Source organism: Eulemur rufifrons, chromosome 20, assembly GCF_041146395.1.
Source record: "Eulemur rufifrons isolate Redbay chromosome 20, OSU_ERuf_1, whole genome shotgun sequence".
NCBI classification, from domain to species: Eukaryota; Metazoa; Chordata; class Mammalia; order Primates; family Lemuridae; genus Eulemur; species Eulemur rufifrons.
The window spans coordinates 51,279,433-51,340,877 of NC_091002.1; the positions used below are offsets into that span (position 1 = coordinate 51,279,433).

Consider the following 61,445-nt stretch of genomic DNA (forward strand, 5'->3'; position numbering starts at 1 on the left):
AGTAAACAGCGGGTCTGCGTGTGAGTGCCACGTGACCGGGCACGGCTCTCCAGACAATGCCAGAACACAGCAGTGACGCAGGCACCGGGCTCTGCAGCCGGCCGTGGCCAAGTCCTAATTGCCGCTGCAGGCCACGTGGCCTGGGCCCAGTCATTAGCCCCCTCGGCCCCCTTCCCTCAGCTTTAGGGGCTGGTACACAGTCGGCGCTCATGTGCACAGTCGGTGCAGGGACCCCACTCAGCACTGTGCGGTGGGGCTCTCCACGGCCCAGCGCGTTTGCCCCCAGGGCCCTGGGGAGGCGGGGGCGGGGGGGAGCGGGAGAGGTACGGCCTGACAATGCCACAGAGGGGCCACGTGGCGGCCACGCACCCGCTGCCCAGTACTCAGTGACACGGGTGGGCCGAGGGGCCAAGCGCCGGTGGAGGATGTGGCGAGGGGACTGAGAGCCACCAGCTCTGGGGCTCAGTCCACGGGGTGGGGGTCACTGTGTGGCCCTGAGGAGGGCGGTGACAGGGAGGGGCAGTGCCCCCCACCCCGCCACCTGAGCCCTGTGTATCCGCAACCACAAGAGAAAGTTGTGTCTTTATTTAAAAACACACTAAGTGGAGCCCACATTTTGCGTCCCCACGTGTGAGGCGTGTTTGTCAGCGCAGGTCCCTCCCAGCCCCGCCATGTAGCTACTGGCGTAGCCCTGGGTGCCCAGTGGGACTCTGCCTCTGCCCAAGGCTGGGGGCTGGGGGGTCAACGCAGGGACGAGTGTCCGCGTCATCCTGTCACCTGGCCACAGAGCCCCGCGCAGCCCGTTCAGCGTCCCGAGAAGTGTCCCGGGAAGTGTGCAGCCAGCTGGGCGGCTCCGGGGGCTCAGGGCCCCTCCTTGCACCCCCACCTCCCAGCGCGGGACCCGCACGTCCCTTTGTGGTGCTGAAGGGCACGAAAGCTAGTGGGTGCGAAGTTAAGGAAGTCGGGCGGGTCCACTGATCCGCGTGGAGATCCCTGTGGGCCCAGCCACAGCGCAGCTCCACGGCTGGGCAGAGGCCGGGCTGCGGGGCCCCCCGGGGCTCCCCCTCACTCTCCAAGTCGTGGCCTCGTTCCAGTGGGCTCCGCTCCTGTCGCAGCCTGAAGCCGCACCACCGAGGAGACAGCTTGTCTTTCCCACAGTCCTAACCGCGTGCGGGAGCCACACCCTGTGGCTGGGCGGGGCGGGGCTGGGGCCCACCCCTTGGCCGAGCAGTGGCCGCGAGACGCGATGCCCTGAGTGTGGGTCTGGCCAGAGGCGCCCTGGACTGGGGGGGACTGGTCAGGGAGGGGGACCCCACCCGGCTCCACGCCAGGCCGCAGAGCCATGGGCCACGGGGGTGCGGGGGTGTGCTGGGATGGCCGTGCCAGACCCAGGTGCTCACGGGGAGAGGCCAACCTCTAACCAGCGGTCCCTCCCGCAGGATACTCCAGGCCCCTGGGGTCCCACTGGGTGACTGCCCCACACTGCTGAGGCCGCCAGGTCTCCCCACCGCCGGGCTCGGAGATGCCCCAGCACTCGACAGGGGACAAACCCTTCACCTCAACACTGCCGCTGACCTTCCCCAGCCCGGCGCCAGCGTTGGAAAACGGGGTTGAGCACATGCCCCCTGTCGGGCGGGCGTTGCTGGGCTCGCCCCTGAGCCCCGGCTCCCTGCGCTCGGCCGCCCACAGCCCCCTGGACGCCTGCAGCCAGCCCCTGTGCGACTGTGAGAAGCGCGGCGCCCGCGTGGCCCATGAGATGCGCTACGTCTCGGCCGGGCCGCAGAGCACGGCGTGTGGCTGGCGGGCCTTCGCCCCCGCGTGTCTGCAGGCCTTCAACACGCCCAAGGGCTTCCTGCTCTTCCTGTGCGCGGCCTCGTTCCTGCAGGGCATGACCGTGAACGGCTTCATCAACACGGTCATCACCTCCATCGAGCGCCGCTTCGACCTGCACAGCTACCAGAGCGGGCTGGTGGCCAGCGCCTATGACATCGCCGCCTGCCTCTGCCTCACCTTCGTCAGCTACTTCGGGGGCAGCGGGCACAAGCCGCGCTGGCTGGGCTGGGGCGTGCTGGTCATGGGTGCCGGCTCGCTGGTGTTCGCGCTGCCCCACTTCACTGCCGGCCCCTACGAGGTGCAGGTGGACTCGTGGGTGGCGGCGTGCCCAGCCAACCGCAGCACGGCGTGCGGGGGCCGCGCCTCGGGCCTGTCCGGCTACCGGCTGGTCTTCATGCTGGGCCAGTTCCTGCACGGCGTGGGCGCCACGCCCCTCTACACGCTGGGCGTCACCTACCTGGACGAGAACGTCAAGTCCAGCTACTCTCCTGTCTACATCGGTGAGTGCGCCGGGGGCCGGGCTGGGCAGGCGGCTGCAGGGTGGTGCTGGCAGGGGGGACGAGGACCAGGGAGCTGCTGGCCCCGTGCACCCCCCTCGTGGCCCAGATGCTCCCAGGCGAGCAGCGGTTCCACCTGAGCGCCCGTGGGGGTGGAGGTAATGTCGCCTTTCCTGCCAGGAGCCTCGGCTCGAGTCCTGCACAGGGGTCTGGCCTGCCCTGCAGGGGCCCCGGGGCACAGGGTGGGGCCTGGGTCTGCCGCTCTGGGGCCTCAGGCTCACCTGGGAGGAGTTTCCAGTGCGGATAAGTGACTGGGGACAGCGCCCGACCACACCCCCGGCCACACCCATGGCTCCCCGGGGCCACGCCTGCTCCGTGTCTGGCGGCACCGGGAGGGCGCGGGAGAGTTAAGACGCTCAGGGAAAACCAAGAGGCCACTCCCGCCCAAGCTCGGTGTCCTGGCCACGTGTGTGGCCCAGGGTCCCCCACTGTGTGGTGTGGGACAGGGAGCCCCCGTCTGAGGTGACCTGGGGCCTCGCCCACCCATCCACCCCCACTCCCTCGCGTCCCTCCAGCCTGGCCCTGCCGAGGCCACTCAGGGACGGTCACAGAGAGCCTCCGGCCGGCACTTCAGGCCCCACCAGACTCCGTGGTTACGGCCTCGGTTCCTCACGTGCCCCGTGAGCTCTGTCCCTCCCAGCCACTGCGGTGGCCATCCCAAGGCCCGAGGGCTCGCGGAGGGTCATGTCCCTCGGGGAGGGGACGTCCTGCCACGCTGACCCTTCCAAACCTGTCTGTGGGCGTGAGAGAGACCCAGCCCCTCCCAGGGCAAGTCCGCGGTGCGCTGGGACGCGGCCCCCCTCTAGCGTGGGGCGTGGGGGTCTCTGCTCCCTCTCGAGAGGCTGGTGCCGTCCACAGCCGGCTGCCAGGGGAATTTTTCAGTCGATGCTGACCGATGTCAGACCCGGGGGGCTGCACTGGCCAGCACTGCTCCACGGGGTCCAGGTGGGGCAGACAGGTGTGGGGCCTCTGTTGGGAGGGGCTCTGTGCAGCCCCAGGGCCCCCCACGGCAGCGCACGGCGGCGCACGGCAGCCCCAACGCCTCTGCTTCCCTTGCAGCCGTCTTCTACACGGCGGCCATCCTCGGGCCCGCCGCCGGATACCTGATCGGAGGCGCCATGCTGAACATTTACACGGACGTGGGCAGACGGTGAGTGACCCGGGCAGCGTCCCCGCCTGCCACCCACAGGGACAGCGCCCAGCCGCCCGTGCAGCAGGACGGCCCTCGAGTCCCTGGGGTGTGGTTCCGACAGAGCAGGGTCCACGTGGGAGTCATGCTGGGCGTGGCTGGGCGCCGGGCCCGCAGGGCAGGGAGGCCAGGGCTGGGTCCGCTCTGGTCGGCTCCGGGTCTGTGGGTGGCGCTGGGAGCCTGGCCTGGCGGAGGCGCGGGGCGGACGGGCAGCAGCCTGAGGCCCAAGTGATCCAACGCCCAGGGGGCCCTGGCCACGGTTTCTCTCAGTGGCCTGAGATTCTTTTGTTTCCTTCATTTCCCTTTATCTTTCCTTTGTGGTGCCCAGTTTTGTAAATTTAAGCTGGAAAGTGGGAAAACCAGAGGGACAGAGGGAGGGACAGAGAGACAGGGATGGAGGGACAAGGACGGAGGGAGGGAGGAACAGAGAGACAGGGACAGAGACGGGGAAGGGGCCGGAGGGGCCGGCCTGTGCCCTCGCTGGCCGGGCTCTGTAGGGTCCGCCCTCCCCCCACATGCAGGGCCTGCCCCTGTTACGTTTCCCCGACACTCCGCTGAGCTGCGTCACGGGCACGGCTACCCCTTGGGGCTCTTTCTGCAGCTGGGCCCCTTGTCGCGGTTTCTAGTGCCCTGACCTCTGTGAGAGCCACCTGCGGCCTCAGGTTGACATGGGGTCAAGGGCACATCTGTGCCAAGCCTGGAGGGAGGTCTGGGTCGTGGCCCTCTCCGTGGTCCCCCTTCCCGCTCTGGGACCCAGCTGCTTTGCACGTGGGGTGCTGGGGGCTGGAGGAGGAGCCAGGGCCCAACCATGGAGGTGGCCGTGGCATTTCTGTGCTAGAACAAGGCGGGAGCCTGCCCTAGCGGGCTGGCCATGGCCTCACGGGGTGTTGGCGCTCCTGCGTCCCTTTTGTCCCTTGTGTCTCTCTCTGCTGCTCCACTCTCAGCCGCCGCCTCCTCCCTGTGCCGACTGTTCCTGGGAGCCTGGAGCTGGGCTCCCCCAGTCTCCCTGCAGAGTGTGACACGCCCTGATAGTCGCTTTGCGGGGAGCTCCCGGCGAGCTCCAGCTGGGCCCTCTGTCCCGAGCTTCCGGAGGCCCTGGGGACGCCATCTGTCACCCTCGGCATTGGTGGGGAGGGACACCTTGCCCTGCTGTTGCTTGGAGAGCCACTGCCCCACCCCCGCAGCCCTGCTGTGGTTTCACTCTGAGCACCGGGCCACCGAGCGTGGGTCGGAGTGTGGAGCCGTCCGTCCCGGGGGATGGCCGAGCCAGGGTGCTTTAGCCGGCAGGGACGGGTGGGCCTGCGGCTGGCGTCGCTGGGGGCCTGTGCTGACCAGGGACCCTGGAGGTCTCCCCTGGCGAGGAGCCAGGCGGCCACCCGGTGCATGCGCCGTGGAGGACACGATGTCCTCACCCTGACCCAAGTGCCACTGCCTCTTTCGACAGGACGGAGCTGACCACGGAGAGCCCGCTGTGGGTGGGCGCCTGGTGGATCGGCTTCCTGGGCACGGGGGCCGTTGCCTTCCTCATCGCCGTCCCCATCCTTGGCTACCCCCGACAGCTGCCAGGTGGGTTTCCCTGCCCCCGCCCAGCCCCTCTCCTGCCCCGCCCCCTCCCCGCCCCCCTCCTCCCCCCCCATGGACGAGGCCGCAGCAAACCCCGTTCTGTGGAACCTTGGATCTCAATCCTCGCCCAGGTGGAAAGACGCCGGCGGCTGTGCGCAGGGCAGGGCTGGCCAGCCGCGTGCGGCCATCCCGGGACCTCCCCTCTGCCTGGCAGCATCCCCGTGGGCCGTGGAACGGGCCAGTCCCGGCCAGGGCCCGTCAGCCTCCCCTTCCCGCGGGGCCCCCGTGTGGCCCTCACTCTCATGCCTCCGTCACGTGGCACTTCCCACACAGCTTCCGTCCGGCGTCCTCCGCCCCCGGGGCTGCCCTCGCGCACGGGTGTTGGACTGTGACATTCCCAGACCCAGCGGTGGGGAGGAGGGGCCTCCCGCTGACGGCCTGTCCTTCCAGGCTCCCAGCGCTACGTGGTCATGAGAGCGTCGGAGACGCAGCAGCTGAAAGATGACGGCCACGGGGCCACGAGCAGCCCCGACTTCGGGAAAACCATCCGGGACCTGCCCCTGTAAGACCTGGGGGGTCGCTGAGCCTTGTGTCCTCAGACCCGCCGAGGGCCCCACGGGGAGAGTCAGGGGGACCCCTCCAGAGTCCCATGGCGAGGGCCCCTGTCGTAACCCTCCGGTCCCTCGAACTTGGGCTGAAATGTTGTGGAGCAGCAAGTAGAGCCGCTTGGGCCAAGGCCCAGGCCCGAGTTAGGGCTGCACCCGCCGTGGTCCCAGGCAGCGTCTCAGCCCACCAGGGCCCTGCACCCCGGTGGGACAACCCAGAGCCCCGAGCTGTCGGGGTCTCAGAGGGACAGCGTGGGGGCTGGAGGCTCTGGGTCTCTCCTCTGGATTGAGCCTTCCCCGGGGGGCTCCCCCTGGCCTCAGGGTGGCCCTCGGGGTGGTCACTGCCCAAGCCCTCTGAGGGTTCATGTCCCATCAGCATGTCCCTGAGCTCACGGTGGCCATGTGGGGGTGGAGGGCTGTGTGGTGGGCCGGGGGAGGACAGAGTCGGGGCCCGGGCGGCCCACGGGGGCTGTCCACTGCGCAGGCACAGGGCTGAGGTGGGGGAGTAGATGCCTCACAGGGCTCTGCTGTGGGGCTTCCCCCTCCTGCGAGACCCCTGAGGGGCTGGGAGCTGCCTGCTAAGGAGAGGGCACCCCACGGCAGGGCCGACCCAGGGCCACCTTGGCCAGGGCTCGCTGGCACGTCCTCCCTCCCCACACTCGGGTCCTGAGCCTGGTCCCCGCCTTGGACGTGGGGACCCTGGGTGTCCTGCTCTGTTCAGTGATGAAGAGGTTTATGCCCAGGGCTCGTCCCCAGGCAGCTGCTGGCAGTGAGTAAGCGCTGGAACCTGGTGCCCTCTGCTAAAGCTGTGACTAATTCTCTGGGCAAATTCGACAAGAGTTTCAGCTGAGCGACCTGTGGGCTGGGATTAGGAAACGAGGAAGTTCGTGCACCCTCGAGAGACTCACGCCCCTCCCGACCGGCCGAGCGTCCCGACCCCGGGCAGGCGAGCCCCAGGGGAAGCCACCAGGGCACTGCCCCCCGCCCGGTCCTCATGGCCCGGACCAGCTGGGGCAGCGCCCACTCTGGGAGGGGACTTCCTCCCATCCCGTCTTGCCTCTTCTGTTAAGATGTGGGGCCCACGTAGCTTGGGCCTCTTCAATCCCAAAGTTAGAAAGTAAATTTTGGAAGAACTGGGCTCCCCTGTTTGAATCAGGGCGGGGACAGAAAGAAGGCTTGCTCGTGCCCCTGTGCAGCGAGTCGGGGCGAAGCTGTGGTCAGCGTCTGCGTAGCCGGCGTGCGGCAGTTGCTCCAGCGAGGGGCCCCCATTCCAAATCCGAAAGGCTCCTGGCCCCACCGTCGGTACCCCGTCCCCCTGCCCTGGGGGCCCGTCCAGTCCTGGAATGGTGACCCCTGCCCCCCAGCCAGCTCCCTGGCTGGCACCACTGACCGGGGGCTTTCCCCCACCTGAAGCCGGGGCTCTGGCCAAGGGGTGGTAAAGTTCTGTAAACAGTTACCGCAGCTTCTGGGACAAGCGGGCCACAGACTCAGTCACGGGGTCTCTAACTGCCAGAGCCCAGCCCTGCAGCCTATCTGCATTGCTCTGCACCCCACCCTCTCCCTCCCATGACTGGGGCCCTTTGTGCTCAGGGGAAGAGGTGACAGCCTGGGGAGCAGCCGTTTTTTCACACCTGGATCTGGCCCACTCTGACCCTCTGTCTCTTCTCACTGGTCTCCATACTGCTCCTCTGTCCAGCTCCCTCTGGCTACTCATGAAGAATCCCACGTTCATCCTGCTCTGCCTGGCGGGGGCCACCGAGGCCACGCTCATCGCCGGCATGTCCACATTCGGCCCCAAGTTCCTCGAGTCCCAGTTCAGCCTGAGTGCCTCCGAAGCTGCCACCTTGTTTGGTGAGAAACCCAAACCTGGGGTCCTCTGCTTTTTCATTAGCTTTCAGATGAGCTGGGGTCTTTGAGGACATCTTCTAGAAAGACCCAGACAGCGCACACATGCTGGGCGTGGGTCGCAGCCCAGGGTGCAAGAGCTGAGGTCACCCTGGAGCTCCGCGAGGAGGCCGCATTGCACCACAGCACTCACCAGAGCTGCCCGGCGGGCAGGCAGGGCTGCGCCTCAGCCGGGGGTTTGGGAAGCGCCACCACAGCCGCTGACTGGGTGGGAGGGCTGGGTGGGCTCCAGCACTCGGCAGCTGGCCTTAGCCTCTGAGATTGGCTACGGGAAGGGTTTGGGCCCGGCTGTACCTGTGGGCCCGGCTGTACCTGTGTGCCCGGCGGCAGGTGTCCCAGGTCTGCAGAGGGTGGGCCCCTTCTCTGCCAAGGTACACTAGGAACCCTGTGCCACCCCATGACCTGCTCGGCAGGAGCGGCTGGTGTGCGGGGTCGTGCTGGGCGCGGGGCAGGTGCAGGAAGCCTGTGCCCACCCTTCAGGGTTCCACTCTGTGGGCCCTCCCCTCTCACCCCACCCTGCCTGGGCCCTCCGGGCTGACCCCACGCACCCAGGTCCCCGCCCAGGACAACTGCCCCCTCCTAGCCCCCCTCCCTGTGCCACCCCCTCCCCCTGCCCAGGGGTCACCCCTGCTCCCGTCACTGGGTGCTGTGAGCCTGGAAGCCACGTGCCAGCTAATCCCAGCTTTGTGCCAGAGGGTGGTGGCCGTGGGCTTCTGTCACAGCTGCAGGGACTCAGCAGGGGCTACGTGGGCAGAGAGCGTGGTTGCCCTGGGGGCCACTGGAGGAGTGACCGGCCTTCCCGTCAGGGCAGGGGCTACTGGGCCCCCCTCCCAGTTCTGCTCTGCCCCTCCCTGCAGGCCCTGGACAGGGCACCAGGGTCTCTGCCTACAGGTGGGCAGCGGTTGATCCCTCTGTGCCTCGGTTTCCCTACCTGTGGAGTGGAGGTAATAAGAGCGGGGCTAATGCCACACCCCCGGGGCCTCCCCAAGTCCCACTGAGCCCTGCCCTGTCCCCAGGGTACCTGGTGGTGCCGGCGGGCGGCGGCGGCACGTTCCTGGGCGGCTTCTTCGTGAACAAGCTGAGGCTCCGCGGCCCCGGCATCGTCCGGTTCTGCCTGCTGTGCGCCGTGGCCAGCCTGCTGGGCATCTCCGTGTTCTCCCTGCACTGCCCCAACGTGCCCATGGCGGGCGTCACGGACAGCGGCGGCGGGAGGTGAGGGCAGGCGCCCGGGTCCAGGGAGGCCCCTGCACAGCTGCCTGGGCGCCAGCAGTCCCTGGGTGGGGTGAAGGGGGTCGCGTTTGGAGAGGGCTGCGCAGCACAGCACTGGCAAGGCAGTGCCCCCGGCACACAGTTAACACCCACGTGGAATGACGCCAAGTCGGCCCAGCTCTGTCCCCGGGGAGGGTCCTGTCCCTCTCTGGCCTCGGCCTTCTCTGTAAAACATGACAATCATGGCCCGGCTCATGGGTCCCAGTCCCTGTGTTGAAATGAGAGTGGCCTGGGGTCGGCTCCTGGGTGTGCCATGGTGGGGCTGTGAGGGGCAGCCATCGGGTGGCAGCTGGCGAGGCCCGAATCCGCACAAGCCTGCACCGCGGCCCGGGCTTGTCCCCCGGGAGTTCCCGCGGCAGGTGCGATGCTGCAGGTGCGGCGGGTGACATGGGGAGGCGCAAAGCCCTCTGTGGCGCCATCAGACATCGCAAGCCAGGGAAAAACCGAGAGTGTCAGGAAGGTGCCCACCGTGGAGGGCCGCGCCTGCGAGGGACTGGGGCGGTGCGTCCCTGGGCCGGCTCCGAGGAGCACCGTGAGGCAGAGGAGACGAAGGGCCGGGCGTGGGCGCAGCGTGCTCTGACTTGAGTGGGAAGGAGGAGGAGCACACCTGTGGTCGCCACCGCGTGTGTTGTAGATGGCCTCTGCCCACGCGGGACCCGGCCAGCAGACCAGGGGTGGGGCCCGGGGGTGTCTCCTCCTGGGCACTCTTTGGTAATTTATGCAGCGCCTGTGACTGCATGGCCTGCCCCCCAAAACCAGCCAAACCAGCAAACTAGGAAAGCGCCCTGCACCTGGGGCAGGGCAGCAGAGGGCCTGGCTGTGCCCCGCGTGGCGCCCAAAGGCGATCTCACCAGCTCGGTGGCGCAAGCTCAGACAGTCTGTGGACCCAGGGTGCAGGCAGGGTGGGGACAGGCCGTGCTGTGGGGCTGTCCCTGTGCCTGCGACGCCCACCAGGCCCTGGCCTGGGTCCCATCACCCCCGTCCCCCCGCAGCCTCCTGCCCGAAGGCCACCTGAACCTGACGACGGCCTGCAACGCCGCCTGCGGCTGCCACCCAGAGCACTACAGCCCCGTGTGCGGCTCGGACGGCGTCACGTACTACTCGCCCTGCCACGCGGGGTGCCGCGCAGCCACCGCCACCGGCCCGGGCGGCCAGAAGGTGAGTGGACCGCCGCCCGCAGCCCCTGCCCTGACCCGGGCCCTGGGAGGGCCGCTCCTTCCTCCGGTAATCAGCGCTGTTTGGGCTCCTCAGGTGTACCAAGACTGTAGCTGTCCTCAGAATCTGTCCTCTGGCTTGGGCCAGGCCACCGCAGGGACATGCACTTCCGCTTGTCAGAGAAAGCCCCTCCTCCTGGGTTTCGTTTTCGTTGTAATTTTCTTTACGTTCCTCAGCAGCATCCCCGCGCTCACGGCGACACTACGGTAAGCCCGGTTTGCGCTTGTCCGGAACCTTCTCTTGCAGCCCTGGAAGGTGGAGCTCTGCAGATCCCGAGACAGGCTGGGGACACGCCCGGCCCCCGCACAGCAGGCCTGTCTGTCTCTGACCTCTGGCGAGGTGCCTGCCACCTGGGGAGGCGGTGGTGTGGCCAGGGGCGTGGCCAGGACTCGGCTGTTGGCATGGGGGTGTGACGTGGCGTGCAGCCCACCTCTTGGGTACCGATGCTGCGGTTTTCTATTGCAGGTGTGTCTGTCACCGGCAGAGATCCTTTGCCCTGGGAATCCAGTGGATTGTAGTTAGAACACTAGGTACTGTGCAGCGTGACGAGGCCATGGGCAGTTGTGCGGTGTGTTCACTGCACAAGGGCACCCAGCGGGTGTGCATCCAGCGCCAGGCAGTGTCCCGTGGGGGAGAGCTCCATTCCCCAAGTGACCACTAGAGGGGCCCATGGTCATTCGTTTACCCAGCGGGTTTCTTTCCCCTGGAGATCCTGGGAACTCCCAACCCGCAGCCAAGTCCCTTTGCCCGTGAACGCCCCTGAGAATCCCAGAGCCTGTCATTCCCAGTCCCTTGACTGCCTGGCGCCCCCATCCACCCACGTGTCCGGCGCTGAGCAAGCTTCCCTCCGCAGGGGGCATCCCGGGGCCCATTGCCTTCGGCTGGGTGATCGACAAGGCCTGTCTGCTGTGGCAGGACCAGTGCGGCCGCCAGGGCTCCTGCCTGGCCTACTGGAACTCGGCCATGAGCCGCTACATGCTCATCATGGGGCTGCTGTACAAGGTGAGCCTGGCCTCGGGGAGGGGTCTGAGAGTCAGCGCCAAGGAGGGGAGCGATTCTTCCCGGCCAGCTCGGGCTCAGGGACACCCCGGGCTCTTCCCCAGCTCAGCCCCAGCCCCGTGGCGCCCCACAGATGTCCCATCCACATTCCGCACGTGCTGGTTGCTGGGACTCAGGACACGTGACGGCCACAGAGGAAGAGCAGGCCCGGCCCGGGGCCGCCTTCTGGGTTCACGCTCCGAGCCCCAGCAGCCCCCAGCCCAGGCGTAGGGGTGGCCCGCGCTCCCCGCCTTCCGGGGGCCCCTCCTCGCTGGGCCCCGCTGTTGCCTGGTGGCTCCCATCAGCCGAAAGCTCTGGGGAAACACAAGTGGCTCCTTTCTGGGCCTGTCCCACCCCAGGGGCCCTGGCGGAGGGAATGGCGTTAGTTTCCTCGCCTCCGAGCCTCCGCGCCTGACTCGCGTTTCTAAAGCTGCCCAGAGAAACTTTCTGCTGTCGCTCTTGGCGTGTGCTGCCCAGGAAGAAATGTGGCATTTATATTTTATATTTCCCCATTAGAGGAAAAGTCACAAACCTTCAAAATAAAATGGAACCGCAGGGCCAGCCGCCGAGAGGGTCTCGAGGCTCTTCCGTGGGCGGCAGACACCCAGGTTCCGCAGGTGGAGCCTGCGGCCCAGCCAGGACGGAGCCTGGGGGGGGGGGGCGGGGGAGGGGACAGACCAGCCGGCTTGTCTCCCTGGTCGGCCCCCTGCGGCAGCGCAGCCGCCCCTCGAATCCGAGAGGTCAGTTCCCGAGGTTTCAGTGACCTGAGGTCAACCGAGGTCTGAAAATGTTAAATGAAAAATTCCAGAAATAGCAATCCGTAAGTTTTAAGTTGCACACCGTTCTGTGTAGCGGGATGAAATCTTGCGTCCCGCCCGGGACGGGGTCTGTGCAGGGTCTCCACGCCACACACGCTCCTGCCTCTCCGCCACTTGTGTCCAGCGTGGTTGTCAGATCCGCAGGGAGGAGTCGCTATCTCGGGGCTGTGTTCTCGTAACCGTCAGCCTAAAATAAGTCTCAGATCCAGTTAAAAGAGTTTATTCAAAGGCAAAGTCTGAGGGGACCATCCGGGGACACACGGACACCAAAGAGTGGGGACAGGGACAGCGAGGACGGCTGACACAGGCAGTTACGTCTTAGCACAAAGGCCGGCATCTGGCGTGAGACTCGCTTGGCTGCTGTTGGCCCTGCTCTGAAGAGGGTGCTTGACATTCTGTCGTGCGGAGGTGGCCCCGCGGGTGCTGGGCGTCCGCGACCGAGCCGGGGTGTGCAGAGGCCCCGAGAGCCCGGCTGACAGGTGAGGTTTCAGCACGGAGGGCGGAGGCCAGGGTCAGGCACAGAGAAGAAAGGCAGCCAGGCTGCGTCTGCCGTCCCCAACCCTGGTGGCCTGTTAGGAACCAGGCAGAGCAGGAGGCGAGCGCTGGGCAGCAAAGTCCCCTGTCTCTGCGGCCGCTCCCCACTGCTGAGCCCCGCCCTGTCAGGTCGGCACCGTGTTGGATCCTCACAGGTCGTGACCCCGCTGTGCACTGCGCGTGCGAGGGGTCTGGGCCGCGGCCCCTCGTGCGAATCTAACGCTGATGAGCTGCGGTGGAGCGCGGGCGCCGACTGGCAGAGGTCTGACGGCACAGAGACCACCGTAGGTCAATCGCTCTCAGACTCGTGTCCAAACCCAGCCGTGAGCGCAGGTGGTGAAGTGACGATAACAGAAATAAAGAGCACGAATCTAATGGGCTTGAACCATCCCGAAACCACCCCCTGCCACCCCTGCTCTGTGGGAAACTGTCTTCCATCAAACCCGTCCCTGGGGCCAAAGAGGTTGGGGAACTGCGTTACGTGACTCAGTGTCCAGAGCTTGGCCTTGCCCCTTTGTGTAACATATTTGGAAGGTCCTGAGATCTCTTCTTTTCATGTGGCCCTTATGTCACTTAATGATGGCCCCAGATGCCAGCGTAGCGGTGCCGGCAATTCAGATCTGCCGAGAGAGGCCGCGAAGTGCTTCCTGGAGGGAGGGGCCTTGGCGTTGCCTGGCTGGGCTTGGTGCCCCCCAGGGGTTCAGGCGCCGCTGGGGCTCTTATGCCCCAGGAGGGGGCCGAGGTGGGACCACTGTGCAGCTCCCAGGAAGTGTCCCGAGGCCACAGCCCCGCCCCGACACCCTGGGAGCACAGGCAGCCACTGCGCCGTGTCGCCAGGGTGACGTTGGCTTCAATGGCACCGGCTTCGGGTCAGTTTCAGAAGGGAGCGGATTTAGGGCGCACCTTAAACCCTGACGGCCTCTAACCTGCTTACATCTACAAAGACCCCATTTCCAGAAAAGGTCCCGTTCACAGGCACCATGGTGAAGACATGGGTGCCTCTTTCTGGGGGCACTGTCCCCCCCACGGCCAGACCTCCCACCTCCTCCCCACCCCGGTTTCCAGACAGCTGGCGTTTTCCTCCCGCTCAGCGCTAGGGACTGGTTACGTGAGAAGGTGTCTCTCCGGAGCAGGCTGGGTTCCGGGGGCTCGTGAGGAAGTGACCCGGGGGGGTGGGGGACAGCAGGCAGGTCTTGGGGACCCTCCAGGCCCAGCAGCTCCTCCCCCCGCAGGTGCTGGGCCTCCTCTTCTTCTCCGCCGCCTGCTTCCTGTACCGGCCCCTGGCAGCGTCTTCAGATGGCCTGGAAGCTTCTCTGCCCAGCCAGTCCTCAACATCTGGCAACCCCACAGACCTCCCGCTCCGGAGCGACGTCTGACCACCTGGCCGCCCGCCACAAGGACGCCGGAAGCCCCTTGCATTTCCCGAGCCGCGCACACCGCCCGCCACCGATGGTGACTTCTCCACAGGGCTGGCCCCTCACCAGAGCTGAGGGCCCCGGGGGAATTCGCACTGGATCCCGGGGCCCGGCGCTGCCCAGGTGGAGGCTGGACCCCGAAGGCACTAAGTGACAGTAGCGTGAGGCACGTCCGAGACGTGTGCCACCCCCCACAGTGCTTCTGAGCAGGGCCGCTGCGCCGCGTGGGCTCCTACCCAGCCCCGACTTCCCGGGGGAGATGGCAGCGCCCGTGGGTGACTCCTGCTCGTGGGACCTTCCACGTGACCTGTGGTTTAAAGTCTGCTGTGACCTCCTGTCCTCAGGGCTGGGCAGCCCTGTGGTGGGAGCCATGTGCACAGATAGAAACTCGTGGACCATATTTTTCACAAACCGTATTTATAGAACTTGTTTTGTACCCGGTCGTGTGGCGTGGGCAGGGGCTATGAACCCAACGCCCAGACGTGGCCTGTCCGGCTGTGGGATGTCTGTTTCTGTGTGTCCTTAGTTAAAACTCTGCACATGTAAATATATTTTATTACTTCAACCAGACATCCCTGTGCAGTGTATTTTATTTCTATGCATTTGTGAAGTTGGCGGTTTTGCCTGTCCTCTGGGTGGGTTTCTGTGCGTGTGCACCAGCCGAAGGCAAGGTCCCTGACGCCGTCCCCAGGCCGCCACCCCGGCTCCCTGCCCTCGGCCCTTCCATGAACGACCTGGGCTCCGTCCTCGCACACAGGGATTCAGGACGGGCGGTGCAGGAGAGCATGTGCGTGTGCATGCCTGCCAGTGCGTGCACACACGCGTGTGTGGAAGCTCAGGCAGGTCTGCTGTCTGCAGCGGCTCTAGGGGCTGCTGGCGGCAAGGACCCCGTGGGAGAGCCCCATGGGAAGACACAGGCCTTGGCCCTGGCCACATTGCGTGGCCCACAGTGACCCTCTGAAGTCAGACAAAGGTTGGGAGGTTGGGCAGCCAGGAAACAGCAGAGCCGACCTGCGGGACGGACGGCCCGGGATGCAGCGGTGGAGACGGCTGAGCAGCGTCACCGCCCGCAGGGACGTGGAAGGTGGCAGATGTGCCTCACAAGCCGGTCTGCTTTGCCAGCTTCCCCCAGTGGTAGCACCTCACAGAACTGTAGTTTAACCTCAAGGGCATTTGCCTTGATATAACCCGCCAATTCCATTCAGATGTCTGTGTGTGTGTGTGCGTGTGTGTGTGTGTTAAGTGACATACAGTTTTATCTCCTGTGTAGGGAAAACCTCCTGGGCAGGTTCGTTACCTACGACCCTGGCCGGACCCCATCACAGGGCACAGTGAGGATTAATCACTTCGTCCCCGCCGAGCTCTGGGGACGCAGCTGGCCACAGCATGTGCAATGGTCGTCATCCTCCTCGGCCGCATGGTGGTCCTGTTCTCTCCTGAGGCTGGAGGCCGGGGGTCCCCGAGTCCAGCTGTGCGGGTGGGTGAGGACCTTCCAGGCACTTCCTCTCTTGCCAGCTCCTCGTGGGACGCGGACCGTGAACCATGGGCGCGATTAGCCTGAACGAGCATTTGCATTTAGATTTATTTTCACCCGCAGCACAGGAGCGAGGCGCGTGTGATAACCGTCTAATGACTGCCACACGTATAACCCATTTGTTCTCAGCTGGCTCCTGCGGTAATTACATCTCTGTTGTGTTTAACTCATGACGGGATCATTTACTCCGAGTCGTGCTGGGCTTGGACCGCAGGCTCTCGGGAGCCGCCGCCGGAGCTCAGACCGAACGCGCGTCCTGGCAGCCGCTCTGCTGCGGCCGAGCTGGGGGTGGGGGTGCCACAGACGCCCGCATCGCGCTCCCGGGACACCTGCTCCCGGGGAGGCCCCCGGGCACTCGGCCAGGACAGAAGCCACAGAACAGTGAGGCGAGGATGAGGACGGCGGGCAGGCCGGGGGGCTGCGGTCACGCATGCCGTCTGTCGCTGGCCCGTCAGCTGGCCGTGCCGTGTTCTGGCTGCGCCTGCCTGTGCGCAGACGCACGAGCACGTCCCATCCAGGTGCGGCTGCTGCCGCGCCCAGCAGTCGACGCTGCGCAGGTTGTAGCCCGGGGGCTGGAGCCGCGGCACGTGGCCAGGGTGCGTCGCAGCGGCACGGGGCTGCGTGGCGCCCTGTGTGTGGCTCTGGGGGGGACTCGCCAGTGCATCTCTCAGGCCGTGTCCCACGCTTCATCCCGAGACCGCGAGACAGGTGCAAGGCACTGCAGGGTGACACGTGCTTCGCGTGCACACGCTGATCCCCAACGGCACCGGGGGGACCCTCAGGCTACGGGGCCGACCCCAGGGTCCTGCACGTTTTACTTGACCTTTCGTGCCTCGGTTTCCCCATCTCCAAAACGGGGCTGATACCACGGTCTCAGCTTCACTGTGGCGTCTGGATTATGGGAAGTGCAGTTTGCATGTATTAAATAACTAAAACCATCGTCACCTCGCTTGACAGGTGTGGAAACTGAGGCACTGGGCCGATGGTTGACCGGTGATAGCCACACAGCTCGGCAGGTGACACCAGCCAGGCCACACTGCCTCTTCTCCCCAGCACGCTGTCCGCGGGGTTTGGGACCCCAGCACATCCGCCAGAACCGTGGGGACCTCCCTTCACACACAGCCCGGCCACCTGCACCCCCACAGGCCTGGAGTCTCGGGAGGGTCTCTGCCTCGTCCCAGGCCACCGGGCTGTCACTTGCGTTGAGGCCTCTGAGGTCTGCTCTGCTCTGGCGCCGGCCCATCCTCCACCCTCCTGAGCGTGCGGAACTCCCTGCAGCTGTTTGTCTCCACGAGGGCAATTCAGGAGCCCGTGGTCGTGGTCGAGCGCGCAGCCCCGCGGCCAGGCATCGCCCGGCTGGAAGTCCCTCGTCAGAGGCCCAGTCAGCCCCTGGCCTCCCTCCTTGCCCTGCGCGTGTGAGCGACTGCGTCAGCCTCGCAGCAAGCTCAGCCGCCATCGTGACGTGGCTATTCACGTCCCACTTTGCCCCGCGGGGCTCGGCGCCGAGCACACACGCAGCCACGCCCTGGTTCCCGCAGCACTGTCCAGGGAGGCACCAGAAATGGCAGCGGGTTAGCCGGGGTCAGGCCACGGCACGCAGAGGAGGGGCAGGGTGACCGAGCTCCGTCTCGCCAGTACAGGGGACGGGGGTACAGGGCGGGCGGGCAGGGGAGGGGGCTGTGGGCCCTTGGGTGGGGCAGGAGGGACAGGTGGGCGGGGCAGGCAGGGGAGGGTCCAACTGGTTCCACCCCACGCCTGGCCTGACACGGGGGTCCTTTTCTTCCTCTGCCTGTTCTGTCATGGAGGGAGCGGAGAACGGACCTGCGATCCGTGAGTCGGCCTGAGTCGGCCTCCTCTAACTGGGTTTGCACGAGGCTGACGCACGTCCGCCCGGCTGCCTGAGGCCGTTTCCGAAGCCGCGTTTCTCTGCAGGGTGGGCGGCCTGTCTGCTCCTGCGAGAGAGACGCCTGTTTCTGGTGCCGGGCACAGAAGGGCGAGGTGAGGACGGTGGAAGCAGAGGGGGTCGGAGTCCTCACCTGGGAGACACAGCGGGAGCACTCGCTCCGGAATTAAGGTTTTATGTAAACATGTGAATGAGCCTGTTCCATGAGGAAATACAGAGTCCGGCCTGCACAGGGTCCGGGGCTGTCAGCGTGGGGGATGCAGAGCTGGTGGCAGGGAGGCCTCCCCCGGCTGCCTCCTCTGCCTCCTCCGGAAGCCTCCCTCTCCCTCCTCCCTCCCCCTCCTCCCTCTCCCTCCTCCCTCCTCCTCCTCCCTCCTCCCTCCCTTCCCCCTCTGAGCGCAGCTGTAGGGCCAGTGGATGGGGGTCCCTGGGTGTGGCCACAACCTCTTTCCCTGTTCAGCGACTGAGAAAGTCTTTCCCTTCCCGGCCCCTCGGACCAGGGTGCAGCAAGGCCAGGGTGCAGCAAGAGCAGCTGAGTTAAGAGGCGCTGAGGGAGAAGGAGCCCCCCAGGGCGGAGGGTTGGCCACAGGTCTGAGCCACCCACGGAGCTGGGAAAGGGAGCTGAGCTTCTCCCTGTGAATTGGGCCCCCTGTGAGGCGCTTCCCCGCATAGGATGACAGGTGATGTCTAAATAGCTATTCACAAGGACACATCTCAAAACACCGGTTTAAATGAGCTTTATCTCCCCCTCCCCCCGCAGCTGAGCAGCACGACAGGATGCGGAGTCTGTGTCACTCTTCTGACGTCCTGGCTGGGACTGAGCGTCATGCTCCAAGCTCTGGAATGAATAAAACTCCGGCTCCGGCTGGCTCCGTCAAGTGGCAGAGAGGGAGGGAGGCAGAGACGCTGGTGCGGAGAGGGGGAGGGGCTGACTGCTGCCGAAGGGCCTGGCCCCTGGCGTTTCTGAGGCCCCCGAGGGCCCTCTGACCCCATAACACCTTCCCTGCCAGCTGGACTTCCTTCCAGAGTCAGATCTTTGTTTGTTTGCTTTCTTTCCTTCATAAATCTTTCATTATAAGGGAAAAAGAAAAGGAGGGTCATTAAGCCTTAGCAGTCATTTATCCTTTAGTTTGAATTAGTGTATCACCTATATTGCCAAGGGCAGATTTGGATGGTGCAGGGAGAAGGAAGAGGGTATCTGAGCACCACAGAGAAAAGCAGATGGAGAAGGTTCCATTTGCAGGCAGATGGAGGATGTACCCCGAAACAGGAGCTGGAACCTCTGAACCCAAACGTTGTCAACCTCCTAATTTGGACCTCACGTTGCTCTAGAGGTCTGTGAAGATAACTGAAGGCTACAGCCACAGGAGACACAGTGAGCACTGCGGGGGCTGCTAAACCCACCAGTCCAGGGGGCCTGGGGAGGAGGAGATGTCTGTGCGAGGCCTGGGGAGTCAGCAGGCTGCAGGGGGCCGGCGAGAGGTGGCACAGGGGACTGCGGCCCTAAAGCCGGCCCCCGCCCCAGGCTGTGTCCAGGGACAGCTTCAGGGCTGCACAGGGGAGCTCGGGCCTGGACGGAGGGACCCCCGGCAGTGCCAGAGGCGGGTGCAGGGGCGGCTGGGGGCCAGGCTGGCGGGGAGGAGGCGTTAACATTTTCGGAGAATCCCTTCAAATAGGCCAAATGAGCGTCTCGGAAGCACATCTGTGTCGAAGTTTGGAAAATTAGATTCATCACAAAAGCTCATGAAAAGTTTGTTTGCCGGCAAAACCTGTCCGACCTATCCTCGTGCAGCCAGTCCTCGAGCAAGCGGGCAGCCCGAGGTGCCCCATCCATGCCCACGATGGACGGGGCCAAGCTAGGCCTCACACCCCCTGTGGCCTGTGCCGTGGTCAGCTTTGCCCCGTGCCCTGCGGCCCCATCACACCTTCCTCTGTTGCACCAGGGTCTGTGCAGGGGGCCAGGGAGGTAGGGACCGTCCCAGGCACTGAGGACACCAGACAGATGCTCTCAGACACCCCATGGCCACCCGGGCAGGACCAGCGGTGGGTCCCTGTGTGGGACGTGGCACAGGGGACCACCGAGCCCCTGACACAGCAGCCACATGAGTGATCCATCTCCGTGCCACACTCTCGCCCCTCCCGGGCCGGCTCCTTTCCGAAGGCCGTGGGTGGTCTGAGATCCCCGGGCGCTCCGGAAGGCGCTAGGGTTGGTCGCGAGGCCTCGGGAGCTGGCAGGGGCTGAGGCTGCCGGGCTGCTGCCCGCCCTGCGCCTTTGCTCCCTGTGCTTCCGCAGAGGGACCTTGGCCATCAGCACCCCAAGGCCTGGGGGTCGCCCGGCGAGGTGGCCGCAGCTCATTAGGCAAGGAGGGTGGCACCGTGGAGTGTCCCCAGATTGAGGAAGGGGTGCACCTGGAGGCCCCCTGCCCGCAGGACAGCGATGACAGTGGCCCAGGTGCTGCAGGCCCACGGCCCTCACCCCTTCCAGGCTGAGCTAGCGCCTTCGGCCAGCACCTGCGTGAAGCCCCCCTGGCTTGGCACCTGCCCTGCGCCTGTGCGGCCGGTGAGTCACCTGGCTCCTTGCCTAGTGGGTGGCCACACTGCCACCGTCCCCACCCAGATGAGGCCTCAGATGCCCAAAGTGGTGACTGGTGCCCTTCTCAGTGGCGGCCCTCCCTGTCCGGCTCACTCCCCTGCACCCCTGGGTGTTTCCTGGGTCTCCTCCCAGGAAACCACCTGCTCCTGGCCCCTGGGGAGACAACCTGGGGCCACAGTGTCCCCCGCGCCTGCCCGGGGAGGCATGGTTAGAATCACTCCTGTTTTCCAGGGCAGGACACAGGAGCGGCAGGGAGACGCAATGTCCCGCCCCCCACGCCCCCCCACGCCCCCCCTGCCCCCCCTGCCCCCCCACGCCCCCCACGCCCCCTGCCCCCCACGCCCCCCTGCCCCCCACGCGCCCCACGCCCCCCTGCCCCCCACGCCCCCTGCCCCCACGCCCCCACGCCCCCCACGCCCCCCACGCCCCCCACGCCCCCACGCGCCCCACGCCCCCCTGCCCCCCACGCCCCCCACGCCCCCCACGCGCCCCACGCCCCCTCTGCCCCCCACGTGCCCTGCCCCCTCTGCCCCCCACACCCCCCTGCCCCCCACGCGCCTTCCCCCCTGCCCCCCACGCCCCCCAAGCCCCCCTGCCCCCTCTGCCCCCCACGTGCCCTGCCCCCTCTGCCCCCCACACCCCCCTGCCCCCCACGCGCCTTCCCCCCTGCCCCCCACGCCCCCCAAGCCCCCCTGCCCCCTCTGCCCCCCACGTGCCCTGCCCCCTCTGCCCCCCACGCCCCCCTGCCCCCCACGCGCCTTCCCCCCTGCCCCCCACGCCCCCCGCGCCCCCACGCCCCCTGCCCCCCACGCCCCCTGCCCCCCACGCCCCCCTGCCCCCACGCCCCCTGCCCCCACGCCCCCTGCCCCCCACGCCCCTGCCCCCCACGCCCCCTGCCCCCCACACCCCCCTGCCCCCCACGCGCCTTCCCCCCTGCCCCCCACGCGCCTTCCCCCCTGCCCCCCACGCCCCCTGCCCCCCACGCCCCCTGCCCCCCACGCCCCCCTGCCCCCACGCCCCCTGCCCCCCACGCCCCCCTGCCCCCACGCCCCCTGCCCCCCACGCCCCCTGCCCCCCACGCCCCCTGCCCCCCACGCCCCCTGCCCCCCACACCCCCCTGCCCCCCACGCGCCTTCCCCCCTGCCCCCCATGCCCCCCGCGCCCCCACGCCCCCCTGCCCCCCATGCCCCCCTGCCCCCCACGCGCCCCACGCCCCCTCTGCCCCCCACGCCCCCCTGCCCCCACGCCCCCCTGCCCCCTGCCCCCCTGCCCCCCACGCCCCCCCTGACCCCCCACGCCCCCCTGCCCCCCTGCCCCCCTGCCCCCCACGCCCTCCTGCCCCCACGCCCTCCTGCCCCCCTGCCCCCCTGCCCCCCACGCGCCCTGCCCCCCCTGCCCCCACGCCCCCCTGCCCCCACACCCCCCTGACCCCCCACGCCCCCCTGCCCCCTGCCCCCCACGCCCCCCCCTGACCCCCCACGCCCCCCTGCCCCCACGCCCCCCTCCCCCCCTGCCCCCACGCCCCCTGCCCCCATGCCCCCCTTCCCCCCTGCCCCCACGCCCCCTGCCCCCCACGCGCCAGGCACACAGGCACGGGGAGCCTTGCACCCTCGTTCTGCTGTTATTTCAGATCCACCGTTTACTCCATAACGCGGGCAGCTGTGGACGGAAACGAGCATCTTCCTACCGGGCAGCGAGATGCCTTAATGGACTAATTCTGAGATTTATTCTTTTATAATGAAAAAGAAACACCCTACTGTTTCCAATCCAGCCGCTCGAGAGTTTATTCTACTTAAGGCAGGAAATTGCAATTCAATAAACAGGTTTTCTCTGTTTTGTTTTATCGACTTTGTTTTGTGAACTCGAACAGAGAGAACGCGGAAGGAGCCCCGTACCCTTTGCCGGCTCCGACAGTTCCCACCACGGCAGCCTCGTGCCGTCGCCAGCGTGCCGTGCTCGTTGGACACGTCGGGCATCCGCCTCCCCCCACCAGCAGGGGAGGGTGGGTGTCGATCTGGGGGAGGCGGGGCCGCCCGGGCTCCAGCCCCGCCAGGCGGGCGGACCCGAGCTCTGGGCTACACGGAGGGTTCGGATCAGGAACATGCGGGACGGGGCTCTGGAACATTCTGAAAGAAGTGATACGAAGGCCCTAGGACTATCATTTCCCCCGGTGTTTCCCTGCGCGGCGCGGCTGCGTGGGGCGGCAGCCCCAGCCGTCACTGGCCGTAGGAAGCTAATCGCCGGGCACGGGAGGGGCAAGTACCTCCCTTCCGCTCCCATCAGAACCAAGCGTCTCAGCAACGATGGCCTTATTGTCCAGCCTCGAAGTCCCAGAGAGGACGAGAACCTGCCCCTGCTGGGCCTGTCACAACCTTCCAGATGGTCACGGAAAGGGAGCGGGCCGGCTCCTCCCTGGCCTGCCGTGTGACGCCTTCACACCCTGCAAGGGGCTCGGGCGTCGGGCGCTGCACCCTCCCGTGACAGCTGCAGCACCCTGTGTCCTTGCCCTTTGTGCCCAAGTGCCCGCAGTCAGCGCGTGTGAGAGCAGATGACAAAGCCACGTGAACCCCTGAGGAAGGGCAGGCAGGGCGGGCAGGTGCAGGTAGGCAGGGTCCGGGCTCAGAGCGACACCCTGAGGGCTCAGGCCTCTTCCCATCCCCAGCTCTGCCCTGCGGCCACCTGGAGCCACTTACCAACCAGCGAGCGGGGCCACCCTCCCCAGCCAGTGCAGTGGAGCACGCTGAGTGTCCGCCTGGGGGACGCACCCAGCCCTGGGCCAATCCCCGGGGCCATGGGAACGGGGCCAGCCCACCCAGACCACGCAGGGTGGGCCCTCGGGCACGCAGACCCCTGTGCCCCAGCAGCAGGGACAGGGCTGGCACGGGGACACCGTGGCCTGGGCCAGCAAAGCCCACAGATGTCCCCTCCCTCGTCTGAGGGCCAGCTGTCCGCAGCGAGCAGGGCTGTCTGGCTAACAAAGGAGCAGACCTCCCCCGGAGGACGTGCTTGTCAAACAAAAGTGGCATTTAAGACAAGACCACAGAGCAGACTCTGTGATTCGAGGGTCATTAAAGATGTTGACAGCGAGATTATTCATTCAGTGACATCCGGCAGCTTTTCTAAAGGAGAAATAAAATAACATCATCTCTCTTAGGCATCATGCCTGTTATATATGGGCACGTACTTAATATGTAACGTGCGGCTGTGAGTGTGTGGGGGGGAGAGGGAGGGTGGGAGGCGCGTGCAGATCAGAGGAGGCGACGTGTGTGAAACTGCCGGGAACATGCAGCCACATGGCACCCGCAAGACTGCAGCCACCATGACGATGGAGTCGTGTGGGCACGGGACAGGCACGTACGTATTTGTGGACAGGAGGGAGAGGGTGCGATTTCAGCAGATCCTGTTAGTCTGCAGGGCAGGGTAATCCGATCATGCTCTAACTGCTCATTTACACTGGAGCACATTTGCCGTGAGCTAATGCTCTTTTTCCTCCAATGCCGGTATTTTTACAAACCAGATTGCAGAGCTGTGCTCGTATGCTAAGAGAGATTCTGGGGAAAAGCAACCAGCCGGCGCACACACCTCGAGCTGACATTTGCACACTCCCCAGAGAATTGCAGGGGAGGGGCGGGAGGCTGGCGGCCCCCACCCCAGGCCCCCCAGGACTGGGCCCCAGGGAGGTCCACGTGGCCCCTCACGGGGTGGGTGCCCTCAGGGGTGACAGCTGCGGGGTGCCAACAGCGGGGGAGCCCCCGGGAACGGGGTGGCTTCACACACACCCTGCATCTGCTACAGGAGAACAGATTCCTGCTGGCTGGAGCCGCCCGGGTGTGGCCATTTGCCGGTCCCCCTCCCCGGCTGGGCACCCCCCTCTGTTGGTCTGAGCTGGGAGCTGTCTGGGTCGGGGCCACCACGGCTCTTGCAACATCTGATTCCGTCCCACGAAGCAGCGAGTCCCCATCACCCATGGTCACCCTGAAGGCCCAGGGGTGCCCCTCGCCCGCCTGCAGTGAGTGTCACGGGCGTCTCCCCAGGAGCAGCAGCCCCGTGTGAGTGATCCCTACGGAGGTCCCAGGGGAACCGGAGGGGAGGGCAGGGCACGGCCAGCCTCAGGTGTTCCAGGTGAAATCCTGTCTCGGGCCGACCCTGCAGGGAGGCCCGGAGAGTAAACTGCTGACCAGTTGTCACATCTCAGGGGACGGAGGATGAGGGCCATGGGTGCAGCCTGCCCCTGGGGGTGCAAAGCCCAAGGCGACTCAGCGGTGCCCGGGAGGGGCAGCCCTGGCGTGTGGCTGCAGCCCAGCTCCCCACCCCAACCCCCGCCCTGGGAGTTGCATGTGTGGTCACCGTGAGAGACCCCAAGGCCGGGAGGAAACAGCAGAGTGTCCCCCACGCCCCACTCCACACCACGCCTGATGCGGGCTCCAACCCCATTCCCACGCTGCCCCCCAGAGTGAGTGCGGACCCCACAGGTTGGGGCAGAGGCTTCTCTCCCTCTCTCCTGGGATGTGAGGTCCCAGAAGGCGGCAGCCCTGCCTGTCACCGGACACTCAGCGGTGTGGACGGTGGGCAGGAAGCCCTCGGAGCACACGAGGCCGTCAGCAGGACGAGGCAGGCAGGAAGCCAGTTCTGGCTCCCGTTCCCAGTCCTGCGAGCTGGGGAAGACGCGGAACCTCGAGGCCGGCTTCCTCCCCTCAGCACCCCTCCTCGCGGGGCAGCAGAGTTTGGCCCAACCCGGTCCCCCCACCCCACCTTTAGCGGCCCAGCAGCTGCAGCCACCTGGACCTCCGCCTCCTCCATCCCCAGCCCAGGCTGGGCCGTCCCGGGAGCCCCTCCGTCCTCAGGCCACACAGCTCAGCCTGAGAAGCCAGAGGAGCCGAGCAGGGAGGGGCTTCTAGCACCCAGGGAGTGTCAGAGTCTGACCCTGGCACCTTCCCCTTGGGCTCGAAGGAGCGAGGTCAGGCCCCTGCACTGGGCTCAGCGCCCTCCCCTGCCACTCCAGCCCTCGCCTGCCCGTTCACCCCACGGGCTCCAGGCTCCTCTGCGGGGGAAGCAACACCTGTGCAGCCGGCCCACCCAGATGGGCCCTCTGGGCTCTTTTGGAGACATTTAGGGGGTCTGGGGTGAGCTCTGGGCTGGAACTACCGGGCCAAAGGCCTGGTTTACGGGGAGGGTCCCTTGCACACAAGGCTGACGTCGTCTCTGGGCGCCGTCTCTGAGAACCGTCCTCGCACAGGAGGGCTCCACGGGGAGCCATGAGGGAGGAGCGGAGGGTCCCACCCCTCGGAGACCCTGGGCCAGGCCATGCTGTAAGATCCCAGGTGTCCATGTGGTCACCCCACGCTCCTGAGGGCTCTGGGACCCCACCCCGTGGGTCTCTCCCCTGCACTTGGCACTGACTCGGGATTCCTGCCCCGTCTGCTCCCTGCAGGGCCCCTCTGAAGATAGAAGGCTCTTGGGGACATGAAAAGTCAAGGGAACTTGGCCACGTCTGCCCACGAGGTGTGTGCCCTGGAGCCGAGCTCACCAGGAGGGGAGGGAGGGGCCGGCGCCTACCCCGGCCTCCAGGCAGACGGCGGAGACACACGTGTTGATGTGAGTTTGGCGACTGCGTGAGTCAGACCATCAGCCAATCAGAGCCTGGAGGAAACATGTGGTTTGAACTTGGGTCGGCTGCAGAACACGCAGCTCCCCATGGAGCCACGCGGGTTTGAACTAGAAGGTTCTGCGCACCTTAGCCTCGGGAAGTGGAGGAACCCCCTGCGACGTGGGACTGGGAAGGGAAGGTGAGACGTGGTCCCAGGAGGGGGCCCTGGCGGGGGAGCCAGGTGGGGGAGCAGGAGGCCGGAGAAGCCCCTGTGGGGCCTCCTGCAGGGGTCCGGGACTCCGCACCCCCACGGCGCCCCGGCTGCTGCGGTTCCCAGGTCTCTGGGCAAGTCCCGGGAAAGCCACGGTGCCTTCCTCATCCCACCCGGACCCTCCCCTGCCTGTCTGTGCCACGGCCCCTGGGGCACCCAGCTCACCTCAGCCTAGGGCAGGATTGGCTGCAACTCTGTGAAGCTGGCCGCGACCCCCACGCGCCTCTGGAGACGGTCACCTTCCACCCTCAGGCGAGCTTTCGAGACGGCCACGGCAACGCCCGCAAGCCACGTCCTCACTGTGCAAAGGCCGGGCACGGGGCCCCTGTCATGGGCCATGCTGTCCCCGCCCAGCCTCTCCGCCGGCCTGGCCCCTGACGGGTGTGCGGTGCAGCCGGTGTGCACCCTGTGACGCACACAGCACCCTGCCCACGCGGCGACCACGCCGTCTGCGTCTCACCTCGAGGAGGCTGAAGGTCGGGGTGCAGTGGCGCTAGGATTGGAAGCCACGTGCCACACCAGCCCGTCCCTGCCCCAACCCGCCCTGTGACCCTCAGCCTGGCCTGTCCCTGGCAGTAGCGGAAGTGCTCGCGGACCGCCACAGCCGTCCGGCTTCCGATCCCTCCCTGCACACAGCTCACGTTTCCAGAAAGCTGGCCGGGCTCCAGGTGCGACCTGGGAACAGGAGCAGTGAGGGTGATGGAGGCTCCTCTGCCAGCAGCCCGGGACGCCGGAGCACAGCCAGGAGGGACCACGGGGACGCTCTTCTGCCCCGCCGCCCCCCCCCCCCCGCCACTGCCACTTCGCTCACACATGTACATGTGTTGCTCTATTTTTACAAATCCTCCTTGGCACACTGTACGTCCTGGAACATGTGCAATTTCCATGCCGTGGGTGGGAAAATCTACAGCTAAACTCCACAGATTCTGCAGATTGCAAATCCTCCGTGTTGCTACATACATTTATTAACACATTCCGCCCCCCAGCCTGCGGCCTTGCAGGAAACCAACCACTGCTACTAATGAGAGTGAAGCTTTGTGGTTTGAAGCCACTGAGTTTTGGGGTATTTTGTTATGCAGCAATAGATAACTGATACAGGTATTAGTGTGAACTTACTTTTTAAAATTTATTAATAGTAAAAAGGCTTCTTGCTTGCAAGTGTCTTCCAAGAGTGTCTAGAGGCCCCAGGAAAGAGGGACGTTGCCTGGAGAGATGACGGCACTCCAGAGTTTGGGAGCCTGCACGTCCCTGCTGACAGCTCATCCTGCACATTGTCCCACCCTCCCTGCTCGCCCAGCGGGAATCCACGGAGCACCAGCTACCCAGCAGGCAGCAGTGGACGGACATGGGACAAGTTAGCAGACAAACAGGGGACCTGCCCTCGGGAGTGTCCATCCAGGCACCTTTCACGTGGCGACTCTTGGGACTTGGTTTCCAGGCACAGACAGCACCGGCTGTGTAGGGAGGACACAGCCTCGCCCGAGTCACACGGGGAGCTGCAGAAACCAGACCCAGCCCGCCCCCTCTCAGCCCCCAATCCTGCTGCATCCCAGAAGCACCAACGCCCGGTCTCCAACAGACACATCCGGGGTGTCAGGTTGAGGTGGCGGGCCCCCAAGGCTCTCCAGCTCATGGGCAAATGCCCCTGTCCCCCCCACCCCCGGGCTGTGCTGGCTTCCCCACGTCAGGGCACAGTCCGGCTGGCCCAGGGCATGGCTGGGTCACCAACGGGCACAAGACCAGGCTCTGCCCTCCCCAAGGTCCTCACAGTGTTGGCTTTAGAGAGCTGCAGCTGTTCAGGAAGCTGCTCTCCCGGCTGGGGAAACAAGAAGAGAAAGAGGCAAACAACAGGGAGCTGAGAGGCTCCGGCCACTGAGCCGCTGGTTCCCGAGTGCTCGGAGGAGCCGTCAGAGCAGCCGGCCACGTGCTCACCAGGGAGCCTGCCACCGGCCCGCAGTCCACTGTGTGTAGAACAAGGCCTTCCAAGTGACATTTTCCTAGGTGGTTTTAGGCAAATGCCTTGTCATAATATTTGTGCTAAGTCACCTTTTATGATTTTTTAAGCTCCTAGGCTAGCTCAAAAAGAAATCTTTCAAAATAAGGCCAGCTTAGCCAAAAGGTCATGGGTTTGCAAACCAAACAGTGGGCTTAAGGGGCCAGGGTAGCGAGTTCCTGCCGACATCCGGCCGTCAAAGGGGCGAACGGCAGGGGCGACAGGTGGCCCAGCCCGTGGTCCAGCCCTGGTGATCCTGGGCCGGCAGCAGTGAGCATGTCCTGCGGTCGTCCGGCACCAGCACCCCAGCGTGGTGTGGACACTCGGGTCCCAGCACAAACCTGTCATTAACTGGAGGACTGTGGCTTCCGGGGGCAGAGCGGCCCACTCAAGCCCACTTCTGTGGGACAGGACACTGCACCTCACACCCCAGCAGGTGGGGGCACAACCTATCAACACGCCCTGCCCCTCCCAGACCCATCGTGACAGCCCCGCCCAGGAGCCTCCCTGCCACCCTGTTCCCGTCACACGGATGCTAAGTCAAGGCACAGAGAGGCTGAAACTCTCACCCAAATGTTAAGCAGAGGCCGGGATTCAAGCCTCGTCTGCCAACCCCTGAGCCTGCCATGCTGGCTTCCAGCAAAGGGAATACTTGTGTTTCCTCTAAAGGCTAAATATTTAAGCACTTGTTTTTATGAGCTGAGACTCCCCGGTGTGAATTTCGAGCTTGGGTAGAACAGCTCCCCCCCAGGCAGCTGGAGAACAGAATCTACAGAGACCTGGGTCACAGTCGCTCTTCAGCCCAACCTCTCCCTGGCGTCCGGCCCTGCCTCCATCCCAGCCGCTCTGCCTGCCCGGGTTTCCTCTCCCAGCACGGCAGGCGCAGCCACCAGGGCCTGACCTGCATCTCCAGGGGGTGCAGAGCCAGGAGGAGGGGTGCAGGGGAGGTCCCAGGGGGAACAGTGGTGGCCCCTGGGCAGCCCAGAGATGGCAGCAAGCCACCTCTGCCTGTGCCCCTCCCGGTGCCGGGCGGACGGACGTGGGGAAGGTCCAGGACCTTGCCCTCCATGGCCGTCCAGGCAGAATCGGGCGCCCTGGAGGGGTGAGTGTGTGGAGGGCTGCAGAGGGTCTGGGAGGCCCAGATGGGCCCCGCCCCACCTCACATCCTCCCAACCCTGCTGGGCTCTCAGGGTGACCAAGGGGCACAGAGATGCCCACTCACATCCCACAGTGGCTCAAGGCCACCCCTGGGTGCCAGGCACAGGGGGCTGCGTGGGTGATGTTTCTGCTTTCCCCTCACTCACCCCCTCCCAGACTTAGTGGTGCTACACTCCCCCCCCACCCCAGCCCCGGGCGTTCTACACGCCCGCCCACACTGGCACTGGTGGGCACCCAGGAGGGAGGGTCAGCCCGGCCAGCTGTGCAGAGAGGCCCAGCCCTGCCGGCGGGAAGCTGCCTCCTTGCCCACCCAGCCCCACCCTCACCCCACTGAGCAAGCTGGAGTGGGGAGGAGAGCGCAGCTCCCTTTCCAGGGCACGAGAAGTTGGGGAGACCAGGGAGGAGGAACCCTGGCCGCCCTGGGGAGAGCGCCTGGAAATATCTAATGCCCAACCACTGCACCTGCCAGGAAGCCTGGTGCCCCAGGGCCCTCACCCAGGCCCGCATTGCCCCCTGGGAGGGCGAGGGACCCACCAGCCTGCAGGGCGGGGCGGGGACAGCAGCCTGGGCGCCTCCCTCTCCCTCCACCGCCCCCCGAGGCTGGGCGCGCCGCTCGCGCGCTCAGAGGAGGAGGCTCCAGAGCTGGGAGGGCGCGGGCGCGGCGGGAGGCGTGCGGAGCGGTGCGGGAGAGCGCGAGGGAGCGGGGCCGAGCAAGAGAGGGGAGCGCGCCGGGCAGCAGTGCGTGCGCTCAGCTCTGCCGCGCCAGAAGCCGTCCTCGGGACCGCACTGCTGCCCCGGCCGGCCCGGGACCTGTGGGGCTTGGAGATCCGAGGCCGCCCGGAGCCCGCGGCAAGTACTGAGCCCGGAGGGAGCCGGAGGAAGCGCGGGGTCTGGAGCCGGGAGCCCGCGGCAAGCGCAAATCCGAGCGCTCCAGGGGCAGCGCGTTCTGGGTCGGCGCCTCCTGGCTAGACGGTGCCCCGCTCGCCCTCCTGTGTGCGCCCTTTCCTGGGGCTCCTCCTCTGTCCCCGCCTGTGACCCGCCCGCTCTCGCCCGGACTTCGAGCCCTGGAACGGGGCACAGAGCTGCAGACCCGGCACCCGCCATGCGCCTCAACAGCTCTGCGCCGGGCACCCCGCGGCCGCGCTCGGGGCTGGAGGCGGCGCTCCTGGCCCCGGGCTTCGGCAACGGTTCAGACAACGCGTCGGAGAACGTCCTGGCCGCGCCCAGCAGCGACCTGGACGTGAACACCGACATCTACTCCAAGGTGCTGGTGACGGCCGTGTACCTGGCGCTCTTCGTGGTGGGCACGGTGGGCAACGCGGTGACGGCGTTCACGCTGGCGCGCAGGAAGTCGCTGCAGCACCTGCAGAGCGCCGTGCACTACCACCTGGGCAGCCTGGCGCTGTCCGACCTGCTCATCCTGCTGCTGGCCATGCCCGTGGAGCTGTACAACTTCATCTGGGTGCACCACCCCTGGGCCTTCGGCGACGCCGTCTGCCGCGGCTACTACTTCCTGCGCGATGCCTGCACCTACGCCACAGCCCTCAACGTGGCCAGCCTGAGCGTGGAGCGCTACCTGGCCATCTGCCACCCTTTCAAGGCCAAGACCCTCATGTCCCGCAGCCGCACCAAGAAGTTCATCGGTGCCATCTGGCTGGCCTCGGGCCTGCTGGCGGTGCCCATGCTGTTCACCATGGGCCAGCAGAACCGCAGCGCCGACGGCCAGCACCCCGGTGGCCTGGTGTGCACGCCCACCGTCCGCACTGCCACCGTCAAGGCCGTCATACAGGTGAGCAGCCTCTTCCAGGGGGAGAAGCGCCCACTGGGCGCCAGGCTGGGGTCTCTGGAGGAGGCACCAGTAGCCATCTGTCCCGGGGAGCCTCGGCTCTCCCCTTTCCCACACCCCAAAATTACTTTCCAGTGGGGTAGGTACCCTGTGGGCACGGGAGTGGAGAGCTGAGAAAGTCTCGCCCGGGGAAGCTGGGAAGGGAGGGCCCAGTGGGGGAGGCGGACACCCTTCCTCCCACCCCTCACTCCAGCGCTGCCAGGCCCAGCCCCACCCTCCCCTTCTATGGAGGGGGGCCAGAGACCCTGCCAGTGACCTCCCTGGGGTCTGTGGATGGACCTCAGGTGTCTCCAAATTCCTAAAGAGCTAATGGAGACTGGCAGGAGCTGGCGTCAGCCTCTTTCAAGGGAGAGTCCCTTTCATCTGCTTCTCAGCAGGCTTTGTGCCCCCTGCAGAGATGCCCCAAAGTGGCCCCTCAGGCCCCTGGGCTGCCCCGCCTCGGCACAAGCCTGAGTGTCAGAGCTGAAGCCGATGCCATCTTGGGCTGGTCCCCAGTTAGCCTCAGTTTCCCCACCTGCAAAATGGAGTAGTCGTGGCGCTGCCCTCAGAGGGCGAGCATTGGGGCACCCTGGTGGGAAGGGCTGGCGTGGGCCGTGGCACGTGGAAGCACTCAGAGGGGACGGCGGTGGCTGGTGGTGGCGGTGGTGGTGACGTCTCTGCCGGGGAGAGAGGCCGGAGGGTGTCCACAGGGGAGGTCGGGGCAGACACGACACTGAATGGCATCTGGGCCCTCGGACCCGGGTAGCCTTGAAGGTCGGGTTCCCTCCATCCCAGGGCGGGCTGCGGAAGGCGGGGAGAGAAGGGTCTGAGCAGGGTCTCTGCCGGGCCAGACGGGCCAGGGCAGCCCCAGCATCAGCCCCCTCCCTGCAGAACTTCCGCGGCGGCCTCGTGCCCGGCGGGGATACGGCAGTGCCAGGGAGGGCGCCGCCTGCCCCTGTGACCCCCTGGGCCCTGGCTGACCCTCCACCAACCACTGCTGAGGTCGGCCATGGGGGCAGAATGAGACTCCTGTCCCCGGCCGTGTGTGCAGCCTGTGGCTACAGGTGTCCCCGTGGGGAGGCCCCTCCCGAGCAGCTGCGAGGGGGTGAGTCAGAGCCCTGCTCTCCAGGGAGATTCCTGCCCTTCGCCAGGGGCAGACGCAACAGGGCCGAGGGTGGGAAACAGACTGGGAAATCTTCCGCCTCCTCTGAGGCTCATTCTCTTGCCTCAAGCTCCTGTCTTTGATGGGCTTTGCCCAGAGGCTCTGGTTGAGGGGCCTGGGGGCAGCAGCCCCGGGTCAGATCCCCACCAGGGGTCCGTGTGCCCGGTGCCCACCTGGAGATGCTGCACTCAGCCCCCTCCCCTCCTGTCCCCCCAGGCCTGGGCAGGAGCAGCATGTCCTTTCGAAATCATTGCAAACGGACGCAGCAGAGGGAGAGAGGACAGCCCGGCCCCAGCTCTACGAAATGTCCCCCTGTCCTGTGGACCCTCTGCTGGGCCCTCGGAATTGGACACCCACACGACATCGCTTGGCCCCAAAGTGCCGTGTGCCTGGTCCCACTGCCAGGTGCTGACCCCCTCAGACACCTGTGGAGCGTTGGCCCTGGGCAGGTGCCGCTGACCAAACACTCTCCGGCTTCCTTAGCGCCCCCGGACAGCGTGGTCCCCATTTGTCTTTAAGGGGCTCAGCCATGTGCTTGGGAGTGACTGATGGCAAGGCCACTCTCCCTTCCGAAGCTAGTGGCTGTGCCCAGGCTCCACGGGTCCTGCACACCAGCTCCTCTGTGCTCGTGACAGGAGCGTGCCCTACCGGAGAGGCTGGGCCTGCCCACCCCCCACCCCCCACCCCCAGCTGCCATCATAGGAGGGTTTCCAGGGTGGGGGGTTGTGCGGTCCCCATGTGGGTTGCTGCGCTGTCTGGCAGATCCAGGCAAATGTCCACTGTTTCCAAACTGTGGCCAGAGCAGAGCTGGACGTTGGTCCTCGTGCCCCTCTCCTTGACCATGTTTGGAAGGTCGAGGTGTTGGCCAATCAAAACAGCCCCTCTTCCCAAAACAGCTTGGCCTTCCCAGCCCACGTGTCCCCACGGGGCCTGCCAGCCTCCCCCCCCCGGTGAGACTCTGACCTGGGCACTTGCCAACAGAATCGGGTTAGAAAGGAGGTGGTTTGGTGGTAAAATTGGTGCAACTTTGAGCACTGCCAGGCGGGCGGCTGGCACGTGTGCCCGGGGCCAGCAGGGCGACTGAGGGGAGGAGCCAGGCTCAGAGGTCTTCAGGATGCCCTGGGGCTCTCCGAGGACTGCCCCGCTCTGACCCACACACGTAGCCCTGCCCACGTGGACCGGCCCTGAATCTCGCGTGGCCCCCTGCAGTCCAGGCCCGGCCTCCTGCTTTGACCACAGGTGTGACAAGGTCCCCCTGGCACAGACTGTGTGTCAGCAGGGTCCCGTGTTCACTGCCCCGGGAGTGTGTGCACGCACACGTGTGTGTGTGCAGGGCACTGATAGGGACAGAGGCCTGGGCACTCGGGCGTCCGGCTCAGATCTGACTGAGGTGGCCCTGTCCTTCGGAACGGTTTTCAGAGACCTCCTCCATGGCACACACCAAAGCAAGCCCTGCCGGCATCACCAGGCGCGAGTCCATTAGATCTGCCATTAGCGGCCGCTGAGGGCCTTTTTATCACATCTCATTAGTGCCGTTGTCCACGGCAGAGGGAACTCAATCCTGGGCTCAGCCTGTGGCCTTGTCCCTTGTTGTTCAGAAAACCTCTTCTGCGTTTCGTGCTCCGAGCTGACCCCGGGGGCCCAACCTCCCTCCAGGGGGAGGGGAGCACTGAGGAGCCCTCTCTGGCCCCGCTGCATGCCGGGAGCTGGCCTCGTACACCCCTGCCGGGAGCCCATGGCAGATGGGTCTCAAGGTGACGTCTGGACACCCAGGCCATCAAGGGCTGACAGATTCCAGGAGGGAGAGGCACCCAGGACCTGTTTCCACAGGGAAGAAAGTTGGTTCCCCTGCGCTCGGGCCTGGACGGTGCCCCGCGGCTCCCCAGCGGCTGCTCCGCGGGCTGCACCTTGTTCTCCGAAATATACACGGGCTGTTTGGAGGCCCAGAAGAGTGACGTCTCCCGCTCACTCCCAGTGCTGAGGGGGCTGGGAGGGGTGGCCACTCTGAGGAGAGCACATGGGGACCCGCAGACCTGGCCCGAGGGCCGGGGTTCTGGGTGTCCTCACAACCTGTCTGCAGTTCGGAACTTTTCCAAGTTGGGAAGTTGCAGAAGGAGTTCTGTGTGGGTCCCACAGGGACAGAGACTGTGGCAAGGAGGGGCAGGCAGCAGACCCCCAGGACGGTGCCCGACATATAACCACAGTTCTCCGTCTGCACCTCGGGGGGTGGAGTGGGTTGGCGCGAGGGAAGGGGTCACGCACTGAAAGGGGTCTGGGAAAGGGGACACAGGAGGGCTGCGGGGTAGGCAAGCTTAGCCTGGAGTCGACACTGCGTATTAGCGATGCTCTTTGTGTATGTTTGAAAACTTTGTAATTACGAGTTTGCAAAAGGCCAGGAGGCCGTGTGCAGGCAGGACAGAGTCGGCTTGTGAAACCTGCCTTCAGACTGCGGCTCCGAGGCCCCGGCGTGAGGGAGGGTCTGGCCTATGCCTGGGGGCCAGGCAAGAGATCACAGGGTGAGGACACACAGACGGACCCCCGGCTGGACAGGGACAGAGCCCGGAGGTGCCCCCGGCCAGGGACGCCCAGTCCGACCCTCTGTGCTTCCCGAGGGTGCGGGTCAGGCTCTCAGGGGAGACGGGCGAGTGAGGGGGCTCAAGGGGCTGGAGCTGCCCGCAACTGGCTCAGACCCGGCCTGGAGTCCTGGAGGAGTGACGTCCCCTGGCCCCTGGGTCCCCAGCTCTGCGTTGGGACCCAGATGTCAGCTCTCCCGGCCGTCCTGCGCTCAGACTGACGGCCGTCTGAGGACGTGTCTCTCCAAGGACACGGCGTGTGCGGAGGCCCCGTCTGCAGCTCTGCGGGTGCTGAGGGGCTGTGGGGCTGCAGCCGCCCTGCGCCGGCCGAGCACCCCGTGCGCAGGTCACCCCGGGCCAGGCCTCGTGACCTCGGAGCTCGGAGCCTTGCAGCCCTTCTGCAGGGGTCGCCCAGCGGCAGTGAGGCCCCCGGGCTGGGCGGAGCCCTGGCGGGCGCAGGGCCGGCATCGGGCCGGGTGCGAATGTCGACCTGGTTTTCCTCAAGCGTAAAGTCCCGTCTGGTCATCTAGTAGTTTGTGTTTTTTTCTCAAACTTTCCTTTTTTAAAACATTGTGGTGAAATACATGTGACATAAAATGTGCCGTCGTAACTGTTTGCTCCGGCGGAGTTCCGTGTTGTCAACCACCCTCCCGTGGCACCTCCATCACCACCATCCAGAACGTTCTCGTCTCCCCACAGTGAAGCTCCGTCCCCATTAGACACCCCACCCAGCCCCGGTGACCTCTCTTCCACTTTCCCTCCCGGTGAGTCGGTGACTCACACCCGAGGAATCCCACGTCACAGAGTGAGACAAGCCAGACTCTGGGGTGACCGTGGCTGGCCACATGCTGTTCTGGGGGGGCTGAGTGCAGGACAGGAAGCAGCTTGGGGAGGGGTGGTGGCCGCGGGGTGCCAGGCACCCTGGGGTGACGGAATGTTCTGTGTTGGGCTGTGGCTATGGTGGGGGTCACACAGACAAATATTCATCAAAACCCTGGGACTGCGGATGAGGGCTGTTCCGGCACCTGTGAGTCTGTGTCAGCGAGTCTGTGGCCAGCAGAGTGGCAGGGAGCTCCACGGCCCCGTCCTCTGACGGCTGCGCTGGGTGGCGAGGTCCCCTCCCCCCTGAGCCTTTGCGCCCCTCGAGGTCCTGCTGCCCTGAGCAGCCAAGAAGGTGCCAAGAAGGCCCAAACGGACCAGAGGCACCCCGGGAGCTCCCAGCCGCTCTCACCAGCACAGAGGGACATGGGGTCCTGGTTCTTGGCACCTGGAGGGGACGGTGTTCCTGAGGCCATGCTGTGGGGTCTGCCTGCCCCAGAGACCCCGCTGCTCCCCAGCGGCCCCCAGGGTCCCACTCTGCTGCGGCCAGAGAGGGTGCGCTGCGCTCCTTCAAGGCCCAGCTTTACGCTGGCTACGGGACCCTGGGCAAGAAGAGCAACCTTCTGTGCCTCAGTTTCCCCAGCAGCCAACTGGAGACGAGGGTTCCTCTGTGGTTTAGTGGGTCAACGCAATAAAGCACTTGGGACCATGCCTGGGGCCCGGTAAGGGCTCAGGCACCAACACGCTGGTTTGTATTGCTAATGCAAACGACGTGAGGTCCGTCGTCCACACGCGTGCACACTGCAGGGTCTTGCAGGGACCCCCAGCCTCGCTCCCACGCCAATTAGGTCTGGGAGCCACGGGCCCTGGTCGGCATCTGTCCACCGCCTTCGAGAAGCACTGGCAGCCCGGGGGCCGCGCCTGGGCCAGGCCTCTGCGGCAGCCGTGCTGGGGGATTCTCCTTGAGCATGTGGGATGACGTCCTTGCCCTCCTCCCCACCTTCCTCCTTCCGTCCTTCGTTCTTTGTTCGCTCACCAAGCACCTGCCACATGCCAGGCACCGTGGGGACATTAGTGAACAAGTTGGCCAGAGTTTCTGCCCCCGTGGAGCTCAGGTCCCACCGGAGGAGACAGGAAATAAGCTAAATAGGGACAACATGTGAACAGTAGACAGTGACAAGTGCAGGGGGGAGGGGTCCAGGTCGGGAAGGTCCCCCAGAGATGTGCACCTGGGCAGGTGTCGGGCAGATGCCAGGCAGGTGCCCGGTGCGATGGAGGGACGGCCAGGGGCCGACGGCCGGAGCGGAGTGAGCCGGGCAGGGCGGCGGCGCCGGCAGATGACGTGACCAGGCTGCGCCTTCCGGTCTAGGAGCCCTGAGTAGCCCCGGGAGCCTGAGCAGAGCCGCGACGTGGCTGCCGTCTCGAGGGACGGTTCTGCCTGCCTTGCTGGCACCTGGGGCCGGGGGATGGTGAGGAGGCTGCTGCCACATCCCAGGTGAGTGACCAAGGTGGCCTAGACCAGGTGGGGGTGGAGAAAGCAGCAAAAAAGTGGTTGGGCGCTAACATAGATACACATTTTCCTTTGTTTTAATTTTATTTTTCCATTTACCTGCAGTAAGAGTCTCTGCTTTGCTTATGTCTCTGAGCTTTGACCGATGCAGTCACGTAAGCTCCGTGGGAGGAAACACAGCCCAGTCCCACCACCCCCAGCGTCACCCTGCTGCCCCGGGGCCCCCACGCCGGCCCCCAGCAACCGCCGACCCCTCCGGGGTGTCACATGGGCGGCCGTCTGGGATGCAGCCCTGGGTCAGACCCCTCCTTGACACACTCAAGGCTCCCTCTCGCGCCTGCACCAGCCACTGGTGCCGTTTGCTGCGGAGGAGGAGTCCGTGGGGTGGAGGCGCCACATCTTCTCCGTTTGCCCATCAAAGGACACTGGGGATGTTCCCGGGTTTTGGCGATATTCCCATGCGGGATTCCGTGTGAAAATACATTTCCACGTCTCAGGAGTGGGACGGCTGGGCGGCACAGAGGGTGTACGTGCAACTGCGCAGGGGACGCCAGCGTTTCCAAGGTGAAAATCCTGTTTCCCTTGGACTGTCCACTTGGAACGTCCCCAGCAATGTAAAGATACTCGTCACTCTGCGTCCTGGCCAGCGCTGGTATCGGCACGTTCTGGTTTTGGTTTGTTTTCATTTCCCCACTGGACTGGGTTTGCAGTGGTAATGTGCGGCTTCGATTTGCATTTCCCAGTGACTCACGACGTTCAGCATCTTTTCCTGTGCTGATCTGACATCTGCAATTCTTCTTTGGCAAAGCGTCTGTTCCAGTTGCTCATTTTTAAAATTGGGTGGTGGTTTCCTTATGGTTGGGTCTTGAGCGGTTCCAAGTATATTCTGCGTACAAGTCCTTCGTCAGGCGTGTGATTTGCAGATATTTTCTCCCCATCTGTGGCTCATCTTTTCGTATTTCTAACATCGGATTTCACAGAGCAAAAGGTCGTCATTTTGATGATGTTCAACATGTCGGAAATCTTTATGGCTCGTGCTTTTGTGTCTAAGAGCTCAGTGCCTAATCCAAAGTGAGGAAGATTCTCTTCTGTTATCTTCTAGACATCTGATTTTTTAAATTGATGTTTATGCACCCATTTCGAGTTAACTTTTCTGCAGGGCGTGAGGTATACTCGTGTGTTTTGTTTTGCACACAGTTAATCCAAATGCTCCGGCACCTCTTGTGAAAAGATGATCTTTTCTCCATCAAAGGTTCTTTGCGCCTTAGTCAAGTCGAGTCAGCCGACCGTGTCTGTGGGGTCCATATCCAGGCTTCCATCTGTCCCTGTGATCTGCATGTCCGGCGTCCGCAGTCCCCCGCTGTCTTGATTACCATAGCACCACAGTAAGCCTTGCGGGTAGCATGAGTCTTGTGGCTGTACCCATCTCTTCCAACTTGTCCTGGCTATTCCAGCTCCTCTGCATTCTACGTGAGTGTTAGAACTGGCTTGTCAGTACTGCAAAAGCCCTGCTGGGTTTTGACTGGGACTGTGTCACCCTACAGGGGAGGCGTGGCTTCCTGACCTCAGTCTTCCGGTCCGTGAGTGCAGGACATCTGTCCATTCATTAGGTCTTCTCCGATGTCTTTTATCGGTGGTGGTTCTCAGCAGGCAGATCCTACTCATATGTCATTAGATTTGTTCCGGAGTATTCCTGCCTTTGGCTGCTATTGCATATGGTACCTTTTTTTGAAATTTTCTGTCTCTGATGTTTTGATGGCTCACATACACAAACGTAATTAGTTTTTTGCATATTGATCTTGTGTCTTGCAACTGTGATAAACACACTTATTAATTCTAGAAGGTTTTTGTGGGTTCCTTGGGATTCCAGTGGTCAGTGGTGTCATCTGTGAACACAGAGCTCATCGCTTCCTCCCTGCCTCGTTTATGTCCTTTCCTTGCTCCGTTGCTCTGGCTGTGACTTGAGCACAGCGATGACCAGGACAGACGTCGTTGCCTTGCTCCTGACCTTAGGGAGAAAGGCTTGTGCCTTTGTAATCAAGTATGAAGTTTTTAGTTTGAGTTTTTAGTAGAAGCTCTTTATCAAGTTGAGACGGTTCCCTTCTATTCCTAGTTTCCTACGAGTTTTTTAAAATCATGACTGGATGTTGAATTTTGTGCAGTGATTTTTCTGTGTCTATTAGTATGATCATACTGTTTTTCTTCATTATTCAGTTAATACAGTGAATGATAGTGTTTTGTTGTGGTGGTAAAATGTACTTAACATAACATTTGCCACTTTAACCATTTTAAGTGTACAGGTCAGTGGCGTTAGGTACATTCACACTGTCGCGTGACCATCTCTGCTGGAATCGCCAGCTGCCTCCAGTGAGCTCCCAGCGTTGTGGTCTGTGGGCTCAGCCGGCCAGCCCGAGCCCCAGGAAGGCCCCTGCAGGCTTCTGAGGACCCCCGACATGCAGGCCCCTCTCCGGGGGCTTGCGTGCAGGTTCAAGCCTCTTCCCAGCCCCAGCCTGACCTCTGCCTCCTGCTTGGGTAGCTAGTTCTGCCCAGACCTCGGCCCCTGTGTCTCCATCCAGAAAATGCCCCCCGGGCAGGGACATGGGTGACTATGGACCCACCTGTGAGTGTCCCTGCAGGGCCACAGTCTGAGGCTTTCCCAGGGTCCAAACACAATTGCCTGACGCGTTATGTGCAGCTTTATAGCTGTTTATGGCAGGAGAGCTAGTCCAGGACCCCAGGGAACAATCATCTGCAGGTTTTAAACACTGGCTACTTTCAAAAATATCTGAGGCAGCTTATGATAAAATATGTTGGCTCAAAGGAATTAGTGAAACAATGTTGCAAGAGAATACATAACAAAGAAACAGTTATCCTAGAAACACGGATCCCGAGGCTTTGAGTAAATCTCACACCGAGGCTTATGAAAAAGAGCAACATTGTTTGGACTTAAACATTTTTGGCCCTTGTCTGTTAAAAGGTGAATTTATTATAAATTTCAGTAACTCTCCTTTGACATATTTAAAGGTTAAGAGCATTCTTCAGAGAGTTTTGTGCTCTTAAAACTCAAAAACAGTTCCTCTGTTTAAAATAAAACCACACTCCCAGCCTGTCGACGTTCAGAGAGTGCTGGGGCTGTTTAGGAATAATTCCTGCTTGTGAGTTACCAAGTTCCAACTGCTCACAGACGCCACTGTCCAGGGCATCGTTCCCCAGTTGTCTGGCAGGACCGTGAGCCCCCAGCTCCCGAGTGTCGGGGACAGTGCGTGGGTCTGGGTCGTGCCAGAAGGAGCAGGAGCAGAGCATCGGGCTGTCCGGCGAGCGGCTTTGTAACCCCGTGGCCGCGGGCTGCGCGCCCGACAGGATGTGCACAGTAGGAAGTGGCTGTCCAGGCTGCTATTTATTGCCTGGCGATGAGGGAGAAGCCGTCGCATCTGGGCCGAACCAATCCCCCAGGGGGCCGCCCCCAGGATGGCCAGACCCAGGGTCGCCCCCACCCAGACCCTCAAAGCACGGAAGCTGCAGTTGGGGGCAGGGGTCTTTCGGGCCCAGGGGCCTTCCCAGGCGGCCTGAGGCTCCCCTCTCTGGCCTGTCCCCGGCGTGGGGAGCCCCAGCACTGCCCGTCACTGTCCCGCTGCCCTGCCGGGCTGAGGGGGGGAGCAGAGCCGAGCCGGGGAGACGGACTGGGGATTCTCAGGATGCAGCTCCAGGTGACCACACTGACCCACTGGGTGGTCTCCAGGGGGTCCTCCCGTCACGGCAGGTCAGCTTGAGTCGCAGAAGGACAGACGGGGCCACGGGCAAGATCTGTGCAGCTGCAGCCGCCCATAGGAGGCGGGCGGGGCCACTGGCCTGGCACAGGGTCGGGGCCCAGAGTCTGCCCAGCTCTAAGGCCTGTGTGGCCGAGGTGCACTGTCCCCTCTGGGGACCTGAGCCACCGCCTGGGGCTGGACCGCAGTTTGGGAGGAGGGGGCAGATGGGGGTGCTTGGGCCCTGGCCCCAGGCTCAGGGGCCACAGTCCTGGTCAGACCCCCCCCAGGACAGTGGGGGCCTCTGTGCCCTCAGGGGCCGGGAAGGTCGGGGACAAGTGCCAGGCAGCCGCTCGGACACTAGAGCAGTGATGGGTCAGGGAGCGAACCCCACGCCCAAGGAAGCGTTTCCGGAGCAGGAGGGGTCTCTGAGGCCCCCACCCGGCCACGCTCGCCGCAGACTAGCAGCCGGTAGTTGCAGGGCACTAGACAAGGGCAACTCGGTGAAACTTCCTGCAGTTAATTTTCCCGACAGCTTGTTTAAAAGGAGCCTGTCTAACGTATTAAAAATACCTACATTTGTGTCAGATCAGGGAGGAGACGCTCAGAACGCTCCCAGTTAAAGCCCCCGGGCGGATAGTCACATCCCGAAAGCTCTAACCCCAGACACCTTTTGTGCTTCTGCCTGTCCTGAGGCCCACGGAAGGTGGCAGCTTTCAAGCCTTGGAACGTTCTTCCGTGAGAAGCCACCACTCGGAGAAGCCACCACTTGGTGGGATTCCCACGTCATGCGCAGAGGCGTGGCCACCCAGGCCCGGTGGTTTCCAAGCAGCCAGCGCCCTGAATATTCATGTCGGCATTGGACTTGCAAATTCCAAGTGATCTAAATGTCACACGCTGTGTGAGGGTGTCTTTGGGGAGATGTGTCACGGAGAGTGCCTCTCGATCACCCCTTATAGAGAAGTCGCCTCCTCCCGCAAGCGCCTGCCCTGGGGGTGTGGCCCCGGAGAGGCTGAAATGGTGCCGATCAGGCCAGAGGGGCCTTGATCCGAAGCAGGCGGTTGACACCACGAGCTGTGCTCCTTCCTGGGGACTGATGGGCATTTCTGGGGACAGTTGTGTTTTCTCCTGGGCAGGGAGCCATTGCTGGCAGGTCCCCGTGTGGGAATCCCACAGTCCATCCAGCTCTCCTGCTCGGAAAGAGTTCTAGAAAGTCGGCTATGATTGACTGGACTCACTCCAGGGTGTGTCCCCCAGCAATTCTGGGGGCCGTGGGGATCACTTCTGGGGGGAGGAGGGAGGGAGAGAGAGACAGAGAGAGACAGAGACAAAGATGGAGGCAGAGACGGGGAACAGGAGGGGACAGACGGAGGGAGAAGCAGGGAGGGACGCCAGCCCTGGGGGATGGGCAGCTTCCCTGAGAACAAAGGGGCCTCCGCCCACGGAGGTGCTGGTGTGTGATGGGAAGGGAAGCCAGGCCCCTCCGGCTCTGAGCAGCTACCAGCTCCGGGTGAGCCTCCACCCCTGCCTGGCGCTCAGGGGACCACCCGGCCTGCAGGGTCCTCAGCTGAGGGGCAGGGGACAGAGGGGCAGGGGGATGTGGGCACCAAGCTGGGCCCCGGCCGCCCCATTCACGGTTACGCAAGTGGCCAAATGGCCACGATCACGGGCTGGCGGAGGAGGTGGGGCCACAGCGCCGCGAGGGGCCCTGGCGGGGACAGAACAATCGACATCCCATCGAGGCCTCTGCTGTCCTCCGAGCATCTTGCCTGGGTTGTCTCTCGACAACAGCCCAAGCGCTGCCTCCTGGACACGCGCCAAGTCTAGCAAATGAACAATTATCTCTTTGAGACGAACACGCCGTGAGGGACGCTGAATCCTCCGTGTGGGGAGGGTGCAGGTGGAGGCCCGGCGGGCGGGGGCTGCGGGGTACTGGCAGGGGTGCAGTGCCCTCTCTTGCCACAGCCAGGGTCCCGGAGGAACTGTGAGCCGGGCAGGGGGATGGCAGGTCGAGGGCAGGGCTCCAGCCGGCAGTTGCTGGTGCAGCCTTCTCTGGGGGGGGTCTGATCTGAATCCCAGATTTGGGGTCTGTACCAGCCTCTCCCGTCCTTACAAAGACAACTGCTCGGAGCCTGCAGTTGCCTTCTGGACGTGCTGACTGCCATGCCTTGGGGAGACCAGCCTGGAGATTATGAAAGCCGGGTGTGAGCTCGGTGGGAAGTTTGTCCCGAAACGCGTCCCTTCCGCGCAGGGCCTGAGTCAGCACACCTGGAGCTGGGGCTGCCGTGGACGCAGGTGCCATGGCCCGGCTGCTCCGCAGGGGCCAGTTCTGACTTTGCCTGCACGGAGCAGGCGGGAGGGGCACCCGGGCTCCTCGCCAGCCCTCGGGGGCTGTGCGCCTTTCGAGCAGGGTGCTCCTCCCCAAAGAGGACACGGAATGACAGATAAGTCAGAAACACACACGTCTGCTGTGTAACAAAACAGCCCCAAACTTGCTGACTTAAAACGGTAATTATTTATTTACTCATGATCTTTGGATGGCAATTTGGGCAGCTCAGCTGGCATCGTCGGGGTCACTCTTGCAGCTTCAGTCATCTGGTGGCTCCACTGGGCCCGGCCCCTCCGTCCCGGAGACCAAGCAGGGCTTCCTCACGCGCAGGCAGCCCCGTCCCCGAGCGTGAGGCTGGCGGGTTGGTACCTCCAGCGTACGGGCAGGCGACTGACTCCACCTCTTTGCGGGGAGCGGCTGGGGCCCACGTGAAGGGAGGGCATCTTGGCACAGGAGGAACCGCCTGGCTCTCCTGGGGACCAGCTTGCCCCGGCCGAGGGTCCGGCGGGGTCACGGGACAGTTGTGTTCGTGGGCAGGTCTCGGGTGACCGGCTGCCCCACAGGCCAGGCTATGCAGGGAGGCACCCCCGCCTGAGGTGACACCCATGGCCAAGGTGCTCATGACAGCACAGCCTCTGGTGACCATGAGGACACGGGCATTGTGGTGCCAGGGAGAGCAGAGCACCACTTACTGGCATGTGGGGACCACAGAGCATCTGGCCCAGGGACACAGCCTGAACCACGCATGGGTCTCATGGGGAATGGCCACGCCGATCAGATCTGTCCCAGCCCACGGGGGACCCTGACAGCTGTCAGCCATGGGCACGCCCTGTCCCCAGGCCCTGACACTGCTGTGAATTCCTCCCGTGGGCTCCGTGGTCCGGGAGACCTGGTCTCACCTGGCCCAGCCGGTGACGAGGACGGTGACAGACTGGCCGGAAGGAGCCGCAGCCTCTGGCGCCGACTGGTCCCGGCCTGCTGCCGCGGATGGCACGGTGCAGGCCAGCACCTGGCCACCTGCCAGCTCGCCCCAGCCACCAGCTCTGACCAAGCCGCCGGAGCAGCAACAGCCCGTCCCCAGCGTGCGGGGCTGAGGGTGCCCCGGCGTGGCCCTTGGTGCTCGGCACCTCCCTGCAGGGCAGACCGCGGCATCTCGGCCCGTCCTCCGGTGTCCGGGCTTGGCTGAGGGGAGGCTCAGGGACACCTGTGCTGCCGTCCACTCTACAGACACCGATGCTCGGCACCTCGCCCGCACCTGACAGGCAGTCCTAGCCGGTGACTGACAGCTCCGGTGGGAATTCGGCCGCCGGTGCCCCCAGGAAGAAGGGGGTGCGGGACAAGAGGGTCTCCGCTAGGACATTTCCCCGGGGACAGAGACTCAAAGCATAGGATGAAAGCTGTGAGGAGGACTCTGCGAGATCGTTAGCAGTGAAGGCGCGTGCAGGGAAGATGGCTTCACCCCAGGGACTCACTCCCGCACACACAGCTGCAGGGGCTGCCACCCACAGCGGCCGCACGTGGAGCCTTGAGGGCCGATTGACACAAGAGCAACCTGCCCGTGCTTCCGCCACGTGCACCCGGCTCGCGGGGCTGCTTTAAACCACGTTGTGGACGATTGAGGGGAAAAGGAGAAAGAAAGGCTTCCTTAGCCTGGGAGACAGACGGCTTCCCTGGGAGTGGCCAGGGGTCTCCCTGGAATCGGGGTCACTGCCTCCCAACAGGAGGGTGGGGGCGGGGCGCTGTCACACTCGCCGACAGGCCTCCGGCTCCTCCCTTTCCTGCTCCTGGCGCCCTGGAGCAGGCTCGGGCTGGGAGCGCACGCCTTGCCCAGGGGTTATTCAGGCTGGCCACAGTTTCTCCTGGGCAGATGGGGCTGCGATGTGCGTGCCCAAGTGTGTCCCGGGCTCATGAGCACAGTCTTCTAGGAGGGGACGGCAAACGGCGGCTGTGGCCAAATCCAGCCCCCATAGTCATAAAGAAAGCCTTATTGGCGCACAGCCTGCCTGTTCAACACACTGGCGGAGTTTTGGCTGCAGCGGCCAGGCCGAGTAGTTGTGCAAGAGTCCGCCTGGCGGGAAAAGCAGAATCACTCACTCTCTGGCCCTTTACAGAAAACACCTGCCAACCCTGTCCCAGGACACGTGTCCGGAGATGGGACGCCGGCGCGGGCGTCTGCAGGGCTCCCTCTGCTGGGGTTGAGGGCCCGCTGGCCACGGCCGCACCTCTGCTCGCGGTCAGGCTTCCTGTGAGCACCGTGAGCCTCTCGTGCCCACTCCCAGCGAGGGACGGGTGCTGGGCACAGGGGCAGCTGGAGCCAGGGCCATCCATGGACCCGGCCGCACAACAGGGCTGGGGGAGGCCCAGAGAGGGGCCGGCTCTGCAGAGAGCTGCGTCCTCTGCCCCTCCTTTCCCACACCTGCCCCCCGACCTCACCCCGCCCCATGTGTGCCCCAGTGCAGATGAGTCCTGGCCCTCCCTGGCCCCTGCCCGGCTCTGCCCCCCTGCAGAGCGTCCCAAATGCAGAGGTGGCTGCAGCCGCCGCCCGCTTCACCTCCCCCCGCCGCGTCCCAGCCCTGGCGATCCGCTCACACCGCCCTGCGCCGTCTCACGCCCTCCTCCCTGCTCTCCCAGCCATGGCCCTCGGCACTTGAGTTTCTGTGTAAAGCTCCCCCATCCCGAGAGCACCCTGTCCTCAGGCTGGGCCTTGTGCTTCCCGGGTCCTGTCACAGCCGTCCCCTCACGGCCTGTCCCTCTGCTCCCCGGCTCACCCCATCATGGGAGGGTGCCTTGCAGGTGTCAGGTGTTCAACAACCGCTTGCGAGGGTCGGACACCGTGGGCCTGGGCGCGGGGTGTACGTGGAGGGTCCTAGAGGGTGCAGGGTGGGCTGAGTGGACCCAGGGAGGGGGGCAGACAAGGCCAGTGCAGCCAGAGTTCTGGAACATTCCAAGACCAGATGGGGAACTACTCCCTGCTCAGGCCTGCAGTCGCAGTCTGTCTCCCAGCTGGTAGTGGCCACAGGGAGGCCCTCGGCATGGCCTGGCTTCCTGAAATTGCGTCCGCTGCCAGGGAGCTCCGGCAGGAGGAACAGCCGGGCTGATGAGCCACGAGCGACACGGCAGGGGGAGATCTCGGTGCCGAGAGCCGCGCGCCTTGGCTCCTGAGTGAGGGCCCCGCCCCAGCCAATCAGCCCCCTCTGGCTCCCGGCTCGGAATGTCAACACCTCCTGAGGGGACCCTGTGCCTCGGCCACGCCTGGTTGGGTGGGCGGTCCCTGCGCAGCCTCCTGCCCTCCTGCCCACGGGGCTCGCGCTGGTGCTGATGGCAGTGGCTCCAGCCGTGGGCGGCCCTTGGGCAGGACCAGGCTCAGGGTCTCGGCCGAGATCTCGGGGCAGACCGGCCCATCCCCCCCTGCACAGGGAGCAAACAGGTCCCGTGTGGAGGACACGCCCAGGTCACTTGGCAAAACCGAAACCCTGGCCTGCCTCAGTCGTCACCCCAGTCTCTAGCGACAGAGGAAACCCAGGGCTCGCGCCACCCACGGCAGGGCCTCGCACTCGGTGCCCTCACGGAGCAGAACGGCCAAGCTGCTCGCGGTCCTCGAGAGGGTGCGTGGCCGCGCTGTCCTCGAGGGGGGCTTGCTCTTGCTCACAGCCACCGGGCGAGGCACACACACGTGTCACAGGCCCCCTCCCAGCCAGGGCGGCTGGTGTGGGAGGGGGTGCCAGTCCAGTGTGGCCCCCCCAGCCTTCCGCTCCCCACGCCGGCCACCCCGAAGCCTCTTCCCATGGCAGGGCACACACAGCTCTGTGTCCAGCATAATCGGATTCACGGGAAGAGAGCAGAGCATGATTCTACTGAGCGGCCCTGAGACGGTGAGTGGAGCCAGATGTCCACGGCGAAGCGCTGTGACCAGCTCTGCCAGGGGAGGGCAATTAGACACCGGCAGGGACAGGATGTTCGCCAAACTGCCCACACAATTAGGTGGCAAGAAAACACACTGGAAATTGCAGGGCTGCCGGCAGCTGGCGGCGACGGTGGGAACCGGAGAGCAGGTGAAGGGCGCCCTGCACGCCCAGCCCCGGCGCCAGCTCCACCCGGGGTGAGGTGCGGCCAGCGCTTTTCTAAATGCGCCTTCTGAAATACAGAGTAAGCTGCTTGGGACGCGGGCACCCCAGCAGCACCGCCCGTCCCCCGCCGGCAGCCTCACCTCCCTGGTCGCAGCGGGGGGCTTTGCACGGCCTGGAAACCCACTGCAGTGTCCACACGTCCGGGGTTTTCCCAACTCGGAGCAGGAGCACGTTTGGACGGCTTGGCTAAGGTTCGAAACCGCTCTGTGCTAAGTGAGTTGGCCCCACTTCTAATCCTTCAGAGTCAAATTAGTGCCCTACGTCTTAGAAAAATGCAAACAAAAGGCTTAGCAAAGCTGATTAAATTGGCTCATGTCTCAGTTGGGTGGGCAGCAGCCAGCACTCAAACCGGCAGCCGCTGGGCAGGACGCTTCTCTGCAAGGAAAGGCTCAAGCCCAGGGCAGCTCCCGTGGGCTGTTCTCTGTGTCCAGGACGTGAGGGTCAGGAGGCCACCAAGGCTCCGTCCTGCTCAGATTCCCTGGGGCACAGGAGGGGCTGAGACCCGGCCGCGACCCCGCCCACCTGCTTGCTGTCTGCGCAGCCCCAGCCTCTCCGAGGGTGTTAAAGCCCCATTTGTTGCCACCGAGCCAGCACCCACTGATGTGAACATTCCAGTAGGCGTTCAGGCGATGAGTATTTGAAAACACGGCAAGCAGACGTGTAGCCACAGCCCCTGAGCGCCAGCTGCCGCCTGCACACGGCTGCAGGTCACTGTGAGAGGCGCCCCATGACCCAAAGTACCGGCCGCTCCGAATGCTGCCCTCAGAGTGGTCAGCGGGGTGCCCACCCACAGTCTCGGGGGCATCCGGGCCGAGCCCAGGCCCTGCCCTGCTCTGCTGTGCGGAGCGAGGGGAGCGCCCTGCCCTGGAGGCCGCGCACCCAGCGCAGGGAAGGGCGGGTGTATTGGGAAATCCTCTGTCCGTCTTCCTAATCCGATTGGGGCCCTCTGGGCTGACCTCCGGTCTCCCAGCAGCCGGGCTGGTGCCAGTCCTGCAGCACAGCCGGGCTCTGACAGGATGCGGCTCCTGGGGCTTCTGCTGTGCCAAGTGCTCGCCCAGACAGTGGCCTCCACGGCTCCAGCAGGCAGGAGGGGAGGCTGCCGCCCGCCCACCGCGGTGGAGGGCTGCTGGCCACATGGCCGAGGGGAGGGCAGCCCCTCCTGCCGAGGTCACAGGTGGCTCACCTGCCCACCTCAGAGAAGGGTCTGGACTTGGGCTGGAGGGTTTCTGGAAGGGCCCCTGACCCCAGCTGGCTTGAGGGTCCCCACGCCAGCCCCCTGCCCAGCCCACATCCCTGCAGTCAGGGAGCCCCTCCAGCGGCGGCTGGTGCTGTCCGTGGTGCTGAACTCCCGAGGGTCCCTGTGGCTCAGGCATTCTCTTGACTCCGACACCATTAACTCTGGTCCAGGCCCCCCGGCCGCCCCCTGAAATTCCAAGCCAGAATTTCCCCTTCAGGGACCAAGTGGAGGAGAAGGAACTAAAGGAAGGCAGGAGATGGAGCCGTGGACAGAGGCTCAGTCCCTGAGAGCTCACCAGGGACTGTGGGCTCTGGACAATACGCTCGCAAACCTTGGCCGTGACCCACAGAAAGCGTCCCCTCCGGGAAGCGGGGGTGAGTCACTGCCAAGCTCCGCCAGTGAGGACCAGGCACCAGGGCCACACGCTCTCGCCCGGCTCGTGGTCCACGCCCAGCAGCTGCTGGTCCACCCTTCTGTTCTCCGTGTATAGACGGCCCAGGGCGTGGGCCACACACGAGCACTCGGGCTGCGGGGTCAGACCCCGGGACTCGTGGCTCGGCCCGGGTCTCTCCTGTAACGTGAGGATAACGGTGGTTTCTTCTCACAGATCGGACGCGGGTGTCACCAAGTTGCACACAGAGTGCTGAGCTCCTGTGAGGGACCCGGAGCGGTTACTAAAGGTGCCATGTCAGTGAGAAAGTGGCAGTTAGAGGGATTCAAAATATTAATTTTTATATAAAGCCCAAATCTGCATATAAGAGCTGTCTGGTGGTGGCGTGACGGCTTTGTGACAGCCAAGGACATGCCGGACGCTGCCCTGTCCATCTCGTCCCCTCCCTGTTGTGGATTTGCAGATACCAAGATGACTCCGTGGCCCCTGCAGGTCGAGTGCCCTATCCGCCCCTGGTCCTCCACACGAAGGCCCAGAACCGTGGGCCGTTCTGAGAAGAGGTGCAGGGGCCGGAGCTCACGGCCCCCCAAGGCGCCTGCTGGGCCTCTCCTCAGGCCAGGTCCGCTGTCACTGCTGACCACAGAGCAGCGTGCCACTCCGTGTTGTGTCTCGTGTCTGGGCTCTTGCTCACGGTGGGCCGTGCATCCCAGCTGGCCGGAGTCCCACGGCTCTGGTTTCCACGCTCTGGCAGCATCTAGAGCCGTGCTGAGGATGTGCCACCTGCTCCTTCGGTGCCTGGGGTGGGGTGCAGACAGGGGACTGAGGGACAGCACGGTTTGCCCACAGTTCCTCACTGAGTCCAGGACAGTGAGGTGGCCTGGGTGGTGCCTGTCACAGGACGCATCCACAGGAGAGGCAAACCAAATGCATCTACTCGTTTCCATTTTATTTTTGTACAGGGAGCTCATTTGGGGGGCTCTAACCCCAAGAGGACAGGCTGGGAGAACCTCCAGCTGCCCCACCCCCCGAGTCAGTCTGGGGCTCCTCCCCAGAGCCGTGCTGGGCACCCCGTCGAGCGTCTCCACGGCTGCGTGGAGCAGGTGTGACTCACCAACCCGCCTGAGTGGGGGCACTTGAGCTGTCCCAGAAGTTTTGCTATTTCAGAGAAGGCTGTGCTGGGACCCTGCTGCGCGGCGTTTCTGGAGTTAGTGACGTCATCGTTCTGGCCACGGCAGGGGTGGAGGCAGGACGGGGTCCAGAGAGCCCCCAGAGTGTGCTCTGGTGTCCAGCTGGGTCTGGGGCTCCTCCGTCTGGAGTGAGGCCAGGAGGTCAGAGGGTCACCCCTGGCCTGGGCCCGATGGGCCGCTCTCCGCTGTGGGGGCTCGGCAGTCCCTGCCAGCCAGGCCGGCCCAGCGCACAGCGGCCGCACGTTGGGAGGGTTTGGGCAGGAGGCCCCTTCTCCGCCGCCCCCTCAGCAGCTGTCTCACAAAGCCCCTGGGCTTGCAAACATCCTGAGCAATATTTTGTACCTTCCCACGCACCGCAGGCAGCTTGCTGAGCCGTGAAGCCGCGTGTGGGTCCACGGCTCTGTCTTTCTCTGAACACAATGGGATTAATTAGAGAGAAAAAGTCCCGCACAAACAAGCCACGTTCCTCAGGGGAAGCCGGAACAGGCCGAGCGCACCCTGCCCGGGGGTGGAGGGGCCGAGGCCACCGTCTGCAGCTGTGTCGGGTGCCCCTGCCGGCCAGCTGTGCCCCAGCTGTGTGCAGGCTGCGCCCCACTGCGGCTGCCCCTAAACACACCTCTGTTTACGCTTGTGGTCTTGTCCAGCGCTTCACCCCACCTCCTCCGCCCACACGCAGTTTCCAATGCCAGAGGGCAGAGGCCAGGCCGCCCGAGCTCCTCCCACGGGCCACCCCGCCAGCCGTGGCCCTGGAGTGGCCTCTCCCAGCTTCCAGCTGGAGCCCCGCCCCTACCCAACTCGCCCCTTAGCCCGCCCCCCAAAACACTAGTCTGGCGTGCATGTGAGTGCCACGGCACTCTGGGCACCAGGGTGCCACCTTCAGGGCCCCTCTGTTAGAAATGATGCTGATGCGGGGGGCACTGGGGAGCTGCCCCAGGCCACCGCCAGCCGTGGGGCAGGCCGGGCTCCGGGTCCACACGCCAGCCCCAGGGTGCCTCCCGGAGGACCTGCCTGTTGCCAGCGATTTCCAGCTCATGCTAGAGCCCCCTGGGGCCGGGGCCAGGGCCAAGAGGGGGGTCTGGCAGCCAGGGTGGCACAGGTGGCAGGAGACACTGCAGGAGCACGGGTGCCCATAGGGAGTGCCATGTCCTGACATTGCTGTCCTCCAGGCCCGCTGGAGGTCCCACCAACCCAACTCACAGAGCCCAGGGCTGCCAAGCACCCAGCCAGCCCCAGGGCAGGGGGCCCAGCAGGCCCTGCCACTCGAGGGTGTTGGTGCCCACGCCAGCCACAGAGGTCCGGCTTCCCGTCCAGCCCCCCAGCTGTCCAGAGCTGCTCCGAGACGGCCTCCCGCTGGCCCAGATGCTGTCCCGTCGCAGATGGGGTTTCATCTGACCGGGCATCCTCTCTGTACATCCACCCGCCCGGCCAAACTGTTCTCAGTAAAGTGCCCGTCCGTGCATTCCAGTGGCTGGGGAGGCCGACGCGTGGTCCGTCACGCCTCCCGTCTGGAACCTTCCTAGCTATTCTTAGATTATGTTTTCCATTTAAGTTATAGAATCAGTGTGTCGGTGCAATTAGCTGTGTGGTTTGCAGGGACAGGATGTGAACGAGTCCTGTCCAGGGAGGGGCCTGTCCTTCCCCACGGCCAAGCCGGCTCCCACCTCCCATGGGACGCGGCCCCTTTCCTGGCGAGCTCACGCCTACAGGGCCCTTCCCCTTTGCTTGTCGTGGGGAGGTGGGGGTGCAGCCCGGGAGAGGGGTGCAGGGAGCCTGGGCAGGAGAAGCCACACCCTGAGAGTCGAGTGTGCACCCCCCACCCCACCTCCTGCTCTGCCTTGGTCTCCAGGACAGAGGGGTCTGGGGAGCCCAGGAAGGCGGCCCTCCCTCTGCAGGGCAGCGCTGGCCCCGCACCTCTGTCCCCAGACTTCGCGGCCCGGTGGCGGCCTCTGGTCGGGGGGGCCTGCAGGGCAGGGGCTGCTCGCGCTCCTCCCGGGAAGCCCAGGACCAAGGGCCAGGACTGCTCCAGTGGGGACAGCCGCCGGGGCCAGACCCTCCGCCCAACTGGCCTCCGGCCCTCATTGGCCCCCAAAGGTAGCTATTTTTGCTGCCTGGGCTCTGCAAGGTATTTTAAATGTTTTGACATTTAAAATCTGTGTTGGATACACTGGTTATGTTTAAGTCATACCCGGGCTGCGGTGACTCACGGGGAATTGGTTTGTCTCCTGAGACCGGGCCGGCCCACCCGGTGCCCCCAGCAACCCGGGCGTGCGGGGCCTTCTCACCTGCCCCTCGGACCTCGCCAGCCCCTGCCGTCCTGCGGGGGCTGGGCTTCAAACGAAAAAGCAACAGAAAACCAGGGGGGTGGGATGGGTGCCAGGCTCCAGACCCCCTCGGGGAGGGAGGGACAGACCTGCCGCCACCTGGGGCCAGCGGCTGCGGTGCCGGTGCCGGGAGTGCTGGGTGCCGGGCTGGCGAGTGCGGAAACACCGCCTCCTGGGGGTGGGGCCCCTCAGTCTGTCATAGAACTCTGTTCACACGGAACTGGGAGTAAACTGAGGCCGCCTCCCCCCAGAGGCCTCCCGGGCCTGAGCGGAGCCTGGAGCTGCCGTGGGAGGGGCAGGGTCTCCGGAGGGACCTCGGCCAGTGCCCAGAACAGGCCCCGGGAGTGGACTAGCTGACGTTCCGGCAACCTCCGGCAGGCACCTCTTGGTGGTTGCCCCATGTCTGGCGAGTGCCCCTTAGCAGGGTTTGGCTGACTGTCCTCAGCAGGGCTGTGGTGACAAGTGCCCGCTGCAGGGCACAGGCTCTGCTCTGGCACCCTGGGCGATGGCAGAGCTCAGGGGCAGTGACCGTTTCCCAACATGACCAGGAGCCTCGTGGGGTCTGAGGCTCACAGGGACGGAGGCAGCCTCTGCCACTGGGGGTCCTGCAGCCCCACTTGCTGCCACTGGGCAGTGTCCTCTGACGTGTGCTGTCCCTGTCCTGGGCAGCAGCGCCAGCTAGGAAGGGCCCCAGCACCTGCCGGGCGCCTGCGGAGGCAAAGCCACGGCCTGGCGTCCCCTTGGGAGCCGGGCCTGGGCTTAGACAGGCAGGTTCAAACCCAGGTCCAGCCACTTCTGAGCTGGCGTCTTTGGGCCAGACCTGTAGCCTCTCTGAGACTCAGTTTCCCCAGATGCAGGGTGGACACGATGGCCCAGCCTTGCTGGTCGGCGTGGAAATTAGAGGCAGGGCCCCAGGTGCTAACCAAAGGGGCCACACGCCTTTCCATGTTCCGAGAGGCAGCGGGTGGGTGGGAGAAGGGTCCGCGTGTGCTGTCTGCATCCAGGCTGGGAGGCCCTGGGTGGGCTGGGGGGACGCCCAGGTGACACAGCCACGCTCGGGGGCAGCTGTCGTGGACGCGGCGTGTCCATACCTGAGAACGCAGAGCTTTGCCCTTTGCCACAGCTCGGACACCTCAAGTCTGTGTTCCCTGCTGTTCCAGGTGGGACCCCAATGCAGGGGCTCACCAAGGTGGCAGAGACGCTGCCAACCTCTTCCCAGCTGGGGGTGGGGGCACACTGCAAGCCGAGCTTGGAGATGGGCGGCCAGGGACGGCTCGATCTGGGCAGCCTGGACGGGACACGCCCTTCTGAGCTTGTGCTGACCCGGGGGCCCCGCAATCCGGGCCCTAAACCCAGCCGGGGCGGAAGGCGCCCAGGGGCAGGTGGGCGGGTGCTGTCTCCTGCGGCCGGGTCTGACGCCCCCTTCCTCTCCGCAGGTCAACACCTTCATGTCCTTCTTGCTCCCCATGGTGGTCATCTCAGTCCTGAACACTGTCATTGCCAACAAGCTGACCATCATGGTCCGCCAGGCGGCCGAGCAGGGCCAGGTGTGCACGGTCGGGGGCCCGCAGGGCACATTCAGCATGTCCATCGAGCCCGGCAGGGTCCAGGCCCTGCGGCACGGCGTCCGGGTCTTACGTACGTAACCTCCGGGCCCCTGGGGGTGGGCGGGGGCCCAGGGTCAGCAAAGGCTGCAACTCCCCGAACCGGAGCGAATTTGAAGACAGCGGAATGGCGCGGCCGGACCCAGAGCCCAGGTCCCGGCCGCCGCGCTGCCCTCCGTGGCCTCCCGAGCAAGCCTTGTACCGCTGGGCACCGTGACTTTGTGCTTGGAGGGAGTTTTCCCAAGTGTCCTTCTGGGGGTTTTTGTTTGATTGTGGTCAAACACACAAAGCATGAAGCGTGCTCTCTTGGCATGTGTAAGGGCACAGGTCAGGGGCACCAAGCACATTGGCATCATGTCAACCATCTCCGCCACCGTGCCCAGAGTGTTCCCGCCTTGCCGACCCACGGCCGTCCCCACTAGCCGCTAGCTCCCCAGCCTCCCAGCCCCCGGCACCCACCGTCCCACTGTCTCCTCTAGGGACCGCCTGTGCATGGAGCCACATGGCATTTGTCCTTTCGTGTCTGGCCTGTTTCACGTAGGCTGTCCTCAGGGTCCAGCCGTGCCGTGGCGTGTGCCGGAGCTCCCCCGCCCCTTAAGGCTGTGATGTTCCGTTGTGTGTTTGTCCCACATTTGCTCACCCACTCGCCCCTCCACGGGCACCGAGGCTGTGAGTGACGCTGCCGCACACCTGGCTGTGCAGACTCTTCGCGAACCTGCTCGATGCTTCTGTGCACGTGCCCGGAACTGGGGTTGCTGGATCGTGTGGGGATTCCATGTTTGATTGTTTGAAGAACTGCGACCCCGTGTTCCATGGTGGCCGCACCGCCGTACATCCCACCGTTGGCACCAGGGGTCCGGTTCCTCCACACCCCTCCCCCTCGCCAGCCCTGGCCTTTGCGGCCACCCTGCTGGACTGGACGTGGTGTCCCACTGGGGGTTGATGTCTCCCTTGATTAATGAGGTTGAACATCTTTTCCTGTGCATGTGGGCTATTTATATCTTCTTCAGAGAAATGTATATTTAAGCCCTTTGCCCATGTTTGAATTGGATTGTTTGTTTTTATTTTGTTGGGTTTTAGGAGTTCTCTATGTACCCTTTGTGCCAACCCCTTGTCAGATAGGTGATTTGCAAATATTTTCTCCCTCTCTGTGAGTTGACTCAGCCTGCTAATTACATCCTTTGGGCCGGCGCGGTGGCTCACGCCTGTAATCCCAGCACTCTGGGAGGCCGAGGTGGGTGGATCGCTTGAGGCCAGGGGTTTGAGGTTGCAGTGAGCTATGATGACACCACAGCACTCTAGCCCAGGTGACAGAGTGAGACTCTGTCTCAAAAAAAAAAATGTTCTTTGATACACAGAAGTTTTTAATTTTTATGTAGTTCAATTTATCGTGTGTGTGTGTGACCTGGGCTTTTGGTGTCATACCCAAGAAATCTTTGCCAAATTCAATGGTGTGAGGTTTTTATTTTATGTTTTCTTCTAGGAGTTTCAGAGAGTCGGTCTAATGTTCAGGTCTTTCTCCCGCTGTGGGGGGTTAGGTCAGGGCCCAGCGCCGCGCTCTTGCGAGCGGACGTCCAGTCTTCCCAGCAGCGTTTGTTAGAGACGGTTCCCCCGTGAGCGGCCTCAGGTGCCAGGGGCGTTTCTGGGCTCTGTGTCCTGCTCTGCTGGTCTGCACACCTGTCTCTGGCAGGTGCCTCACGGTCACGGCCACTGTGTGGTGAGCTCTGCAGTCGGGACGTGGGAGACCTCCGACTTCACGCTCCTGACGAGATTGTTTCAGCTGTTCAAGATCCTTTGAGCTTCCCTGTGAATTTTAGGATGGAGTTTTCTATTTCCATGAAAGCCGTCCCTGGGATTTGATCGGGGTGTATTGAACCTGTGCTCGCTTTGGGTAGTGCCGACACCAAAACGATATGGAGTCTTGTGATCCACGAACGTGCGATGTCTCCCTGAGCCCGTGTCTCCCTGTCTCTGAGCCCATGTCTCCCTGTGTCTCCCTGAGCCCCTGTCTCTCTGTCTCTGAGCCCGTGTCTCCCTGTGTCTCCCTGAGCCCGTGTCTCTCTGTGTCTCCCTGAGCCCGTGTCTCCCTGTGTCTCCCTGAGCCTGTGTCTCTCTGTGTCTCCCTGAGCCCGTGTCTCCCTGTGTCTCCCTGAGCCTGTGTCTCTCTGTGTCTCCTTGAGCCCATGTCTCCCTGTGTCTCCCTGAGCCCGTGTCTCTCTGTGTCTCCCTGAGCCCCTGTCTCTCTGTCTCTGAGCCTGTGTCTCCCTGTGTCTCCCTGAGCCCCTGTCTCTCTGTCTCTGAGCCCGTATCTCCCTGTGTCTCCCTGAGCCCGGGTCTCCCTGTGTCTCCCTGAGTCCCTGTCTCTCTGTCTCTGAGCCTGTGTCTCCCTGTGTCTCCTTGAGCCCCTGTCTCTCTGTCTCTGAGCCCGTGTCTCCCTGAGCCCCTGTCTCTCTGTCTCTGAGCCCGTGTCTCCCTGTGTCTCCCTGAGCCCGTGTCTCTCTGTGTCTCCCTGAGCCCGTGTCTCCCTGTGTCTCCCTGAGCCTGTGTCTCTCTGTGTCTCCTTGAGCCCATGTCTCTCTGTCTCTGAGCCCGTGTCTCCCTGTGTCTCCCTGAGCCCGTGTCTCTCTGTGTCTCCCTGAGCCCCTGTCTCTCTGTCTCTGAGCCTGTGTCTCCCTGTGTCTCCCTGAGCCCCTGTCTCTCTGTCTCTGAGCCCGTGTCTCCCTGTGTCTCCCTGAGCCCGTGTCTCCCTGTGTCTCCCTGAGTCCCTGTCTCTCTGTCTCTGAGCCCGTGTCTCCCTGTGTCTCCTTGAGCCCCTGTCTCTCTGTCTCTGAGCCCGTGTCTCCCTGAGCCCCTGTCTCTCTGTCTCTGAGCCCGTGTCTCCCTGTGTCTCCCTGAGCCCCTGTCTCTCTGTCTCTGAGCCCGTGTCTCTCTCTCTCTGAGCCTGTGTCTCTGTGTCGCAGGCGCCGTGGTCATCGCCTTCGTGGTCTGCTGGCTGCCCTACCACGTGCGGCGCCTCATGTTCTGCTACATTTCGGACGAGCAGTGGACTCCGTGAGTGCCGGGAGGCTGGCCCTGGGCTGAGCCCCAGACGGGGGGCTGGGGCAGGGGGTGCTGCTGAGAGCTGGAGCAGGGCCAGGGTTCGGTGGGTCCCCTGCGGCCCCCTCAGGCATCCGTGAGGCTGTTGGGCAGTGGCTGTGCCCTGATGGGGCCCCAGGGAGGGCTGTGGAGGGACAGGTAGGACAAGCTGGAACAGGACAGGAAAATCGGTCCTGAGGGACTCGGGGCCCAAGGTGGCTTCCCTGAGGCCCCAAGAGAGACGGGGAGCGGCTCCACTAGGAGATGGGGGGCTCTGCTCAGTCCGTGGCAGTTGTCGGGGCCCCAAGGCCACCCTAGGCTGGACTCCCAGGACTCAGGCTGGAGTCACACTCAGGGCTGTGATCTGCTACAGCAAAAGGGCGCACGGCAAAGCCTGAAAAGGGGAAACGCTTGGGGCGAAGTTGGGGGCAGACCAGACGCGGCCCCAGAGCCCCTCCCGGGGGCATCTCACGGGACGACTCGGGAGCTGGTCACGGGGGCACTGCCTGTGCACCCCAAGTCCAGGCTCCCCGGCAGGGAGAGCAGGTGTCCAGTGCAGACCCTGCCAGGGCTGCCAGATCCAGGGCGACGGGTCCCCCAGGGTGACACGTGCCCAGAGAAGGCACAGGGAGCAGAGCATGGCCCCGAAGGAAAGGCTTCTGAAACTCGGGGCTGCCCTGTGGGGAACGGAGCCGCCCAGCAGGAGAGCAAGACCCCGTGGCTGGCGAGGAGCTGGCTGGGATTGGGGCGCACGGCCGTCCGGGAGGCTGGGGGGCCTTGAGCCCTGGCTGCTCTGTTAGGCGGGGGACCATCCACCCTTGGATGCCCAGGACCCTAGAGAGTCAGGTGGCTGCCGGGAGAGACGGGGCCGGGCAGAGCAGGGAGGGCGCAGAAGGCTGGTGCTCGAGAACTTCCAACTCCTCGGGAGAAGCCGGCCCCTGGAATTCATCATGAAATATCCGTGTAAAAACTTCACACGCAGTTTTAATTAGTGCCCAGGCCACCACTGCCGGCCATGCTCGGCCTCGGCCGTCACCCTGGGGTCCCTGCCTGGGGTCCCTGCGAGTCCTGCCCGGGCCCGGCGGAGTCTGAGCGCCTCTCCCCCCCCACCCCCGCCCAGGTTCCTGTACGACTTCTACCACTACTTCTACATGCTGACCAACGCGCTCTTCTACGTCAGCTCCACCGTCAACCCCATCCTGTACAACCTCGTCTCCGCCAACTTCCGCCAGATCTTCCTGTCCACGCTGGCCTGCCTCTGCCCCCTGTGGCGGCGCAGGAGGAGGAGGAGGCCGGCGTTCCCGAGGAAGGCCAACAGCGTGTCCAGCAACCACACCTTCTCCAGCACCACCACCCGGGAGACGCTGCACTAGGGCCTGCGGCCCACGCTCAGGGCAGCCCTGGCCTCGGTGGGGTCCACCAGACGCCAGCTGGGGCCGTGGCCCGGAAGCCTGGGCCCCCACACCTCGCCCCAGAGGCCACTTTCTCTCCCCACCCCCACCCGCCTCTCCCCACCATCCCTCTCCCCTTTGAAGCCAGAACAAGAGATTATTCCTCTCCGGGGTCCAGAAAGGGCCTTTAACAAGGAGAAATTAGTGTTCAGCCACAGGCAGGTTCTTTGTTCCAGTCTAATGGATGTTTAGAGAGAAGAAAATGAAAGGCGCTGGTACAGGCTGGGCCCCGGCGGCTGGGTGGCTGCTGCTGGTGACGGCATTTCTGAGAACCTCGGCTGTCTCGCCCACCGGATGACCAGGAGAGGGCTGTGGGACGCCGGGGGGCTCCATCCAGCCTCCACCACCTCTGCCCGGCTCCGGGCTTTGGGCCTCAAACCCAGACCCTTCTGGGCCAGCCAGCACGCCGCCTCCCCGGGCAGTTCCGAGGGAGCCCCTGACTCCACTTGAGGCCTGGCCAGGCTCAGGGCCCACTGCTGGGGGCAGAGGATCCCTCCCCAGCACCCCGGCCCAGGCGGCCGTGGCCCATAGAGGAGGGCAGGCACCACATACCCAAGAAGGACACACGGGGTTGGCCTGGGATCACCCAGGCCCCAGCCTCTCCGCCCGCCTGTTCTCGCCAGGCCAAGGCTGGGGGATCTGCAGGGACACCATGCTGGGGGGCCCAGCCTCAGCCTCTCCGGCTCAGCAGAGGGAATTCTGGGTCGGCAGTGCTGGCCTCCCCGACCTGCCCAGGTGGCCTTGGCCAGGACAGGCGAAGGCCCCTGTGCTCTTACTGCAGCACAGGCAGAGGCCCCCAGCGGCCGCAGGGTGGTACTCTGAGAAGGGCAGACGCGGGCCACGGGTGCTGGCATCCAGCCCCCGAGCAAGACGCCAGGTCCCAGGACTCGGGCCACAGGTAAGAAGGGAGCTGTGCGTCCAGGCACCAGTTGGCCGGCAGCCCCCGGCCGAGGCAGACTCATCTGTCACCAGCCAGCAGGCAGCAGCCTGGGCCCCGGCGCCTGGAACGGCGGTGCCTGCTTGGTCTGGAGGAGCCAGTCTCCAAACAGGGCGGGGCTGGCCAGGCTCCCGGCTCCAGGGGTCGCCTGAGCCCAGGAGAAGCAGGTCCCGGGATGAGGCTGGGCCAGGAAGAAGCTCGGCCCTTCATAAAGTAGGTTTTCACGGCCTTGGACCAGCATCTGCCTAGAAGGGAAGCGGGTGCTGGGCGGGCTGCATGGGCTCAGGGCTCAGAGACCTGGCCCGGAGGGGACCCCTCAGTTCACCAAGAGCCGGCCGGGCAGTCGGGCCCACATGCTAAGCTTCCTGACAAACCTCCCCTCCCACAAGCGTGGAGTCAGGCCGGGCAGCACCCCCAGTGCAGAGGACTGCCGACCCCAGGAGCACAAGTCTCGAGGGGGCTTCCTCCACCCCGAGCTCCCACTCAGGGTCTGCTCTGGGCAGTGGAGCTTCACCCACCCAGCAGGTCCCGGTCGGCATGGCCCTCAGCCCTGCTCAGTGAGTGGCTCAGAGTTGACCTAACGCCAAGGCCCCTGGGGCTGGACACGGCTTCTGAGCAAGAATGTGGACTCGGGGCCAGACAGTCCAGCCTCGACCCCTCTCTGGGGTCCCCGGGCCCTGGGCGGGCCACATTCCTCTGAGCCTCAGTTTACTTCCCCATCTGAGAAGCAGGCATGGCCTCTCAGAGTGCAGCTGTGCTGGAGGACCCAGGCCGCAGTGGGCGGAAGCCACGCTGGAGGCGGATGGAGGCGGAGGCGACAACCCCCGGAGCCCAGGCTGGTGCGGGGTCCACCAGGAGGGGTCTGTAGCCGTGACCGGAAGTCCACTTTTTGGTGTAGTTTTTATGTTCCCATCTGCGCACTTGGTGTCAGCGGGGACACATGTCCACCACCCCAGAGGAACCGCTGTGACGCCCCACCCAGCACGCTGAGCGCCTGCCCGTGTGGCCATGTGACTCTGGAAGCCACCGTGAGCTGTGAGCAGGGCGCTGGCGAAGTCCGGAGTCCCCGCGACTTCCCAACAGTGACGGCGCAGCCCCCAGCTCAGAAGGCCCCCGGTGACGCAGCTGCCCCGCCCCTACCACACCGTCCACAAAAACAAACCCCTGTGTCTCTCAATAAAAGAGGCTGTGCGCCCCTCACCCGGCGCCTGGTGCTCGCCCGTCGGCCGCTCACTCATTCGCTCCACGCGCACCGCACAGTCGGCTCCCGCGGGGCCCCACCAAAAACTCCTGGGCTTTGGTCACGTCTTCCAACGGCTGGGCCCCGGACCCCCTGCTCACACACTGCCCCCCTGCCCAGTGCTCCCGGGAACCACAGAGGAGGAAGGCGCCTGGGAGCCCCCGGGAGCTCCAGCAAGTCCCCGCCACACCCCAGCCATCTCTTGTTCTGTGAGCTGCCACAGAGGGGACTCCAAGCAGAGGGGCATGGGGTCCCATGAGCTCTCAGCTCTGATCTCCAAGCCCCCAGCCAGCCTAGGGGTCCCGTGGCCCGGAGGCCCGTGGCCCAGTGCAGGTCTCAGTGGTGAACAGACGAGGGGACAGAAGACCCCTAGCAGCACCCCCACCCCAGGGATTTCCAGACCATTTGAGAGCTTTGAAAATACAGATTCCCAGGTGTCTCCCTAGCCTGGGCTGGGGTCTCTCGGACATTGCCTGGGTGGCAGCTCTGGCCCTTTCTGGTGTGTTCCTTTTAGGGCGAAGGCAGTTTTCCTCCTGCCTGCCTGACCCCAGGAGCACAGGAGGCCTATTGCCCGTGCCCCTCCTGGGGCGCGGGGCTCACCCTGGGGAGCTCGACAAGGAAGCGCCCACTTGGGCGGGAACAGTAGACCCCCGGGCACAGCCCACCTGCTGCTGCACCTGCTCAGCTCAGGGCCTGCAGCGTCTCCGGGAGGGTCCTCTCCGACCTACGGCTGGTCTCCGGGAAGCCTTGGGTGCCAGAGGGAAGTCCAGAGGCTCGGCAGAGGCAGGACAGGAGGGAGCGAGCCACCTGCCTTGGGCTCCACCTTTTTCTCGGGGCCAGGGAGCCGACTCAGGGTGTGGGAACCCTGGGGGAGGAGCCACTAGGCCCTGTGCTGGGGACCCCAGGCTGACTTTTCCCGGAAGGGCAGCAA

General features: G+C 64.6%; 2 protein-coding genes across 2 annotated transcripts; both read left to right on the forward strand.

The window, feature by feature from the left end:
- The first annotated feature begins 1,522 nt into the window (after nucleotides 1-1,522).
- SLCO4A1 (solute carrier organic anion transporter family member 4A1) lies at nucleotides 1,523-13,902 on the forward strand. Its single transcript, XM_069495791.1, has 11 exons — nucleotides 1,523-2,333; nucleotides 3,450-3,540; nucleotides 5,024-5,145; nucleotides 5,593-5,704; nucleotides 7,444-7,598; nucleotides 8,669-8,864; nucleotides 9,914-10,079; nucleotides 10,173-10,342; nucleotides 10,602-10,666; nucleotides 10,990-11,138; nucleotides 13,759-13,902. Exons 1-11 carry the CDS (start codon nucleotides 1,523-1,525, stop codon nucleotides 13,900-13,902), a joined length of 2,181 nt encoding a protein of 726 aa, XP_069351892.1.
- Nucleotides 13,903-30,082: 16,180 nt separating this feature from the next.
- Nucleotides 30,083-58,259, forward strand: NTSR1 (neurotensin receptor 1). Its single transcript, XM_069496426.1, has 4 exons — nucleotides 30,083-30,769; nucleotides 53,644-53,845; nucleotides 56,772-56,862; nucleotides 58,007-58,259. The coding sequence occupies exons 1-4, from the start codon at nucleotides 30,083-30,085 to the stop codon at nucleotides 58,257-58,259; spliced, it is 1,233 nt and encodes a 410-aa protein (XP_069352527.1).
- The last annotated feature ends 3,186 nt before the right edge of the window (nucleotides 58,260-61,445 follow it).

What these genes read in the sequence shown, in the direction of transcription:
- SLCO4A1 (XM_069495791.1), top strand. Translation starts at nt 1,523, where the DNA reads ATGCCCCAGCACTCGACAGGGGACAAACCCTTCACCTCAACACTGCCG. An exon ending in ACCATCCGGGACCTGCCCCT is followed by an intron (nt 5,705 to 7,443) that starts GTAAGACCTGGG and finishes TCCTCTGTCCAG; the next exon opens with CTCCCTCTGGCTACTCATGA. An exon ending in GCGCTCACGGCGACACTACG is followed by an intron (nt 10,343 to 10,601) that starts GTAAGCCCGGTT and finishes TTTCTATTGCAG; the next exon opens with GTGTGTCTGTCACCGGCAGA.
- NTSR1 (XM_069496426.1), top strand. Translation starts at nt 30,083, where the DNA reads ATGCGCCTCAACAGCTCTGCGCCGGGCACCCCGCGGCCGCGCTCGGGG. An exon ending in GCACGGCGTCCGGGTCTTAC is followed by an intron (nt 53,846 to 56,771) that starts GTACGTAACCTC and finishes TCTGTGTCGCAG; the next exon opens with GCGCCGTGGTCATCGCCTTC. An exon ending in TCGGACGAGCAGTGGACTCC is followed by an intron (nt 56,863 to 58,006) that starts GTGAGTGCCGGG and finishes ACCCCCGCCCAG; the next exon opens with GTTCCTGTACGACTTCTACC.